This window comes from Ceratotherium simum, chromosome 12, assembly GCF_057802395.1.
Source record: "Ceratotherium simum simum isolate JZ-2026a chromosome 12, ASM5780239v1, whole genome shotgun sequence".
Classification (NCBI taxonomy): domain Eukaryota; kingdom Metazoa; phylum Chordata; class Mammalia; order Perissodactyla; family Rhinocerotidae; genus Ceratotherium; species Ceratotherium simum.
The window spans coordinates 3,713,105-3,785,193 of NC_141911.1; the positions used below are offsets into that span (position 1 = coordinate 3,713,105).

General features: G+C 43.2%; 1 protein-coding gene across 3 annotated transcripts; it reads right to left on the reverse strand.

Annotated features, from left to right (window-relative positions):
- Nucleotides 1–1,043: 1,043 nt before the first annotated feature.
- ENTPD4 (ectonucleoside triphosphate diphosphohydrolase 4) lies at nucleotides 1,044–32,126 on the reverse strand. Of its 3 annotated transcripts, none has more exons than XM_014789844.2 (13): nucleotides 32,023–32,126; nucleotides 23,802–23,888; nucleotides 22,418–22,615; nucleotides 21,690–21,895; nucleotides 18,097–18,247; nucleotides 17,487–17,590; nucleotides 15,635–15,694; nucleotides 15,221–15,351; nucleotides 13,405–13,571; nucleotides 9,829–10,153; nucleotides 8,101–8,186; nucleotides 6,753–6,914; nucleotides 1,044–5,349 (listed from the first exon to the last, which is right to left on the reverse strand). In XM_014789844.2, the coding sequence occupies exons 2-13, from the start codon at nucleotides 23,807–23,809 to the stop codon at nucleotides 5,121–5,123; spliced, it is 1,827 nt and encodes a 608-aa protein (XP_014645330.1). In that variant the 5' UTR covers nucleotides 23,810–23,888; nucleotides 32,023–32,126; the 3' UTR covers nucleotides 1,044–5,120. The 3 variants fall into 3 exon arrangements, with proteins under 3 accessions (XP_014645330.1, XP_004433633.1, XP_087293448.1); XM_004433576.3 differs by having other exon boundaries at nucleotides 15,197–15,351; XM_087437322.1 differs by lacking the exon at nucleotides 32,023–32,126 and adding an exon at nucleotides 30,358–30,388 and having other exon boundaries at nucleotides 15,197–15,351.
- Between the last annotated feature and the right edge of the window lie 39,963 nt (nucleotides 32,127–72,089).

The window sequence follows — 72,089 nt, forward strand, 5'->3', positions numbered from 1 at the left end:
AAAACCAAACAAAGCTTTATAACATGTATACATCGCAGAAACCCAGAAAAACTGCATAACTGACCAGAATGGCCAAGGATGCCACCTTAAATAGCATCTGCAGCTAAAGACAAAGGAGGATGTTGGGGGTGGAGGAGTCAGTTATGGATTACCAGAAAAGCACAGTAAACAAGAGTAAGATTATTATGCAGATTTTAGTCCTTGCCTTCCCTGCTTGATAAGAGTTTCTAGAGACAAGGTCATCCCCCTCTTCCTGGTACAGAGAGGGAGATATCTTTACAAATGGAGATTTCCCTTACCAATGTAAATGTCTCTTACAAAAGGTAACTTCTAGTTGGTTTTCAGAGCTTTTCCCATGTCTGCAGTTTTTAGAAAAATAACCAGCCCAAAATAATCCTCATGCCAAAGAGACACATGTTGAGGTGGCAAATTCTGCTCCCCTACATCACCTTTTCAGACATATTTCTTAGGCTTTTATTTTTGTTGTTTTTAATGGTTGGTCCCCTTCCCCTCCCATCTGTCTCGATCACCTATTTTCAGCTTATGGCTCAGGACCACCTTCCTCTTCCAGGAAAACCTCTATTTATATACTCTCAAACAGCTGAAAAAGAGTTGTAGCTTCTAATAGTTATTAGTATAGTAGTATAGTAGTAGCTATTAGTAACATTAATAATAAGATTCCTATTTCTCTGGAAATAAGCCAATGGCTTCAAGCTTAGATCTTACCACAAAATGGTGTAACATAAAGTCAGCATTTGATTTTACTATTTATGAGAGAAAGTACCTAAAAGTTGGTTAATTTCACTTCCTCTTGTCTATATATATATAGTTGGTAGGTACCTTAAATTGATAACCTCACGAACAGTTGTCTCAGAATGGCCTCTATTGTTGATGAATGGCTTAATATTACACCTTGGTAATTATTTCTTCTTGTGAAATATTTGGCTTTTGTGCTGCAGGATGCAAAGACCCTCCCTCCATAATGCACACAGCAGGGCTTCACTATATGAACATCAAATACAGCAAACGTGTTGAGGACGTAGTCAGACTCACACAATTTATTTTACTGAACATAGATTCAAGTTCAGTGAAGCATTCTAACAGGTAAAAAGATTCAAACATTGAGAAAAATCTCTGTAAATCACAAAAAGCAAGCTCACACAGTCTCTGGGCCATCAACGCACTTCCATTTTATTGATTCTCAACACCCTCTGTGTGCAAGTGTGACAGCGTGAGCTTGCCCAGTACAGAAATCGATATGACACCACAACAGTCCCCCAAAGATGATTATTCCTACCTTGAATGGAAAACATCATTTAAATAAAAAAAATCTAAAGATGCTCCCTTAGTTTTTGTAATTCCTAACTGTAAAATATAGTCTTAGTAACAGAACAAAGAATTCTCCTTGCTTGGTCACATCATTCATTACTGAAAGGGAAAATCAATATCACAAAAAACAAAACACTGAAATAGAAATAAATAACTAAATAATTTACTTATAGGTAGTTTTGCTGCATTGCACATTACCACACAAAATCCTAAAGCTGATTTTTTTTTTTAAAAGCTTGGAAAACACATTTGCCTTTTAGAGTTTCTTGCTAAGTGACACACGCTTTTTATAAGGAAAACTAGTCTATGTAGGCCTGAGTTTAAAATGCAAGTATCTGTCCATCTAGAGCTGGCCAACCTGAGTGCACAGCTGTGGAGCCTCACGTGTCGACAGAGGGTGGTGGGCATGGGATCTCAGCCTCCAGGTCTCCAGGCCGAGTCACAAGCAGCTCCTTCAGTTTGCCCACAGGTTGGGGAGCGCTGTTGAAAGCCAGCAGTTTTGGATGAAAAGTGCAAAAAGCAGTGGTACAAACGGTCTGTTTGTACTTTTACTGTGACGTCCTTAAACAGATGGTACAATCCTTGAGAACATCCTCTGGAGGCCTGAAAAGGAGCAGCACACGCTATGCCTGACGACGGACAGAGCGCTGACTGCGGGAGTGCCTCTACCAGCTCACACGCGCTTGACTTTGACAAGGCTTGTAGCAAGTTCCCACCAGTCCAATTTCTTTTACTTTCTATTACAGTATTCAGAGTTTATTGCCTCCTTGGTCAGCCCTTACCTGACATTAATTCTCCTCCTCCTGAGTTAAGCCCCTCCATGCTGGCCTCTCACCCCAGCCCAGCCCAGCCCCGCATCACCGAGGGAAAGCGCCTGGCTGTCTCCCTGCTGTGGTTAGAGCGGTGACAAACCACCTCTCCACACAACAGAGCGAGCCTTCCTGAGCAGCACTTTTTAAATTTGGGTGGGGGAAGCATGTTTCTTGGCTTATTAGAAAACTGATCTTGAAAATAATCTAGAGGAAAAGATAAGAAGTGAAATTCTGGTGCATAAACAAATACTTTAAGATTGATGTTAGGTCACTTCTCTTGCCGCCTTTTTGTGCCACCTAACCACCTTCCTGAATTAAGAGTAGCTACTGTACATCCTTTCTGCAATGGGACTGTCCTCACAGGGGTCAGCAAATGTCCTCTGTAAAGGGCCAGTTAGTAAATATTTTAGGCTCTACAGGCCACATAGAGCCTCTGGTGCATAGTCTTCACCTCTTTTTTCTTTAACAACCCTTTAAAAATTGAAAAGCCATTCTCAGCTCAAGGGGCCTGCAGATTTTCCCTGTGGCAAGTTTGCCAAGCCCGCTTCAGGGAGTTCTTTGGCAGGGGAACGTGGGCACTTAACTGTGTGAAGTGTAAGGCTGTCTTGGGCCCTGGAAGCCTAATCTGGGGACTCTTTTGGAGAGTAGGTAGGTCCCTGCAGAGGGATCCTCAGGCCAGGCCAAACGCAGAACTCCTCACAGTCTGTCTCTGCTCTGCTCCCTCAACAGTACAGAGCTGGACCAAACTGGCATCCTTTATTTAAAAAGTGGTTATTTACGGTAGGCCTATTTAAATCTGTGCCTATGCTGGCTTATTCTTGCCTTGATTTTAAAGGTAAAATGACATACTCCAGGCACCTAAAAATGCTCATTCTACAGGTTAGGGCCATACCACTCCAACTGGATGGTGGCAGAAAAGCTGAAGTGTAAACCCACTTCCTCTTCACCACTAATGCCGCCCACAGTCTGCAGGACCGAGCCCACCTGAGAATTCAAGGAGAAGCACGCCTGGGGCACTATGACACAGCTCACTCTACCATGGGGCCCTATGACACAGCTCACTCTACCATGGGGCCCTATGACACAGCTCACTCTACCATGGGGCCCTATGACACAGCTCACTCTACCATGGGGCCCTATGACACAGCTCACTCTACCATGGGGCCCTATGACACAGCTCACTCTACCATGGGGCCCTATGACACAGCTCACTCTACCATGGGGCCCTATGACACAGCTCACTTGTGTCTTGATAAGGATCTAAATAGCTGGAGACCAGCATTTCAGAAGCTGGATCTTTCCAAGGGACATTTATCCCCATCCTCTCTGAAATAAGACACTTGACACATTAGATGCTGTAATACCATACAGCTCTGCCAATCTTCTGGTTGAGAGGTAAACATGCTACCATTAATTTTTTCATTGTTATAAGATACATTTTGAAGAGGAGAATAAGAGAATTTGCATTCTTTCATAGATCTGTAATATTTAAGTCATCAATATATATAGTATGTCATGTTTTTAAGTAATTAATAAACAAAATAAAATCTAACTTTTTTTTCTAAGTTAAATAAGGGCTTCAGAATATGAATTCTTTCTCTAATCACTGAATTTTTTTAAACGCCGCTGATGGTTCTTAAAATACACACTTGCTACCAACTAGATGAATTCAACTGCTCTGGAGTTAAGAAGCAGCGTGTGCACACACACACGTGCACCCACACGCACAAAAAGAACTTCACCTCAAAAACTATTTGTGAGAATTCCCAAAGGTTTAAAAAAATGAATAGGTGAAAAACAACCAATCTCACATATGCCAATCCAGTTGTCCTTTTAAGATTTTTGTTTAAAATGTCAAACTTGTTTTCTTCAAAATGTGAGTTTATTACTCATTAAATTCAGACCTTTCTGAGTCCGGACTTGCGGTGACATCGCCAACACAGCCTCACCCTCAGCAGTAACAGAGAACTTGGCAAGCTAAGTATGGCGTCTCCGAAATAAAGGTGCTGAGCCCATTTTTAATTGAGGGCGGTACCAACCTGAAGTTGGGAGAAACTGGAGCCAACTAAACAAGCAAAAACGTCCTACTAAGAAATACTGGAGAGCCTGTCGGTGGCACCAGCTCTAGTTCTAACAACATCAAAACCAGTGAAACTTTACAAATTTTCCAACTCCTTCAAAAACAAAGCGTTCCAAGGCCACTGAAAGATGGGATAAAGAAAGTAATTATCTGTGGTCAAGAAAAGATAATGGTAATGGGGATTTTCTTATGTAAAATGAAATAAACAGTAAATTCTGAAGTATGTGTTTTTAAAAGAAAGAACACTGTATTCCCTCATTCTCTTTCATTAGCATTTTTCACACACACACAGACACACACAGCGCTAGTTATTATTTCACATTTTTCAGGTCTCTTCATGATCAACTTTAAAAATAGGCACCTCCTGGTGTCTATCTTTCTCTATTTTGGATATAAATGCTTTTGATGTTTTAAGCCTGCAAAGAAAACATATAGCAACAGACCTGAACAATAAATAAAAACTAAGCGTCAAGACAGAGGAAACAAAGAGGATTATAATTTCAGCCGGGATGTGTTTTGGTTCTGTGAAAGTATCACTCTTCAGTCCTACCTCCACTGATACAAAAAAAAAAACCCTTTGCCATCTCCCTCCAATACCAAAGTGCGTCTGTTTAAAACTGAACTGAAAACCAAAAACCTTAGTCATTTTTGGCAGATATCCTATGCAGCAAAAATGAAGTGATTTTCCCTTTCCCTACTACTCATTTTAAAGCTGTATACAAAACGGCTAAAGGCAATACTTCTAGGACAGCAGAGCTTACAAACTACCGATTGTGTTTTTGTTTCAAGGAACAAAAAGGGAAAGGAAAAACAAAACCAAATGAGAATACAGAGGAGAAACCCTGAGGCAAAAATGGCTTTTCCTTTAGCAAGACTTCCCCGGGCTCTCCAACTCCAGCTCATAAGGTACCAGCAATCTTCTGGGACGCAAGGCCTTCCTCCAGCCAGAGGGTGGCGGCAGAACCACCGCGGAGTGTCCTGCGGTGGATGCGCCGGAGCCGCAGCAGGTAGAGGAGGATGGAGAGCAGGACCACCAGGAAGCAGCCCGAGAACAGGTAGTGATTGTAGACAAAGGAGAAGCCCCGCCAGTGAGCGTGACTGGCCCGGAAGGTCTCCTGCTGGATATCTCTGCCCACATGGAAACAAAACAACAGAACAAACAGAACAGATGAGAGAACTGAGAACTAACCAGGTGAGGAACGCAAGGTCACAGTGCACAGGACATGGGTTGGAGGACTTGGTTTAGGACCCGGTTCTGCAGAAAAGAACTGTCACCTCAGTCTCTGAAGCTCAGTTTCCTTACCTCTAAAATGTAGGCTACTACAGCCTTACAGAGGGTGGCTGTAAGTATTAAGGAGATAACATGTAGAAGTGTTTTCCTAAGTCTGCAGCAGTTATCAGTATAATTTGGGTAACAAAAATTATAGAAATTTAGAAGAACTGTGAGGGTTTCACTAATACACAGAAGCCAACGTGGAATCAAACCACGTCTGTGACCAGTAATACTGAACACTCACATCTTTTGCAGTTAACCCAGTTAAACGTATTGCTGGGAGATGCTCAATTAAATGAAGGGGATAAAACCCCCCAAAAGCTAGTACCTCATTTGTCAGTGAACCAGGGTTCTTACCTGGGGTCAGCTGACAGCCAGGTCTGTGAACTTGAATGGGGAAAAACGTGCATCTTTTTTTTTTTTTTTTATAATTTTATTTATTTTTTCCACCAAAGCCCCAGTAGATAGTTGTATGTCATAGTTGCACTTCCTTCTAGTTGCTGTATGTGGGACGCGGCCTCAGCATGGCCGGAGAAGCGGTGCGTTGGTGCGCACCCGGGATCCGAACCTGGGCCGCCAGCAGCGGAGCGCGCACACTTAACTGCTAAGCCACGGGGCCGGCCCAAAACGTGCATCTTTATTTCACCAATCTCTGACTAAATGCAGTATCTCCTTAGACCATGAAGGCAGACAAGACTGCAGCACGACTCTGACCTTGTTTCCAGTGAAACTCACAGACCTTGTGTAGCATATTATGGTGTTTTACAAATGCCTCAAAATATCAACATGATCACTACAATGAAATTACAGAAATTACTAGTTCTGCTGCCAGATCTTCTTATTTAATGAGTTAATAAAGACATATATTACTATACACCAAATTTGTTCTGTAATATTTTGATAAATATATTTTAACACAACGGTTTCCCCTGTAACCTATGTATTATATTATGCATTAAAAACAGTATTTTAAGAAGGGACCCGAGGCCACAAAGGTTAAGCACCCTGGCAGTAACTCTTCTGTGTAGGAGTTAGGGAACAGACAGTGAGAATAATCAAACACTTCTGTGCTGCGGATGATGGATGGGTAAGGCGGGAAGGGAGGACACACTGTGGGAGGTGGGGAATTCTACAACCCTGCCCACGGCCAGCGCTACCACCACCACCCCAAACATCCACAAACCACAGTTGCCACGATGCATCAGAATTGCAGAAAAACATCTTTTGTTTGATTCTCGTTACCAAGTCACAGCCATACCTTAAGGGTAAAAAGCGGGTCCTGTAAAGGATTGCTCCGAGAGTCCACTGAACCTCCTTGTCATAAACTTGCAAGGCTGTCTTTAAATTTCTATAGCTGACAGGAAACGAAAAGCCCCTATGAAACACCTCGAACATCCAGGCAGATTTGAAGCACTGATACCTATGAACACCAAGCACAAACATAAGCGGGACTGATTCACTTGTCAAAATGAACCAGACACAGAGACAGCCTTCCCCTGTGACCATCGTGGCTGCAAGGGCTTCAGGCGGCCAGTGTTCTGAGCAGCCAAACCAACCGGACGCGTTTCAAGCTGACTGACTTGGTTTATGACCCTTATCCCACAACATGAACAGTTTGCCTGTTAAAATCAATTAGCTCATGAAACTCAGTCTCAGTATAATTTAATACATTGTTGCCATGACAGGTTTTTTTCCCTCAGGCATTCCATCATTTATTCATTGAATAAATATCGAGTAAGTCCCAGCCTCTGGATCTCAGTTTCTTTATTATAAAATGAAAAGGTAGCAGGGTCCTTTTCAGGTCCCTTTCCTTTCCTTTTCTCATATTCTACGATTCTAAATATTTATCAGAGGCTTACTTTTTTTTTTTTCTGTGAGGAAGACTGGCCCTGAGCTAACATCTGCCAATCCTTCTCTTTTTGCTGAGGAAGATTGGCCCTGAGCTAACATCCGTGCCCATCTTCCTCCACTTTATATGGGACGCTGCCACAGCGTGGCTTGACAAGCGGTGCCTTGGTGCGCGCCCGGGATCCAAACCAGCAAACCCCAGGCCGCTGCAGCGGAGCGTGCGCACTTAACGGCTTGCGCCACTGGGCCGGACCCTCAGAGGCTTACTTTGTGCAAGCTCTGGGCTAAGCAAGTAATAAGATATAATAATAAGATAAGTCAATGTACTTAAATGACATAATAAAAGAGAATTTTTTAAAAAGCTACAAACAAGTAAAAAGCAAAGCAAAATATGAAAACACCACTAGAGAGACACAATAAGCACTCTGGAGACTCAGAGAGAGGGATGGAGTCTGGTTGAATAGACAGAAGAAGATTTGAAAGGGCCAGCATCTGACCTGACTCTGACGCCTGGGCAGGCCTTCAATAAGTGAAGGCTGAACAGGGCAATAACAGGTGGAAGGAGGCGCAAAAACTATAACAGATGTTTGGGCACAAACATTTGTTGTCCCGTTTGAAAGGAGCCCAGGGCAGATGAGGAGGAATAGTGATTGATGAGGATAGAAAGGTAGGCTGGGGCCAGGGTATGGCAAGCCAGGGGGCCAATACCGAACCCATGGTTTCTTGGAAACACCCGGGCCTGGCCGCCCATGACTTACTTCAGCCTATGGAGGTCAGCGTGCGAGGCATACAGCCCTCGGTCAAAGCGCTCCCTCAAGATGGACCACTTTGTTGCACAATAATCCTGAAAGAAATTTCACCAAAATAAATCACCAGATTCAAAATTTTATTAAACATTTTTTTCATTTTAAAAAGGGTTTACCAAATTCATATTCACAACAAACATATCCTTCCAATTAGGAAACACCAGCTTAACACATACGTGCACCCTGAAGACAAGACTTAAAACACTCCATGAATACCTGCTGATTAGCAAAGACAACGCTTGTTCTTTGCCTTAATATTCTGCTAAAGTTATTGTTAGGGAGAATTTCACTGCCCACAACCAACCTCTCCTAAACCGCTTAGTTTCTCCCCCTAGGACTGCATGCGACAGGCAGAAACTTTTAGAAAAGTGAAGCAGTTCAGACTGAGTGCCTGTGTCTTTGGCCACATGGTACAAGGTTCTGAGAACAGAAAGATGACTACAAAAGGCTTTGTCTTCAAGAGAAGGGCCGTTCTCTGTACTAACAGTAATATTCATAGCTAACATGCACCCAGTGCTGAGTGAGTGCCTTTTCTGAATGTACACTTAACTCCTCAACACAGCTACTCCTCTAACCTCTATTTAAAGGATGAAGAGACTGAAGCACAGAGAGGTGGTGAAACTTGCAACAGGGAACACAGAGCCCAGCACTCAGCCTGGGGTGAGAGGGTAAGGACAGGCATTTCAGGCAGAGGAAACACCAAGAACAAAGACAAGACAAGGAGTAGCACAGGTGGGAGGGAAATGAAGAGCTGTCTGATCGGGTTAGAGTATAAATGATAGGTGGGAGAGGAGGCTACAGGGTGGGGATGACTTGCTAAGGCATTTAGAATTTATCCTGGAAGCAAAAGGCAGTCGCTGAAGGTTTTAAATAGGCGAGCAGGAGGCTATACTTGTGTTTCAGACAGAGGCTTGGACTAGGACAATGACAGTAGGACAGAAGGCAGGGAGGGGTTTGAGAAATGTTTATGACATGAAATAACATGCTTGATGACTGGCTATACGGTGGTGTATAGTGAGGGATGAATGAGTGACAGGGAGAAGCCTGTAACTCCCGGGTTTCGGGGAGGGACTCGGGGGTTAGTGGTGCCATTAACCGAGACAGCATAACAGGAGGAGCATGGGAGAGCATGGTGGGTTTGTCTGGAGTTGTGAAAGCTAGCAGGCACTGGGCAGGGGTCAGGACTGGAGCCTCTTCTCAAGGGGTAGCAGCAAACCCTGAGCATGGATGAGACCATCCAAGAACTTGAAGGTCAGAGGGCCAAGGGTGGATGTCTGGGATCACCAAGGTTTAAGGGGCGTGAAGGGGGAAAACCCAAGAAAGAGCCTAAGAAACTGTCAGAACGGCAGGGGAGAACAAGAGAATAGGAGCCCCGGAGCTAAGAGATGGGAAGGCTGCGAGGAGCACTGTCAGATAATTACATTATTACAGAAATACAAAAGACAATAATCTGGAAGCCACTGGTGACCAGAGCAGTGCATGGAGTGGGGGGTAGAAGTCAGCTCACAGTGGAGTTTTTACTTCTGCTGTGACTATTTCTCCTGCCCAACCAAGGGAACAGAATTCCCAACATTTTCCCTTCTCTTGACCCGGGCCTCCAAACGGGAAGGGAGGATGGAACCTGCCGCTGTCCACGCAGTCTTGCAAAAGCAAGCAGAAGACGGTTTCCTTGAAGGTTACCTTTGCAGCTTTAGTAAATGTAGCAGCATTATAGTCTCCTCCCATTCGTAACACATCCTCAGTGCAATAGTAGAATTCAGAAAAGCCATAGAATTCACTGTTCTGGAAGTGAATTGGGGGCTGATAGACCCCATTGAGGGAAGTCTGAGTCTCGTTTGTTTTATTCATGAAAGGCTGGATAGTCTCTCGACACAGGTCAAAGTCTCCTGTTCCCCGTAGGTACACAGTCTGTCCATTTTGCTGAATTTCATCTTTAATGTCTAGGGGTAAGCAGGGGTCCAGGTACGGAGTGTCAGGAGTCAGACCAGTCTGTTTTCCCAGGAGCCTACAGGACAAAGAGAAACTTCACGTTTTGGAGAAGTGGCTGCAATCAGTGTTTCCAAATACGCTCTGTGGAACACGAGTCCTGCAAGGTGTTCTGTGGGGACACAAGGGTTCTGGGGTAATTAAGTTAGGAAAATACGCACTTGAGCCCTTCTTGGAGATCCACAATACACACCTGCGTACAGCAGACACCTTAACGAGTCCAGTGAAACAGCCTCCTGGGCCGATGCCCCACCACTTCCCGTCCCCTGTGAGACAGCCAGGTGCCCCTGGCTGCCGTGCTCCTGGTCAGTCAGCTCCTCTCAGCCTCACGGTCACTGCAGTCGAATGCCCGCCAATGTGTTGTTCCCAACCCGATTTTGCCACTAGAGCTTGTGATTTTAATTATATACAGATGAAAAGTGACCGTGAAAAGAAGTAACTGGTCCTGCAATAACTAGGTTAGATGCCTTAGAAAAATATGAAAAGGCAAGTTGCTATAAAACTGCTGTCAAATTAGGTATTAGCAAGATAAAAAAGAAATTAGGAAAAATTAGTAAAAATCTAGAAGAACTTGGTGTCAAACTGCTTCACAGATGTCTTTAAGTCCTTGGTATTCTTTAAAGAAAGCCAAAATGACATTACCATGAGGGGGTGCAGTGCATGCCACAGAAATGATGGCTGTAGCCCAAGAAAGGACTTGAGTACAGAGCAAAAGATTGGCAAGTGAATACACAAATTAAAACAAAATGCCTCAGGTTTGATTCTATTTTTATAATTCTGTTTTAACTGATTTTCAAAAGTTAATCAACTATTGATCCCAACTGCTGCAGGTAACAGAGTTTCTAGTACTACAGGCTCTGAGAAGTCCCGTAGACAAGGAATCTTAGCTTTGTTCTCTGAAATGCACTATGCTAACTACTTCCCAGGGACATTTCTGGGCATTAAGATCTGTCGTCCTACTATGTGTGTCACCATTAAACAACTGAGAAACAGGAAAGCGCTTACGACAACTGGAGTTACGTTAGTGTCTGACACCATGAAGTCACACGAGCCTGAAGGGGGTCTAACGGTGAGGAGAGTGCCTGCATTCAACTCCTGGTCATGAGCAGTACGTCAAGTTTTCATTTGCCACTCAATTGACAAGTTGTTTATTCCTAGGATCAGGGCAACTCAAAATGCTCTAGAATGTAATAATTTAAGGTCTTTGCCATTAATTAAAAATGTTTAATTAATTTTAAAAAATCAATCATCACTACTAAAGGCAAAGAGATAAATGGGCACTTCCAGGCTCAATTCATGACATACGTATAAAGTGATGACTAACATTTATAATTACTATAAAAACCCCAGACTAGTCCAATGTATGCTTCATATGCTTCATACTACTGCTTCCAGATGCCCTTTATCTACATTGAGAAGTAGCACTGAATTGTCCATTATACAAGCCTCCTCACATTAAAACCAATTAGTAAAAATTCAGGTTGTAGAAAAAGGTGTTTCTCCAAAATTCTGATTCAAATGTTACTCATAAAATATTTCTATTTTAATATTATTATAAAAAATTATACAAAAATGTGCTATATATCACTTTTTTTTTTTTTTGTGAGAAAGATCAGCCCTGAGCTAACATCTGATACCACTCCTCCTCTTTTTTTGTTTTTTTGCCAGGGAAGATTGGCCCTGAGCTAAGATCTGTGCCCATCTTCCTCTACTTTATATGGGATGCTGCCACAGCACGGCTCGACAAGCAGTGAGCCAGTGCGCGCTCGGGATCCGATCTGGCGAACCCCGGGCCGCCGCAGCAGAGTGCGCACACTTAACCGCTTGCGCCACAGGGCTGGCCCCATATAACATACCACTTTTAAAAAGATACTATGGGCCTACCAATCTCGTAACTCACACTATTCAACTAATGTCTGGGCAAACAAAGGACAAGTTTTTCTTATTCACATATGTGAATTTCTGGAAAATGTGGAACTGAATGGCTCTGACTTGGTTTTTCTTCAAGTTTAAGCCTCCACAGGTTTTTTAAGATTAAACTGATTAAGGAAAGATACTATCATTTATCTCTATGAATTAGGATTTTTCCTCTCAAAAGTGTTTCATAAAAACAAACAAAACAAAACAGTAATTAATAGAATATTTCAGATTTTTTTATTCATCCAAATGGCTTTTCTGTTCTTATGGATTAATTTTAAATAAATAATTGCTATGTACTTATAAAATAAATCTAAACTGATAAAGTGCTGCTTTTATTTGTTTTATGTATTTTCTATCCCAGAATCTTCATAAACTCATTATTTTTTTTTTTTCCCGTGAGGAAGATCAGCCCTGTGCTAACGTCTGCCAATCCTCCTTTTTTTTGCTGAGGAAGACTGGCCCTGGGCTAACATCCATGCCCATCTTCCTCCACTTTATACAGGACGCCACCATAGCAAGGCTTGACAAGCGGTGCGTTGGTGTGTGCCCGGGATCCAAACCGGCAAACCCTGGGCCACCGCAGCGGAGCGTGGACACTTAACCACTTGCGCCACCAAGCCAGCCCCCATAAACTCATTTTTAAGTTTCACTGCTAAAAATGTTTACAACCACTAACTTTGACTCCTAGATCACTTCTTTCTCTTGAATAACTTCCTTCACTATGGTCATATCCACTACCAACTACATGGGCTGTTTTTCAATAACAGCGCCAGAACATCACCTAATTCAATTCTTTTTTTTTTTTTTTTTTTTTGCTGAGGAAGATTTGCCCTGAGCTAACATTTGCTGCCAATCGTCCTTTTTCTATATGTGAGCCGCCACCACAGCATGGCCACTGACAGACGAACGGTGTGGGTCTGCACCGGGAACTGAACCCAGGCCGCTGAAGCGGAGTGTGCTGAACTTAACCACTAGGCCACCAGGGCGGATCCCCTAAGTCAATTTTATCCTCACTTACTGCAGGCCTCCAGGACATCCGCAGTGGCCCAGGTGTTGAGTTCCCCAAGGACTCTGCAATCTGGAATAGCATTACCCAGGCTCAAAACTATTTTAATATCCTGAGAGTGCAATTTCTAATCCATCAGGGGAGGTGTGAGTCTGAGAGAGAGATCCTCCTTTAGAGCCTGCTGGGATGTTGGGCTGAAGGCAGAACCCTGGTGTCCTTCCACCTCTTCTCCCAGCTCAGCTGGCAGGGGAATAAAAAGCTACCACCTGCTCTGCCTGGATATGTTTTCTATGAGGAGAGACCTAGGTTTGAAAGTGACTGCCAACTAGTGGAAGGTGCTTTACCTGTTCTTTTGAATGGTGTTGGCAAATATTCTGTCTTCATATCTCTGTCGCGCAGCATTGCCACCAAACCCAAGAAATGTGGCCACGTAGACTCGGTACACATGCTCAGTTTGGTGAACATCACATCCCAAGTTAAATTCAGCTAACAAGTTCTTAGCTACTTCTTCCTGCAGACGTAAGGATAACAAACTAATATTTTAAGCAAAACAAAAAATTATTTCCTGTTAAACAGAAAGATCTAAAAAGATTCTCATCTAAAAGGATCAAAAATGTCTGCTTCTGCATTTCCCAAGGATCCTTCTAAGCATCCCTAACTCAACATAACAATTCTGACTTAAGAAATTTCAGATGTGCTGCACATTTGTGATACTGTCATGACTTTTTGAAAAAGGAAGTTAACGATATAGTTCATATCCTCTGATCTAGTACATCTATTTACGGAATCCTATGCCTTGGAAATAATCCTAAACATTGAAAAGTCTCTATACACAAAGATGTCCTTTGCAATTCTGTGACAGAAAAAACTGAATGTCTTCAAATAAACAACTCCAAGGAAGGTTTAATTAATTATGGTAATTAACAGTTTATGGAAGAACATGCTTATGTGCTGTTAAATAAAGAACACAAAATCATATAAACAGTTAAGATCAATTATAACCAGCATATTTTTAGAAACTATAAATAGCAAAAGAAAAATGAAAAGAAATACACCAAAATGCTAACTGATTTTTTTGGATGAGGCATCCATGGGAAATTTTTAATCCTGATTTTTCAGTATTTTTTCCAAACTTGCTTTATATGTATTTTTTATCTTCAGGGAAAAAACGTGACTTTTTACAGAGTGGAATAGTTTCTAGAGGCACGTCTGGATGGGAAGTAGGAAACACAAATTGTAATACTTGAATTTACTAAGCATTTTTCTAAGGAGCTTAATAAATATATCAATCATGTTTATGGCGCAAACACTCGGTGCCCAGCAGTGTGTCCGATGCATTACATGCCCTATCTCATTTCAGCCTCATGACAACCCCATGTTGGAGGTACTTGCATTCACATTTATAGATGAAGAAACCAGCTCAAAGAAGTTAGACTACAAAAGGTCACACAACTAGCGAGGACAGACAGGGTGCTGACGCAGCCTGCACTGGTCCAGCTCTAGTCTTTTTAACCAGCATGCTGTGCTACGGGACAGCCAGGCTGTCCAGCCTGTGCAGGAGGCCAGGCTTCAGAAGTAATTCACAGCTGAATGGACAGAGTCATAAAGACACGGGGAATTCAAGAGATGCCTGGAAACTCTCCTGGTGCTCTCTATACAAGGCTGCCCTGGCAGTGACTGAGAGCACTGAAGACGACGGAGAAAAGTCAGTCAACCATCAGTGGATACAAACCTCAGCCCTTTCCAAAGCCAAAAGCTGCCTGAGCCATAAAAAAAAAGTATTTTCCCCAATTATACCTTAAGAAATCTGATGCTATTAGATTAAGGTTTACAATACCTGTTGAGAAAGGAAGTGATTGCAGAGAAAATATAAACAAAAGCTCAGGGATGTGAATGACATGTATACCAAAGACAACCCCTCAGTTCAGAACGCAAACCAGCTGATTCAACGAACAAACACACACGTCAGTGGAGGTCTGCCTTGGTTCCCTCCTGCCTCTTTTCTCCTGGGTTGAGAAGGCGGTACCTCAGCAAGCACAGTAAGATGTGTTCAGACTCAGAAACAAAACAAAAATGGATGGAGACACGTTAAATGAAAACCAAAGCAAACAGAAGGAAATTTGTACAGATAATAACCTGCTGTGAGGAGGCAAAGCTTACAGTTTTGGGGACTTCATACGCTATCTGAGTGGACACGCCTCCCATGTCGAGAATACCAGCCGTTCTTTTACGGAGAATGGCTTGGCTGCTTTCACTGCCGGGAATGTTAACTTCCACAACTGCCTCATCATCTGGAAAGAACAAGAAACAGCCATCGGAACAGAACAAATCCAGAGAACTGGGATTTTCTGAAGAGTCACCTTGTTTTCATGGTACGTCTCAAGCATATCCAGCAAATGCAGCCCACTCCTCCCAACTGAGATCAAGTTAATTGTGTGAAACAGCAGCTCCTCTCACTCTACTCCTACACACACAGCTGTGTCACAAAACTCAGCTCCTTTTTTATTCTTTGGATTAAATAGAAAAAAACCATAATTTCCAGTTAGACACATTAGCTGGAAACGTGATACTTACCATCTTCAATATGCTCAAACCGTCCAAGGACAAAGTTAATGCCGATCCACGCATACACACCTATGACCATTTCACAGGAAGAAGAGAAGAAGAACACAGCCGTAAAATATTTTGTATAATTCTTATCAACACAGTCTGTGCCAACACCTCATTTATTTACTCCCTGACAATCTGTGAAACCATCACTTGAAGTAACACATTTCTACAGATGTATTTTATCTTTTCTTAGTGGTTTTCCAAAATCTCTTACCTTAAAAATTTAGTTTCATCTCATTTACATAGGTTGAAAATATGATACCCAAGGTGCTAGTTTCTCTCTGAAATTTATGGGTTGTTTTGAAACAGTGGAGTTTTAACTTTTCATGAAGTTAAACTTACCAATTCCAAAGTTTTAGAAACGAGTTAGGGGGCCGGCCCCGTGGCGTAGCGGTTAAGTGTGTGCACTCCGCTGCTGGCGGCCCGGGGTTCGGATCCCGGGCGCGCACCAAGGCACTGCTTGTCAGGCCACTCTGTGGTGGCGTCCCATATAAAGTGGAGGAAGATAGGCACAGGTGTTAGCCCAGGGCCAGTCTTCCTCAGCAAAAAGAGGAGGGTTGGCATGGACGTTAGCTCAGGGCTGATCTTCCTCACAAAAAAAAAAAAAAAGAAAGAAAAGAGTTAACTTTGACTCTTCCCTTTCCTTTTCCCCTCACCTCCACTCAGCTGCCAAGTCTGATTCTCTTTTTACACTTCCTACACCCAGTCGGTACCCACTTGTATTACCACCTTGATTTAAGCCGTTAGAGAGAGGGGCAGTGATAGCCCGTGTAATTTATCTGCCTGCCCCTACTCTCGCACTCCAGTCCACTCCTCCACTATCAGACTGATCAACGGAACAAAGTCCAAATTCCATAGCCTGACACTTCAAGACCTGTCCAACTTTGAATATTCCAGCCACCGTTCAGAAGGGCCAGAATCCAGTCAGGCTAAACATTTTTGTTCCTCCATTCATAGTGCATCCTTTCCTACCTATGTTGACTGAGATCATTTCTTCAGCCTGGAATGTGCTTCCTATCTCTCTCAGAACCCTGCCCTTACAATGCTCTGGCATGCTGTATTTATAACTATTCCTTGAGGCACAGTTCAAATGTCACTTTCTCCACGATGCCCCTAGCTAGAAAAAAAATTGTCTCCCTCCTTTGAACTCCCGTACTTTTTCCTTATCATCTTACAGTATCTAAAACTCTACCTCACACAGCAGCTGTGTACCTCACTTGTCTGTGAACAGCGCAATGGCAATATTTGAATTTCACCCAATTTTGTATTCTCTGCTGTGCCGTTCACAGAGGAGTATTTGCTGAAATGATAGATGATTTTGAAATAAAGGCTTTTGGTCTCCATTTCTAGCAAGCTATACCCCAAAAAACTGCACTGACTTGTCATTTTATTTTCAAGTAGAATCATTTCTTTGAAAACAGAACTAATACTTTCTTAGTGTATCAAAGTCAAGAATAATTTCCCTGTCCTAGCAAGTAAATCAGCAGAAGGCTCCAATAGCTCAGTAATTAACATAATTCCAGAAAGCTGTATAACTCAGGCAAGAAACACAAACTTTTTCTATCAAAATGAGTCCAAAATATATTTCCTAAATGTGGTGAAAACAAAGTATTTTTTTAATGGCTTAATGTTTGGGTAATAAAGACCAGTCATGTAAGAAACTAATTTTGTCATTTAAAAATTATAATATTCCAAGGCTATGGTTTCCCAAATTTTAAGGTATTAAGAGTAATTTCATAAAGTGTACACTGGGGAAAATGAGGAGGATTTAAAGGAATAGCTCCCCAAATTTCAAGCTGAAGACCAATATACCAACCTTCTTGTTTCCCTGAAATTACTTCTGCATGAGAGTCAGAAAACAGGAAGTCGAAGTGCACGGGGATGTCAGTCAGGAGGTCTTCCAGGATGGCTCTCTGCTGGCTGTAAGAGAGCCCAAAACTCTACATATCAAAGTACTACATCCTGAATTTTTCTGTTTCGAAAAAAGAAAAGAAAAACCCCCAAACTGTGGCTCTGGTATATCCTATATGAAACAGTTAATTTTAAAAGCAAAGCAATTCATTGAAACGACTGTTTATTTTAGGATGGCATATTCAGGAGTTGTGTGAAATCCTGTGATTCCTAGATGTAAAACCACAACTGCAAACAATCCTTAAACTAATAAAATAGAAAATCAGTTTTTTTAAAATGACAATTTTATAGTTTACTATTTACAGTCATAAACAAATACAAAGATATTTGGTGAGTTCTGGCTAAGGGAAAACTTCTGGTACTATTACAGATTTGAAGAAAGAATTTTTAATGTCTTCCTTTTGATGAAGATGATGGAAGAGGAGGAAGAGGGGGAGGAGCGACAGGAGGGAGAAGAGTAGGAGAGAAACCCCCACCCCCACCCCAGGCCTGGCCTGCCCTCCTTGGAGGACTACCTTTCGGGAAGGATTCTCATTCCAGCTGTGCAGAGAATGTAGAGAGGGGTCTCTTTGTGCTTTGCCCGTGGCACATGCTCTGCAGCAAAGTTCAAGAGCGGAGAAATGTAATCACTGACTTTCTCCGGAGAGGTAGCAAATTCTGAAATGCCTAGAGAGAAAAATTGTTCTGTCAGCAGGTGGATATTTTAGCTAACAAGTTCTGCTTCTTCAGTGCAGCTCGTCTGAAAGAAATGCCAGCTACACATCGTACTCTCCTGGTTTTTCCCTACCCCTCTGGCAACTCCTTCCAGTCTCTTCCTTAAATGATGGTAGTACTAAATGCTCAGTACCACGCTCTCTTCTTCTCAGTCATCACAAAACACAGACCTAACTGAACATCTCCTGTGTCAGACTCTTGGGATCAATTGCACAGGAACTCATCCCTGCCCTCAAGAAACATGTTCCCATTTCTTCAGGCAGCACTCACTCCCACGGCTGCCATCACCATCTACATGTCTTGGATCTCCAAGTACCAGCAGCCACCGAGATCTCTTCCCTAACCTCCAGATCACTATGTGGTAACTGTCCACTGGACATGGCCACGTGCTTGTCCTCATAGACCCCCAAACTCAACATATGCAAATCTGAACTCGACTTCCACTACAAACCTGCTCTTACTGCTTGTTATCTACTTCAGCGACCACCATCACCGGCCATCCAGCAGCCCAAGCCAGTATCCTGGATAAAAATCCCTCTCCCTGACCCCAACATGCATCCTGGGTTTCAGTGACTGCCTCTCCTTGGTTCCTCTCACATTATTTCACTTCTCTTCATCTCTTTTGGACAGCACCACCCTCCCAGCCTGCTGCAACCATCCTACTCTCCAGTCTTGGCAATCCCCCAACCATTCCCTATGCAAAGGGTGTCTCCTCCTGGCTTAAAATTCTTTTGCGGCTCCTCAACGCTCTCCACATAAAGCTCAAATCTAGAATAGCATAACCTGCCTTGCATATTCACTCATCCTATCATTTCCCATGTTCCTTCCATTCAACTTCAACTATACTGAATAAAAATTTCCATAATGCATCATACTCTGGCCTCAGGACCCCTGCACCACCACCAGGAAGAGCTTCTCTTCGTCTGCCTCCCTATCCACTTCCCACCCCTTTTCACCTGGGCAGCTCCTGCTCATCCTCTTAGCTACTTCCTGTACGGAGTCTTCCCTAACAGAACCCTGAAGATGAGCTCGCACTACATTCTGCACTCACCCCTACCTCTAGCTGTAGCACTCATCACACCTTATCAAAATTACCTATTTACTCGCCTGTCTCATTTCAACTAGAAGTTTCTTAAGGGCACAAACTGTGGCTTGTTCAAATTTATATTCTCAGCACCTAACACAGTACCTGGCAAATATGAGGTGCTCAGCAAATAGCTGTTGAATGAGTATATAAGGGAATGAATATTTCCAGCTGTCTTCTAGCCTACAGTATTAAAGATGAAGGGGTGTTTAGAAGTCCACAAATTCCTTATTTCATACATTAGGAAATTGTGGACCCAGAAAGATTAAGTGAGTCGTCAAAGTAATCAGCAGAAAACAGACTAAAAGCCAGACTTGCTGACTCCACATACAATGCTATTTCAATTTGGACACAAAGCCCAAAACTATCCAGAATCTATTAAGAAAATTTCTAGAGCTTTGCTGTAATGCTATTCAGGAGAGTCCACACTTGAGGACAGAGAAGCGCTACAAAAAGGTACTTGAGTTTCCACTTCAAACACTTCTTAGCATCAGAGAGAACCATGTTAAGTCTGATTTTAATGAGAGTCAGGTGTATACCCTAGTATACTATTGTAGCTGTCCCTTGGTTCTCAAAGGACAACACCAAGGCATGAAAGTTTTCATCTTATTCCACAAGAGCAGTTTAATCACTGATGGAACACTGGTATGTGAAACTGGATGAAATGCAAAGTGCTTTATAGAGTTTTATTTTTTAATCTTCTGGTGAATTTTTTATTTGATCACTATTACTTTAGTCCTGAAAATCTTTCTAGATCAGGGATACATAAAAATTTAAGGGGTGGGAAAACAGGAAACTAAATTTAAAAGTCATTCACTAAGACTTACAGAAAAATTGATCTTCATTCATGGAAATATATGCTGATATCAAAATAACGTTTGTTCAAGAGACAGATTAAGTTCCCTCTCTTTAACCTGAAAAATGCAGTAGAGACTTTGAATTTTCTGAGCAATATGCTGGTGCCCAGCTGCCCAAGCATCAAAGAACAATCAGCTTGTTCAAGGATGCCGAAGAAGGAAGTGGGGCCTGAATTACTCAATGAAGAATGAGTAAGCCTCCAGGGGTCTGCAGTCTACGTGGCTGGGAACCGTTTGATGAGGATAGGTATTTTGTCATGTTAAAACTGACTCTCCTTTCACTTACATATATATATATTTTTTTTTGCAGGTGTTTTTTTTTTGAGGAAGATTAGCCCTGAGCTAACATCTGTTGCCAATCTTCCTCTTTTTCCTTTTTCTCCCCAAAGCCCCAGTACACAGTTGTATACGCTAGTTGTAGGTTCTTCTAGTTCTTCTATGTGGGATGCCGCCTCAGCACGGCTTGATGAGCAGTGAGCAGGCCCATGCCCAGTATCCAAACCGGCGAACCCCGGCTGCCAAAGCTGAATGCATGAACTTAACTGCTACACCACTGGGCCGGCCCCTTATATTTTTGAAATAGGAGATAATGAGCTATGATTAATTTTTATCAGTATTCTCTAATATTTTAAAAGATAAAATCCTTGGGTTGTTTGGATTTAATATTTTACTACTTAATATATTAGCAAGATGAAATAAAAGTGCTAAATCTCTATTAAGATCTATGGTCCACTGTTTTAAACCAGTGATTATCAACTATCAAGATGTAAAATGCCTATTCCAAGGTCCTCCTGACACCTTCCACTCCTACTGATCTTGACAGTGGGGTGTGGCCCATGAAATGGTGCAGATACAGAAACAGGTTGAGAACCACTGAATTAAATAGTCCAACGAGGAAGGCAAATCCCAATTTTTACATGACACACTGACTTAGAAGTTCTGATATTTTTAAAAACTAGACATGATACCAGCTCTTCTAAGTTCTATGGTGACCCTTATCAAATACTCTAGGTGATTAGGAATACACTGGGGCAGCTATTCTTTAAATGACACATACTAATGTACTAGAGAACAGCTACCCATGGGTTATCTGAAATTCCCTTGCCATTAAGGGTAGAGACCAATGACTACTTGGATAGGAAAAAAATCCCTCCATAACTAATGTCAAGTAGCAAGCATGTGAGCAGACACCATGAGTAAGGCCCGACGATAAATGCTGCAGGAGACAAAAAGATAGACCTGATTTCTGGATACTTGATTAAGGTGTTAGTCACCTTATACAAGATGCATAGAAAAGGGAAAAGAAAGTGAAACCTGGAGACCAACTGGGTCCTGGTGTGAGCTCTGAATTAGGGAGATGACATTGGGGTGAGAAATGGAAAGATGTGAAAGACATCACAGAGAATGAAGGGACAGAACCCGGTTACCAGTCACATATTTATCATTTACATACCAGGTTTTATTTTCATAACTACCGGCTTTCGGTTCTTATCCCTCATTTGTCTGATATCCAACAGATCATGAGGATTGCCATTATGCCTCGGCCAGCAATAGACGAATATTCGAGACCCACTGCTACCACAGTCCACCACGATGCCATAGTTCACATTGGGGTTATCGGTGTCTGTAGCTTCAATGTCAGTAACTCGTGCCAAGTACCTTGTTTAGAAAAACAAACATACACTTTTAGTGAGACAGAGAATATCACGCTAAACCTAACAGAGCAAACACGATAAACAAATGTCAAATCAGTGATTTCTAGGCTGCACAGTGGCACCACTGTAATGTTTTTACAACTGCCAAATGATTAAAGAGTCAAAAGAAAACAAAACAAGCAGTAGTGATAATCTAAGTCAGATACACACTCATTATTCCTTTAAAGAAGTTCAAACAAGTTCTAAAAAGCAAAACTCTATTTCCAAACCATCAACATTAACTGCAAAATCAGCTTTTAGGATATCACAGGAGAAGCTTATGTTTAAATCCTCTTATGATGTGGATCTGGTGGTTAACAATTAATGTTTCAAACAGTTTAATTTTTCATGCCGTGCTGTATTCAGCACAGAATCTGTTTCCTAAAGCCACATGCTCCTTAAATTCCAACCTAATCCCAAAAGTCTTGAAGCCATGAAATGAAGGTACGGCATCTCACCTAGAAAATAAATATTTTTTTTCCCTTACCTTTGAAACTTCTTGTCTCTGGATAGCCGCCCATACTTATTTCGGATTATGACAACAGAAAAGTATAAAAGTGAAACAGCAGCAGCCAGAATGCTAATTACAATAATCTGGCGTAAACTGGTATTCAGAATTCGAGGACACCCTGCTGGAGAGATGCTAAAATGCCAGGAAGCAGGGAAAAGACAGGAGATGCCAATCCTGAAATTCCAAAAAAACAGATTTTAGAGCAATCTGCTCCAAAGAGGCCTCCCCTTGCCTAAACTGACCGGAAAATAACACAGTCAACTTGAGCTACCCTATTTCCCTGCGGGTGGCTATCTGTATACCAGCATCTTCCATATTGCTGTTCTGCTATATAACTCAGTATTATGAAATCATATGAATGAGAATTAAGCCCTGATCGTTATGACACTTCTGTGTTTTCCCCCCCTTTTTGGGAGCATTATGTAGATTTTTATTTGTACCCTGCTTTGTTCCAAAAAAACAGAGACAGCTTACAAGTTCAATACAATAAATCTATAATGAAACCAGGTTTAAGGATGATGAAACCAAAGGACAATTTAGTACACAAAAATGCATATAATAAGGTAGGCCTGCAAAGCCGGCTGAGCATCCTAGTGGCTAAAACTTTGCCATTAGATTAGAAAAATATAAATAGCCCAGGAGGAATAAGATTTTCTTAACACTGAATTCCAAGGCAAATTTCTCCCTGATGATTGAGTGAGAAAACGGGAGAAAACAGTATCTTTAACAACACCCCCATAACAAAGTCAATAAATGAGTTTTGTATGTCCTGTGTTTTTAGAAATACTCCTAAGACATTTTTGCAAATAAACACTTTTCCTCTCAGTTTATGTCAGGAATGAGAGACAAAAAAAAAAAAAGGCTTAAAAAAACCTTGCTGCCTTTAGAATAAATTTTATTGCTTTACATTTAATTTCTACACTCTTCATTTAAAGAGTGCTTCCTGGACTAAAATATCCCACAGGAGGGGAGGTATCCTGCTACCCAACGGAATTTCCCATTTGTCATTTCTGGTCTCCATGTGGGTTCTTGGTCCAATCCCTGGGGTTTAGCATCCCCTCCCCACACCTCCGAGGCTTACACATGGTTATCCTGTGCTTACTATAGCCGCTTGCAGATTCCAACCCGCATGGCCTTTACGGTAAACTACAGTAACCCTGCAGAATCCACCTGTCATTATCACTTTCTTTCTTTGACAGGACGCCACTGGGGCCCTGGAAGAACAAAGGTGTCAAACATAGTGTAGCACAACTTTGAACACTTTTCACTTGGGATTTAGACTTTTTTTGCCTCACAAGCTGTTTCTGTGGCACCGAAATCTCAGGTTTTACGGTGCCAGCGACTAGGCACTGTCACTCACCTCCCCATACTGATGGGTCAGAGCTCAGGCAATGTTCTGGGGGTCAGTCCTCACACAGAAACAATGGGGTCCTCCAGAGTTAGCCTCCTGTTCCAGGAAGTGAGAAAAGTCACAAAGATGGCACAATCCGAGAAAACGTCTATGCTCTTTTTCAAGTGCCAATGTTTAAATCCAACCACACATAACCCGGTATGTGATCCTTGCACTGAAGCTGTTAGAAAGGCTTACTTTGAGCAACACACTTCTAAGTTAATTTCATGCTGTCAGAGATACAGGCCTAACTCAAGAGACGGTAAGAGTCTGGCACCGGTTAGTGCTCTCTACCTAAAAGCACATCTCTGACCCAAAAATACCAGGTCACCAAATAGGTCTTAACCACCTTACGGTACTGAATGTTAAAGAAGATCAGGGGTTGGGGTAGTAGGTAGGCAGAACAATTAATTGCATGGTAATTTGAAATATCCATTCGTTTGACTGGTATCTATTAGATCTTTCTTTAATGTACAAAATACAATGTCAGGTACTATGTTCCTATTTAGCTCTCGGTCACTTTCACAGTCATTGCCACTCCTCCAGCTCCCAGACCTCAAACCACGGAGAAAACAGGGACCTACAGCCAGGGCCTCCTTCTGACCTGCCGGATCCAAAGGACGCCTTATAGTCTGTATCTTTTTTAGTCTTGTGGTACTGCTTTATTTCTTCAGGGCCTCCCAAGACTGTCTCCCCTAGTCTGCTTCTTAGCTCTTGAACACTCCTTCTCAGGATCCTCCAAGTCTCCTCGTTTCTGCAAATCCTGTCTGCTCTGTTCCCCAGGGTTCTTTCTGTCTTGGCTCCATTCTCTTCTAACTCTGACGTTGGTTCCTGGTCAACCTCATTTACTGCATCAATTATTGGATTGATCCAAAAATTTCTTTCTTCACCCCAGGCTTCTCTTCTGAGCCACCTTCCAGAGCCTACTCATATCTCCATCTGAATGTGGCACAGGCCCACGAAAAATATTTCTGAAACTGAACTCTTAAACTGCAATCTTCACTCTCTTTTCTCCCAACCTGCTCCTCCCTTGCAGTCTCAATCTCAGTTCCACAGCTGCTCACACCAGACACTAGGGAGTCATGCCTGACCGCTTTCTCCCCTTCATCTGCCATAGCCAATTTCTGACAGATGCCTGCCATTTCTTTAACCTCAGTTTATCTAAAATCTGTCCCTCCTCTTATCACTTTTGCCTGAGGTCAGTTTCATCTCTGGCCTGGTCTAGCAGAACAGTAGCCTAACTAGTTGGTATCCTACCTGAGGTCTCAACTCAGCGGCTCTCCAGTTCTTCATCCAATACCTTTTTTTTTTTTTTAATATTTTATTTATTTCCCCCCCCAAAGCCCCAGTAGATAGTTGTATGTCATAGCTGCACATCCTTCTAGTTGCTGTATGTGGGATGCGGCCTCAGCATGGCCGGAGAAGCGGTGCGTTGGTGCACGCCCAGGATCCGAACCCGGGCTGCCAGCAGCGGAGCGCGCGCACTTAACTGCTAAGCCATGGGGCCGGCCCATCATCCAATACCTTAAGGCGCAGATTCTTCATCTGAAGTTGATACCCATCCCTGTCCTGGCTCAGGCCCAGGATCTTGCAACCCTGATACCGGAATCCTCCAACAGCTCCCACTGCACTCAAAGTAAACTGCAAAGGCTTTACCCTGGCTTAAGTAGTGCTCCAGGATCTCGCCACCTGTCACCGCTCTGACTCCTCCTCTCCTCTCTCCTTTTCAGGGCATTCCACCCGCACCAGCAACCTTGCTGTCTTCAAATATGCCAGGCACTGTCTAGTCTCCAGGTCTCAGAACGTGCTGCTCCATCGGCTTGGAAATAATCTGTACAGCTCACTTTTTCACTCCCTCAGGTCCTTAATGTCACCTTCTCAGGGAGGCCTTCCCTGGCTACCCTATCTATAACGCAAGCTCTCCCCAACATCTATCTCCCTTCTCTGATTTATTTCTTCTCCTTAGCATTTACTTATTTATTAAATACTTATATAGTGCTTATTATGTGTCAGGCTCTGCTCAAATGCTCTACAAATATTAATTTACTCCTCCTAACAGCCTACAAAGTAGGCACTATTTGCACAACATTTTACTGATGAGGCAGAGAGGCTACGCAACTTGTCTAAGATCACACAGCCAATAAAAGGTGATATAAATAAAAGAGCTGGGATTCAAACGTGAGAATCCATGCTCTCATCCTGGTCCTCTAATATCCTGTGTGTGTGTGTGTGTGTTTGCATTTCTCTTGCTCCTGTGTCTCCTCCTCCAGAATGCAAACTCCACGAGGGGCCAGATGTATGTCTGCTTGGTTGACTGCTGCATTCCCAGCACTGCAGACCCTAGGAAAGTGCCTGGCAAGAAATCAAGTGTCAGAGTTCTGGGACCCAAAAGGTTAACAGCCTATACACTAGAGTGATCTGTCCAAAACAAACAGAAACCATGACACTTCACTTCCTCTCTCACTCAGGAAAACGTCCTAACTCCTTTGGATGGTAAACGAGGTCCCTCACGATCTAGTCTTATGCTGTTCAATATGGCAGCCGTTGCCGTGTGTGGCCATTTAATGTAATTAAAATTAAAAATTCCTCAGCTGCACCAGCCATATTTCAAGTGCTCAACAGCCACATGGAGCTTCTGCATTAGACAGCAGTGATCCAGCCTCTATCTTTCTAGTCTTGTCCCATGAGAGATAGACTGGACAGATATGTACCCTATGTTCCAGACATACTGAACACAAGCTGCAAGTCACAGAAACGCCCCGCATTCCTCTGCATTTGAGAGAACGACTCAAAAAGAGAACGACTCTCTCTTTTGGATCCATCTGTTGGCATGCCTATATATTCTCTGTGACACAAGTCAAGCGTGGCTCCTCTGTCAGGACTTCCCTAACCCTCATATCCCAGAGTATTTGCTCATCACTGCCGTGGGCTACAGTTTTATACTTGTAGCTGACCTTTTTATTACATGGCAAGCCCCTCATTGACAGGGAAAGCCTCCTATTCGTCTGTTTCCCCAGTGACCAGTGCCTGTCACACAAGCAATGAGCAACTACTGTTTGTTTCATGGATGGCTGGGAGTGGGAGATAGAAAGATGAGTCAGATATGGAGCCAGCCCTTAAAGAATTTATAATACAGAAGAGGGGATACAACACACACATACAAAGATATATTACAGAGTAAAAAGTATTAATAATGCCTACCTGACAAAGGAGGAAAAATCATTTTAACTAGTTCAGGTTTTAATATGGTGTCCATATTATACCATGTACCCAAAACTCAGGACAAACAATATTTGTGACTTAAAAGTTTACACAAAAAGGAAAAAAAATGTCAATTACCTGAATGTTTAAATGAATTTTAATATGTTTTTATAAAGTAGCTACCTTTTAGCATTTGAATATGGTGACATTACTACATGACACCTTTTATTAGAATTCTAGTGGCTCACAGATTTAAATATTAAAAATATCCATATAAATGTAAGATTAAAATGTAGGTAAATATTTATATAATCTTGGAATGGGTAAGGCTTGTCTACAAATGACATGAATGTCTCAAACCATAAATGAAACAAAATATATCTACATATGAGTTTGAGACTTCTGAGTCTTTAAAAAAAAATCCCTTCTCAATATTCTTTTAAGATTATTTTGGCTACAGCAACTGAGGAACTCAATATTTAATTTTAATTACATTAAATAGCTGTATGTGGCAATGGCTATCATATTGAAAAGATTATTGTGTATTTGTGAAAAAAACACAAGGCTTGGGAAACTTACTTGTAACATATATGCCAAAAGGTAAATAACTCTTACAACTATAAATAAATAAAAGAAACACTGGAACACAAAAATGAGCAAAGATAATTGGAAATTAACAAAATAAGAAATACAAATGGCTGATAAAATATAACTTCATGAGTATCTATAGAAATATAAATAAAAACAAGACTTTGCCACTATCAGATTGGCAGAGATTAATGTCTGATGATCCTCTGCTAACAAAAAGGGGGGAAGGTGGTGTGAGTACTGTTGGAGAGACTCTAAACAGAAGCCAACCTTTTGGTGCATATGGGTAACGTACATGAAAATTTTACACGTCCTTCCCCTCTGCTCTACTTCTACTTCCAGAAATTCACCCTTAGGAAATGATATGTAAATTCACTAAAAATGTATAAAGATGTTCATCAGTTCAGTATTGTGTATAGTAGCAAAACATTGTTACTAATGTGCAGTATAGGGGGTGGGTGAAATTACACACTATCCATTTAAGCAATGGAATACAATGTGACTCTTAAAGGCAACGATGCAGATCTATATTTATTGACATGGAAAGATATCCATGATATATTCATGCGAAAAAACTATATCATGTATAGAGGGGGAAAATGGAAGGAGAGAAACCAAAATGTTAACACTGGTTAATTATTTCTGAGTAGATAATGGATAACCTTTATTTTCTCCCCTAGGCTTGCCTATATTTCTTAGAGGGCATATATTAATTATATCATCAGAAGAAACAATAGAACCATTTTTAACCAGCTACCTTTGACTGATACCTCCAGTTTCCAGCACCAAAGCCTCTTCTGGATATATCGAGAAAGGCTATCTTAAAAACTCTCCATGACAGGAATTCCAATCTGAACATTTTTTAAAATCGATAATTTTGTGATAGCTGAACTAAGAACAAAAGAAAAGAATGTTTTAGTTAAAGTCAAGGTCCTTGGGGGAAGAAAGAACTTTAATGATTCAATGTTGAGTACTATGCAGTGACATGAAGGGCAGAGAGCAGTAGCAAACCTGACTCCAGATTTCAAGGAGTTTGCAGATTGGTTACAAAGAAAATACTAACACCCAGGAAATAATCAAGAGAAGAACAGAAGGCAACGTTAAATGATCTGACACACTCTGTAAGAGTTCAGAGAGAGCACAATGAAGGCAAGTTAACAGGCAGAGATTGCTGGGGGTGGGAGGTAGACTTGGGATGGGGAAGAGAAAAGAGAATACATTTCAAAGGAGAAGAGGCACTGTCAGAATTATAGCAAATTTAGTAAATGTTATTTAATCTAGTGTTTGTTTTAGGGTTTTTTCTTTGAGATATGTGAGGATTTCGACAAAAAGGATAGTTATTTTTGTTAAGTTACAAAATTTGTGTTTAAAGAAAGAGAAAATAGGACAGCTTATAAATTGCTGAAGTAATTGCTTTTATTTAGGAAAAAAGTACGGCTGAATATTACTCAGGAGTCAACAATACAGTAATTTGATCTTAAAATATAAACTCCAATTGTATTTGCAGCTAAGAATCCTGGCACCAGAGTATGGGGAGGCAAACTTTTAGTAATATTCCATAAAACGGCCATGTTTTTAAAAGGCCTAAACTGTGTTAGACCTATCACCAGAGAGAGGCATTAACTCTCATCATTTCTGCTAGTGGGCCCTCCTGAGCTGAACATTCTTCACTGGAGTAAAAGCCCATTGGTCATCGCTCATTGTCTTTGTCAGTTAGTCTCTCACTGATAGTCCTAAGGAAATCAGTGAAAACAATACAACAACTGCAAAGTGAAAGGCCTCCTCTGGGAAAAAATGCAGCATGCAATGCAACAGACATTAGCAAATTCTCAAATCACACACAAACAAAATCATACACAAATGAGGCCCTGGAAGAGCTAGAGCTCTGAGTAAGAAAAGGTGAGATGACATAAAGGGCACTTCAAAAAAGAATGATATGGGGGCTGGCCTGGTGGCGCAGCCGTTAAGTTTGCATGCTCTGCTTCAGCAGGGTTTGCAGGTTCGGATCCCGGGCATGGACCTGCGCATGGCTTATCAAGCCATGCTGTGGCAGCGTCCCACATGCAAAGTAGAGGAAGATGGGCACAGATGTTAGTTCAGGGCCAATCTTCCTCAGCAAAAAGAAAAGGATTGACAACAGATATTAGCTCAGGGCTAATCACAAAAAAAAGAAAGAGAATGATGTGAATATCAAAAGATTACAAGAGGACCTTGAAAAATCAAAGAAGCCCACGCTTAGGCAGAATTTTGTAAGAAATAACCGTCCTTGTGAGAGTGAGAGGCCAGAGTGAGGTGAAGGCTGCTGTGTGGCACTCAGTTACATAAAATCAACTTGATTCTTGATTCATTCTTTGTTTTAAGAAGTATGCATATAGTTGCATTTATGACCTACATTTTCTTCAATATTTATTTTTAAATTTTAAATTTTATTTTTCAATATCAAGTCCTAATCAAACTTCTTCCTACTTCTCACTATTAATTTGCAAAATTCTGGTCCCCATTTTAAATGATCTTTTTCTGGTCACACTCTTCCTGTAGCACCTCTGTAGTTTCCCAAATCTGCAGTTTTGACTTTCCTCGAGTTCACTGCCACATCCTGAGCTTACTGACACCATCACCACAGACTCATTTAGTCAAAGTCTGCCTGGGGTCACTAACATCACCTTCCAAATTCTCCAGGTCTAAGAGGAGTATCACTATCGGGGTCACCTGGTTCTTAACTTTGATTCCCACTTACCTGTGTGTTGACATACTGTATCATTCATCAGATCCTGTCAATTCTTCCTCAAACAGTCCACACATCTAAAACGACCATAGCAGACATCACTACCTCAAGACAGATCTCTAGGTGGGTCACGCACCTTCTGCCTTCACTGTGAACATCACTCTTTAGAAATACCTCTTTATAAAACACCTCTTCAAACTATGAGCAGCTGCAGACCCTTCTACAACCTATGGGTCAACACCAACTTCCCTGTGTGGCCTCTGAAAGCTTCCATCCATCAAATGGTCCCATCTTATTTCACCGATCTCTTCTCTCCTCAGCTCCAGATAACATCTCTCTGCTCTAGCGAGGTGGGTCTCTTCTCTGCACACAAGCTGTTCTCATTCTTGCCTCTGGCCTTTACTAATGTCACTTCCTCCAAACTAATATGTCCTGCTCTCAACATTACACTTCTCTCAAGGCACAGGTCAATGTCTTTCTTTGCCAAGATTTAATGTTATACTTTCTAATGTTTTCCCACATGCTGAATCTTCTCTTTCTTCAGGTATAGTCCATTTTACATAAACATGCTGAATAAATATGTCAAGAATGTAAATCCTTAGGTCAACTTTAGTTTTTGTTTCTTCTTTTTAGACTATATACACAAGGGTTGAGATCATGCACTCCTATTAGAGCTAGAAGAATGAAAACCATAGACTCAATATGCAACAGATACAAGTCATAAATCAATGTTAAACACAGAAATAAACAATTAAACTACTTATACAAATTACTATTCCATTTTATAATTCTGCTAATGTGTTAAACAGAAATAACAAACCTGACACAAAGACAAGATAACATCAAATATAAGATAACACAAAGAATATGATTCTTTTAGGCCTATCCAAGGCTGGAAAATAAGGTATTTTCATTACTCAACGCAGAACACAGTAAAGACTGCAATGTCAACTTAAACTAGAGATTTGAGTCTCTAATACAGAATTATTTAATAATTTCGTTTCCTTCCAGCATGGAAGTTCCTGAATTGTAGAGCTTCTCTTTTCTTTCCTAACAGTAATAACGTTCTCTGAAAATGCTCTATACTAGTGCTCATCTAACTGGGATCTGGGGATTCCGGGTTCTGGGACGTATTCTAGAGACCCGTCCCTTTAAAAGGTGTCCACGCATTACTCCAGTTTGCGAAACACTGCTCTCACCATCACTTGATCGCCCAATTAGCTCCATTTTTTCCAAGGATAAATCTAAAGCATGAAACTTAGTAAAAGAAGAGCAAAGCAGAAACGATGCTGAACGTGTAACGTCCTGATAAGGAGTCAGGCAAGAACCACCGGGTCCCTGGTGCAGCACCCCTCTCCCTCGCAAGGTCTCTCCCCGGCGTGGGCCCTGCGCCCGCACTCCGTGTGAGAGGGACAGTCCGGCGTGGTCACTGGAGCAGGCGCGGCCGCCGGGTTCCTCCTGCCAGGGGCCGGGGGAGCACCTGCCGCCAGGGGCCCGGGCTGAGGCGGGGCGCCCGGATGTGGCCGCACCGCCCGGCGGCGTGGGCAGCACGGAGGCCCCGGGGCACAGGGGTGGATCCCTCGCCGCCCGACGGGCCCCCCTCTCCGACCGTCCTCGCCCCGGCCGGCCGCTTCGGCCGCTGCCCTCCCCTCGTCCGCGCCAGGAAGGCCGCCTCACCTGCTCGGCACCGCCCGAGGCTCCGGAGAGCGGGAAGCCGTGAGCGGAGCGCATCCCGACCACCGCGGCGAAGCGGCGGCGGCAACGCGGGCCGGCTTCCGGAAGCGACCGGCCGCCCTGCCCCGCCCCCGGCCCCGCCCCCGCTCGCGCCGCGTTACCGCCCGCGCCGGGAGCGCGCACGCCGGGGGGCGGGGCCTCTCCCGGGGGCGGGGCCTGCGCCGCGATGAGTGGCGTCGAGTGCAGAGCTGGTCGGCGCAAGCGCACCGGCGCGGCTCGGGGCGTGGCTGCCAGAAGTGAAAGTGGCGTCGCGGAAGGAAGCAGTGCTGTGGGTGGGTTACCGCCACTCGTAGCCCGTCTGGTTGTCGGCGAGCCGCGGTGTGCTTGTGATGCTGCGGTTTATCTTTTCTTTGTGCTCTTAAGGATTCTGAAAAATAAGGCTTGAAAACTGAACAAGAACTAGATATCTTTGCGCGACTGTGGACGTTTTTACAACTTTGCCAGCGCTATCTCTATGTTACAGGTGGGGAGACAGGCTCAGACTCATTCAGGGACTCTCTTAAGGTCCGCGTAATTAGTAAGAGCCAGGATTTCATCCTTGCCAAAAGTTGCATCTACAATATTAGAGCCTGTTCGGAGGGAAACAGACTCCCTTTACGCGCGCAGTGGTTATGGAGAAATAGTAAGGTGAACAGCTCCAGTTCCTGAGGTTGACCCCATGACCTGTACTTAGCACAAGGCCCCTCTCTCTAGCTTGACAAAAAACTGCCTTAAAGTCGCAGAGCTTTGCATGAAACAACTGAAGAGACCTTGGGAAGTGCGGGTTCCTTTTTTCCCTCTTTTCTTACAGGTGAGTATAGTGTTGTCCAGAGATAGAAAGTGACTAGCCAGCCTAGCCACTTTAAAGTGTTTTTTAAAATGAGAGCCCTAAAAACGTCTACCATTACTTCTGTCAAGTGAAACAAGCTTGGACAGAGCTAGGAGTTACACATTTTAAGCGGAATCCTCTTGGTCCAGCACCAGCTTGGGTCGTCTCCGTGTGGTAGTGTTCCCTCCCTGGATTCAGATACTGTTCATGGAAGAAGGCCAGCAGAGACCAGGGAGGGAGCCTTGTGCTTTAGAAGTAGATACTGAGTTTTTACTATTGCTGCACATTAGAATCATAAAGGCACAGCATATTCGGGCTAAAGAGACTGTAGAAACTGTCTAGTCCAAACCACCTCCTTTTACTGTTAAGGAACCTGGAACCCAGAGACTTGCCCAAGATCCCTTGGAGGCAGAGGGGGGAGCAGAACCAATATTTCTGACTCCTGCTTCAGTGCCTTGTATGGCAATGTGTTGGTATAAAAAAAAGGACCAGTTTGGATAGTTTACACATTAGAAACCTCTATGATATGTATCTCAGGCTAGCTTGAAGAAGCTGAAGTAGTCGCCTACCAACATGCTGTGATGTTAGGGCCATACTCCCTCAAAATTATGTGCCCTTCAAAGTCTTTACCATTTGAGATACTGATTTGGATTATGGTAGTCTCTCTTAAGGAGCCTCCACTAAAATGCCAGACTAGAATTATTACACCATCACTACTTCCTGATAATTCTGTGTAATAATTATCTGATAAGAGCTGGGAAAGAAAAGTATACAGAAAGTATGAAAACATGTAATGTGGTATATTAGTTTTCTAGGGCTGCTGCAACAAATTACTCCAAACTGGGTGGCTTAAAGTGACAGAAATTTATTCTTTCACAGAATTGGAGGCAAAAAACTCTGAAATCAAGGTGATGGCGGGGCCATGCTCTCTGAAGACCCTAGGGGAGGATCCTTCCTTGCCTCTTCTTAGCTTCTGGTAGTTGCTGGCAATCATTGGCATTTCTTGGTTTGTAGATGCATCCCTCCAGTCTCTGCCTCTGTTGTCACGTGGTGTTCTCCTGTGTGTCTCTGTGTCCATGTTTCCCTCTTCTTATAACGCCACCAGTCATATTGGAGTTAGAGCCCACCCTAATCTAGTATGATCTCTTCTTAATTTAGTTACATCTGCAAAGACCGTATTTCCAAATAAGGTCGCGTTCACAGGTTCTGGGTGGACATGAGCTTTTGGAGGACGCTGTTCAACCTGGTACATGAGAGGACCATCCCAGTCTGAGTCATCAGGGAAGGCTTCTTTGAGGAAGTGCTGTTTAAGGTCACACTCAAGAGGTGATAGGAATTAACTAGAGAAGGATGAAGTCAGGCCATTTATGAAGGAGTACTGTTCAGGCAGTGGAAACAGCAAAGAGACTCTGAAGGGGAAAGGAACACAACTCTCAGAGTGATCCATCAACTTATTCTCACTTATTAACAAAAGAAACAAAAAACTGAGTTAACAGGAGATAATATTTACTGAGTACTTACTTTATGCCAAGCACAGATCTAAGATCATTAGAAAACATTTCAAATAGAATAACAATGAAAATACAATACATCAAAATTCATGGGGGCAAGCCCCGTGGCTTAGCGGTTAAGTGCGCGCACTCCGCTACTGGCGGCCCGGGTTCAGACCCCTGGCGCGCACCAACGCACGGCTTCTCCGGCCATGCTGAGGCCGCGTCCCACATACAGCAACTAGAAGGCTGTGCAACTATGACATACAACTATCTACTGGGGCTTTGGGGGGCGGAAAACAAAAAAAGAATAAAGGCAACCTGAAATTTAAAAAAAAAAAAAAATTCATGGAATGCAGCTAAAGCAGTACTCACAGAAATTTATGGCTTTAAAAGCTTGTTTTAGTAAAGAAAAAAAGTTTGAAATCAGTTATCAAAGTTTCCACCTTAAGAAGTTAGGCTAAGAAAAGCAAGTTAAACCCAAAGAGAGTAGAAGGAAGGAAATAATTTAGAAAAAAGTTAGACAAAATTAATAAAACCAAAATTTGATTCTTTGAAAATATTAACAAAATTGATAAACTAGTGAGACAGATCAGGAAAAAAGAAAGAAAACACAAATAACCAATATCAAAGACAAGAAAGGAACATCCTCATAGATTCTACAAAAATTAAAAGAATAATAAGAAAACTATGAACAATTTTATACTGATACATTCAATAATTTGGATGAAATGAAAAAATTTTTAGAAAACACAATTTCCCAAAATTTAGACAAGAAGAAATAGAACATCTGAATAGCCCTATATCTTTTAAGGTCCTCAAAAGAAAATTCCAGGCCTGGATGGTTTCCCTGGTAAATTTTATCAACCGTTTAAGAAGGAAATGATACCAATCTTACATAAACACTATCTGAGAAACAGGAGAGGAGGGAAATGGCCTAACTCATAAGTTCAGAATAATCCTGATACCAAGAAATAAAAAGGAAAGAAAATTATACATCAATATCCCTTATGAACATAGATGCAAAAATTCTAACAAAACTTTGGCAAATCAAATCCAGCAATATCTAAAAAGAATAAGATAGCTTAACCAGTGGGATTTTTTCAAGGAATGCAAGGTTGCTTCAACATTTTGAAATCAATCCATGTCATTCACTACATGAACAGAATAAAGGAGAAAAATCATGTGATTTACATGATCTCAATGGATGAAGAAAAAACATTTGACAAAATTCAGCATTCATTCATGATTTTTAAAAAACCCTCTCAATTATAAAGGGAATGATCTTCTTCAGTTTGAAGGGTATCTACAAAAGAACTACAGCGAGCATGGTTGCCAGATCAAAGTGACTCATCACATGTTTTAAAAGTATTAAGTGAAAGTTTGAGCAAGAACGTGACACCTGGACTGCAGAAACCATCTTGCAACCGTGAGGCAACAGTAAGGCAGATAAGAAGCCAAGACTAAATATGATGAAATAGAAAGATTGTGTTGCTTGGGTCCATCATGGCATCATTAAACCACTGAACTAGTACCTGCCACTGGTTCTACCTCCTGACTTCTTGGTACGAGAGAAAAATAAAGCCTTTACTTGTTTAAATTACCTTTGCTGGATATTCCATTACTTGCTGTTAGGTCTTTAAAAATATTTGCTGACTGGTTGATTGAAAGCTAGAAGGGACCTCAAGAGGTCATATTTCCCAGCTGTCTTTCTTTAGTCAGTTTAGGTTTCATTTACATTTTATAGATGACACAGCTGAGGTCTCAGAGGCAAAGTGACTTGCTCAAGCTCCTAGAACTGGGAGGGAGACAGGATGATTGAATGTGGAGAGTACCAAACTTGGAGGCAGACACCTGAATCCTAGTCACCACTATGCTGCTAATTGACCGTGTGAGCTTAGAAAATTTCTTTTACCTTGTCGGTCCGTACCATCCACGTATAATTTTAAAAAGGGAGGGGGAAAGTGGTTTGGTTGACCTCTAAGTTCCTTTCCAGGTCTAAGAGACAAAAGAGATTTCTAAGAGACAAAAGATAAGACTAGAAACAAGGTCTTCCTCTTCGCCCTTCCTCCTTCCCCTCTCTTCCGCCTCCTTCTCCTTATAAAATCAAACATGAGATGGAAGAGCCCTTTCATTTTTTTGTTGAACTCCAGATTCCTTTAGAACTGTGCATCTGTTCCTTTAGAACTTGATGAATGGATCAGGGCCAGTGAATAACCATCAGTGTTTAAAACCCAAATAGGATTTCTTTTTAATTGTCTTTCTGAAAAAGCCCCCAACATGGCAATTGCTTGGCCTTCTGCTGGCTTTGCTCTCCAAATGTTTTAACCTTTCATTCCAGGGAGCCTAAATTGGCTACACTGTCCTTCCTGGCAGTGTGTGGGTGTTGCGGGAGGTAACTGTGAGGCATTTGTTTCCATAGATGTCATGGAAACAAAGGAATCAAGTGGCCCTTGGAAATGATGAGTCCTGTTGCCCTCCCCCGGTCCTGTTTGCCTTCCAATGCATTCATGCACAGACTAGTTTTTGAGCAACTTGGCTGATAATCCTATATATTTGTATAAAATTTGACTTTAAGGAGATCATAGAACTTGACAGACGTGACCTCATTTATGAGCCCAGCATTCCTAGGGCAGGGAATGGGGCAAGAGAATTCCTATTTTATGGTGTTTTATTATGGAGAGAATGCACTTGAGATCCAGAAAGAGCAAGAGACTTGTTCAAAGCAACATTGAAATTCAGGATTTCCTTCAAACTTTTTTCATCATAGCAGCATGATCAACAGTACCATAAAGAGGTCATATGGATCATTAAATACACACACCAGCAGGGAGTGGACATGGTTGTTTTTGCTGCTTAGGACTCATCCCTCTGTTTTTGGTAACCACCTCAAGTTTCGGAAGGAATATGCCTATCTCACACTCAGTCCATTTGGGTCAGAAAATATGACCCTGGGGCCGGCCCCGTGGCCTAGTGGTTCAGTTTGGCATGCTCCTCTTTGGCTGCCCAGGTTCGGGTCCTGGGCATGGACCTATACCACCTATTGACGGCCATGCCGTGGCAACAACCCTCGAACAAAATAGAGGAAGATTGGTGCAGATGTTAGCTCACACGAATCTTCCTCAAGCGAAAAGAGGAAGATTGGCAACAGATGTTAGCTCAGAGCCAATCTTCCTCAGAAGAAAAAAAAAGAAAATATGACCCTGGCCTGGTTAAGCAGAGTAATTTCATTCCCTGATTACTATGATTGGCACATGAATCATGCTGTTCTGATCAGATATAAGCCACATTCTTCAGTATCAGCTTCATCTGATGTTCCAATATACATTATATTATTCCCTGTGTTCAAATGTGCTTAACTACTTGCTCGCTCCCAGATCATTCCTTATTTTCATGCCTCTGTGTCTTTATACACATTCACTATGACTGGTATAATTCCCTCATTCTTGACTGCCTAGAAGAAAACCCTCTTATACATCCTTCAACTTGCCCCCCTGAAGTTTTGTTATCGTCAAGTTGTACCTAACCTCCCCAGGCGAGAAAGTCTTCCCCCTTCATCGCTCAGCACCATGGTTTGGTGTAACTGCTTTTGGTCTTTTCTACCATCTTATTCCTCTGTTTCCTGCCTGGAGCAAACATGAGTTCAATTCAACAAATACATTTTACGTGCCCATGATGCATTCCTCTCATGCCCTACAGAACTAAGAGGACTCCAACTAGTTTGCCTTTCACATGCAGAAATAGATTTGACCCCCACTCCTGCTGCAACGATTCTACTTTTGCCCTATCTCCAAATTCATCCCTGTTTGAAATCCATGCTTTATTTTTTCGAGTACGTGCTCAATAATGTCTCCTTGAACTAAACTGAACATTTCCTCTTGTTCAAGTCAGGCCAACAGCTTTATCTGTCAGTCTTTGGAATTCGTATTTGTTATCCAACTTGCTCATTATGCTTCTTAGCTTTGCATAATACTTATTTGCATACATGTCTTATCTCCCATATCCTCCCCTCTTAATCTGTGATCTCTTTGAAGACAGGGACCGTGTCTTCTACTTCATACCCTCCAGTAGGTACCTAGCACTGTGCTAGGCACATAGGAGGTCCTCAAAACATGTTTTCCAAGTGATTAGTGAATGAATCAATGAATGAATGAATGATATTACTTTCCTTCCTGATCAGAGGGAGACATCTGTGAATATAGATAGAGCTTGGCAAGAGAGGTCACTTCTCTGCTTACCACCCTTCAAAGTCAACAAAGAGAGGGGACAGGAAAGGGAGAGAAAGCAGTGGGTGATCCAGGGAGAAGCTTTATCTCTCCTCACAATATTCCCATCCTCCATGCCCTGTGTGTCTAGCAGAAAATTCCTTAGAGTTTCTGGACTTGGATGGAGAATTTTCCACTTGAATGATGCAGGTTGAACCTTATTTTTACACTTTCTCGTCATTTCAGTGGGAATTGGGGACAAGGAGTCAAATGTGTCTTCTCAGTCCAACATCCTTCTCTGACCTCCATTAAAAGTGCAAGCTCTCCCCCTGCTACCCTACACTCTCTATGCCCATTCTCTGCTTTACTTTTCCTCTGTAGCATGTACCACCATCTGACATACTATATATTTTCTTATTTTGTTAGTTTACTGTCTGTCTCCCTATATTAGTCAGGAGGCAGAAAGCATATACGTTATTTGAACAGGAAAAATTTAGTACAAACAATTGTAAACTAGTAGAAGGTGGTTAACTGTTAAAAGAAGAGGTTTCACAAAGGAGTCCAGAAGAATCAGGTGCTGAAAAGCAGCTCCTCTCTCTAGGCTGAGTGGGAGTGGACAGGAAGGACCCGAGGACTCAGGGAGCAGCCCCCAGACCCCTTCCGGCCCCGTCCCCAGGCTGAGGTTCAGGCTCTCTCAGGAGTGCGTGGCTTTCTAGGACTGGCTACATAACATGCGGACGCAGTGCAAATGAAAATGTTGAAATGTCTTATACAGGGACATTGTTCAAATATTAAGAATTTGAAGACAGTGACAGCAGAACATGAAACCAAAAGTGGGGCTCTTCTCAGAGCCAGGCCCCGTGTGACTGCAAAACTCTCAGCTCCGTGGCTACTGCAGAAATGCATAGCCTGCTCATGGCAAAGAAGTTTGCCAGAGGGTGCAGGCTCCCCTTGATCTGCGGAAACCTCTGCTGGGCCCCAGAGCGTGGCCTGGCCTGGGCTGCTCTGCCGTGCAGAAATGGCCGGTGGAGTGCGGAGAGCGCAGCTTAAGGACAAAGCCAGAGCGTTGGTAGTTTACTGACTTTCTGTGTTAGAGAAACCACAGCTTCCACACTTTTCTGTTTTGTTGTTACAAAGATCTATTTTTCAAGTTAGAAGGATAAAATATTTTATTTACTTGTGTGTTACCTGGGTTTATAATTTTCAACATCTCTACATATATGCATGTACTCTTAGCCCCGGCCCTCAAATGTCTGTAGCAATCCTAGAAGGGAGAAACAGAAGGAAGATCCTCCTGGAAAAGGTGGTATGAGATAAGATTGAGGACACAAAGAGAACAATTCATGTGAGGAGAAGGAAAGACTCCTCTTTTTTTTTTAAATGTGGTAAAATACACACAACATAAAATTTACCATCTTTATTTTTAAGACTACAGTTCAGCGGTGTTAAGTATATTCACATTGTTGGGCAACCAGCCTCCCAAACTTTTTCCTCTTGCAAAACTGAAACTCTGTACCCATTAAACAATAACTCCCCATTCCCTTCCCCCCAGGCTCCTGGCAGTCACTATTCTACCTTCTGTCTCTATGAATTTGAGTACCCTAGATATCTCATAAAAGTGGAATCATACAATGTTTATCTTTTGAGACTGGCTTATTTAACTTAGCATAATGAACTCAAGGTTCATACATGCTGTAGCATGTGTCAGAATTTCCTTCCTTTTTAAGGCTGAATAATATCCATTGTATGTGTATACCACATTTTGTTTAGCCATTTATCTGTTGATGCACACTTGGGTTGCTTCCTCATTTTAGCTATTGTGCATAATGCCACAATGAACACAGGTATACAGATCTCTCTCTGAGACCCTGCTTTCAGTTCTTTTGGATATATACACAGAAGCTGGATTGCTGGAGCATATAGTAATTCTATTTTTAATAGAAATTAAAATTTAAATATTAAAATTAAATTAAATCAAAGTATTAAAATTTTAATAGAGGAACCGCCATACTGTTTTCCATAAGCTGCACCATTTTACATGCCCATAAACAGTGCACAAGGGTCCCATTTTCTCCACATCTTCGCCAACACTTGCGATTTTCTGTTTTTTTGATAGTAGTCATCTTGATGGGTGTGAGGTGGTATCCATTGTGGTTTTGAAAACTCCTCTTCTTTTGAAATAGGAAGGAAGGAAGGAAGAATGAGTGAAGAAGAAGAGCTATTTTGAAGGGAATAAGATGGACACTGAGGTAGCTCATAGCTGATCTCCATTTTGTCAGCTATTTTGGTGGCAAGGCCACAAACCCAGAGAGAAGGGAGTGGAGGAGGTAGGGGCTAGAGGGGACTGGCAGGGTTAAAATAGAGCCAGCAGGAATGTGACAGGTGAATCAACCAAGACTGATTATAAAGATAACTGAGCAGTTGTGAGGTTCCATCTGAGGTTAGGAGGCTCGAATACATAATGGAACCAGTCCTAGTTTTGTGACAGTCTCTAGCAGCTAAGTAGTTGGGAAGAAGCAAATAGGCTGTGAGGGTTACCTGGAATGGTGGCTGGAAATCCTTCTCTTCTTTGTGATGGTGGGTGGAGGGCAGGAAATAGCCATATTTGCTATGAGCAGCTGGTATGGAAATGGTTATTGGAGTTGGAAGAATAAAGAAATTGTGAGACAACAGCGTTAGAAGTATCAGTGGGAACCATTCTTCCTTGCTTTGAGATCAGGGATCTAGGAGAAAAAACCCTGGGTCGAGTGCCTTCCATGGAAAGCCAGGTTTCCCTGTATAAGACATTGGGAAGAGTTTGTTTAGGGGGAAGGTTGGCAGTGCAGGAAAATATAGTAGAACGCAGGCTCCCCAGGGCAGGGATTCTCAAAGTGTGACACCAGAATCAACAGCATGAGCCTCATCTGGAAACTTGCTCGAAATGCAAATTATCCACCCAACCCCGGACCTACTGCATCAGAAACTCTAGGAGTGAGGCCCAGTGGTCTGTGTTTTCACAAGCCTCCAGGTGATTTTGATGCCTACTTACGTTTCAAACGATACCTAAGATATAGTATAGAGGACCATAGAGGGCAGGACGTGGTACAGTGGAGAGAGGACTAGAGCTAAAGTATATTCGAAATGAGAGCCTGAGAGGAGGACACAGGGGTAATGGACATCAGGTGGGCAGCAACAGCAGCCCATAGAGACACAACGCACAAGAGGCTGGGAGATTGGTTGGAGGTGGGACAGTGGTAAGGGCAGAGAAGGCTGTTTTATTTGCTGGATTTGGAAGAATGAGTAGAATTAATCAGACACAAAGTTCCAATTGCAATGATACAGCGTGGGTGAGAATTCTCAACCTGGACTTCCAAGTCTTGGGCCTTTATTAGTTCTGAGAGCTTGGGCCAGTTACTAACTTGGTTAAGCTCCCATTTTCTCAAAGGTATAATGGAGACCATGTTACCATCTATTTGGACTGCTGCGAGGATTAAATGAAATAATTCAAGTGAAGTGCTAAGCACAGTGCCTGGCATGTAATAAGAGTTGATAAAGTCAGCTGTTAATTGTTATCCAAAAGCAACTTCTGATTGGTAGGAGAAGATAAATGCAGAGAGAAGACGAGAGCTCTGTAAAGGCCTTCCTAACAATAGCCTAGCCCACACATATGTGTTGGACAATTAACGTTCATTGCTAATGAGTCTTTCACTTTTGTCATGTGCTCACGAGTTGTTCAGTCGTTTAACTGTTCTTCACGTTGGCACCATCATAAAAGTGTTTTCAGATTATAAGCTAGTGGTCAGGGGCTGTGCCTACTTAGGATTCATCTCACTTGGCCTAGAGACCAGCTCAGCTCCCATAGCTCCAGTCTTTAGAAGGCACTTTAGAAATTAGCAAGCCCAGAATTTCCTTGTTCACACAGGGAAACTGAGGCAGGCCCAGTGTATGTGTTTTGCCTGACACAGACAGTGGCATAAAAAGGAAGAGCAATGCAGCATCTGCTTTCACAGTTAAGCTCTCAGCATCTGGGCAGACAGGTAGAGACAGGTGCTGCCATCCCACAGGGCCATGCCTAGTGTAGTGAAAGTTTCCCAAATACACAAAGGGGGTCAGGTCAGGCTCGAATGTGGCCTCCGAGAGCTGGCCCCATCTGGGAAGGACCTGTGTGTACAGCTGGATTCCTGTTCCCCTGCTGCGGAAGAGCCTGGCCTCCTGACCTGCCAGGCTGTGGTTTGTTGTGTTTCTAAGCAGTATATGCATGACCCCACTTCCTCAGCAAGGAGCCTGCTGCCACTCCTGCTCTGTGCTGGAACTTAGCTCCAGAGGTTTAGATTTCTTCCTGCCCTGTCTCTTAATATAATGATTATAACTGAAAAGATAATTTCAGAAGGTTAAGTAGAATATATAGCAAGCCCTAACAGAACACCTTACTTCATTTTTTTTTGGTCCATCTCCTTCCATGTGTATAGTCCATTTTACCTTTTTGCAATCATGGTGTACCTCAGTCTATGTATCCACTTTGGCTCACCTTAATTACCTGGGGCTTGGTACAATCTCTGATACATAGCATATGGTCAAAAAAGATTATTGAATGAATACTATTTTATAATATGCTGTTTCCATTGAGCATAATGAGAATATTTCCCTATGTTTCCATAGTATGAATAATTGTAATTCTTAATGGTTCCATAATGGCATCAATTAGTAATTTATTGAAGTTTTCCTTATGTTGGAATTTTGACTGTTTCCTTTGTTATTGTTGTTGCTTTTACTGTTACAGATAATCTTTTCATAAAAATTTTCATGCACATTTTACTTAGCTTCTTTGAATTAGTTTCAAATAAAAAATTCCAAGAATGGAATTACACAGTAAGGAGGTTTGGACAACTTTATGATTCAATCAGTATTTCTTAAGGAGCCAACACTTCCTGATACAGACGATCCAATTTGTGCCCAACTAGATATTCATGTATCTGTTTCTAGAGTGTGTCCAAGTCAACGATGAAGCCATCCCCAACAGCCCCCAAGTCTTCGAAGAGCCTAAAGACATTCATTGGAGGCCCATTAGGTGGAACAGAGTAGATCTTTTGGTTCTGAGTAATAAAAGAGATTAACAGAAATGACACCTTTCCCCCAGGTCCTGAAACAAAATCCAAAGACCATGCCCCTCTCAGAGACAGAGGCAGGACAGCTCCAGACGGGTCTTGTTTTGACGCTGAAGGAGGAGACTTGGAGATCTCAAATTCCACAGGAGGGCTGTATGAGCTTTTATGGTTCTGTAACAATTTACCACAAATTTGGTGGCTGAAAACAACGCAAATCATCTTACAGTTCTGCAAAAGTCTGACATGGATGTCGCTAGGCTAAAATCAAGATGTCCACAGGGTTGCATTCTTTTCTAGAGACTCTAGGGGAGAATCTGTTTTCTTTCATTTTTCCAGCTGCTAGAGGCTGCCCACAATCCTTGGTTTGTGTATGGCCTCCTTTCTCCGTCTTCAAAGCCAACAACATCAAATCTCTTGGACTCTTCTCCTGTTGTCATCTCTCTCTCTGACCACAGCCTGGAAAGTTTCTTTGCTTTTAAAGGGCTAATGGGATTAGATTGGACCCACCTAGATAATCCAAGATAATCTTCCCATTTCAAGGTCCTTAACCTTAATCACATCTGTAAAGTCTCTTTGGCCATGCAAGTTAATGTATTCACAGGTTCTGGGGATTAAGATGTGGACATTTTTGGAGGGAGGGATTATTCTGCCTACCACAAGATCTAAAATGGAAATATATTTAACTAAAAATATGCGATTTCACAGAATTTATAACATTTTCATGCACTTATATAATGAATTACTAAATTGGGTGAATCAAGTGCAAAAGTCAGTCTAGCTTGGAGAACTCTCCATTACCCAGTCGTAGTCAGAGAAAATCCTCTGGGATGCCATGTAGACTCTCCATCGCCTCTGACACCAAAGCCAAGTCTTCATCTCTGGCCCATTGAAACTGCCTGTCTCCCTCCCTGTCCAGGTCCAGGTTCTGCACAACTGCCTGCCCTGTTGGAAGGTGGGGCTGGAGCTGCGTTGTGGCATACCAGGCAATGAGAGAGGACAGGAGAGCAGGTGATGGTGGCCTGGTACCTTGAGTGGCTGCTGAGGATGCCCCATTACAGGGGTTCCTTTTGCAAGAACAGCATTTTCTTCCTTGGTGGTCTTTTTCCGTTTGCCTTCCCAAGCTGCTGGATTTTTCCTGCCTGGCTCTTGTGTTTAGGAAAAGTTCCCCTGGAGAGGCTCTCTGATGAATGACCCTGCCAACAGGTGGGGTGTGTGTGTGTGTGTGTGTGTCTGTGTGTATGTGTGTGTTTTGGAACTGCAAGTCTAGATTGAGGCTTTTTTTTTCCATTTGTGAATAATATGAATGGAAATACAAAAGAGAGTTTAGAAGGGCATTCAAATTTCTTTCCAGAAAGCCTGGAAGGAGAAGGTGTGGACTGAGAGAGGCCACGGAGTTCAGGGATACGGACCTGACGGCAACATGAACAGCAAATGAATTTCTTTTGGGATGCTATGACGGGTTCTGTCCTGGGGTTTAGGACCTACCCGTTACAGCTGACTCTCAATCTTAGCTCTTCACGGATCATGAAGGCACGTTGGCACCAGATCCTTTTCGAGCCGTACAGCGAGGCTTCGGACTCACCACTAGATGGCACCCGAGCGGCGGCTCTCACTGCAGAGCAGCGAGAAGGGCCGGGAACTTGTCCCTCTGCGGCGCCTCTCTCTCTCCTCGGCAGTGCAGGGTCGCGCACAGTTTGGCCTGGTAAGACGCAGCCGCTCTTGCCCCTGGTTTTGCTGAATTCCATGTTGGTATCCGCCAGGACTAAAGTAGGCAGTTTTTGCTCTACTCTCTGGACCCAATCATAGGTGAAAAATGATCCTTTTGTTCCTGGGGTTCCCCAAAGAAAAAGTGTGTCTTCCCCAATGAAAACCGATTTGTTCTGTAATTGTATTTTGTTTATTTGTTTATGGGCAACGTGGAGGCAGACTGACTTGGGTTTGAGTGTAGGCTCTCATTTTCTGGGCAGTCATTTCTGGGCCTTGGTTTTCTTCGAAAACGAAACTAATCATCCCTGTCCGAGGGGTTGTCGAAGAGTGAAACGCGATGATGGTGCAGCGTGCCCAGCGCAGCGCCCAGCGCTCAGTGGGCACTTTCTGTCCCACTGCATCTCCATTTGGAGCAGGGGTCCGTTCCGCTCACCTCTACACCCTCCCAGCCACCACAGTGCCTGGCGTGTAGAGGGTCTTCATACGTGTTTTGAACAAATGAAAAAACCAGCTCACGAATAGAGCTGCTCACCTTGATTTTAATGGACTGATCTCCTATTACTGAAATACCAAGTTTTGTGGGGGATTCAGAAGATTGTATCATAAAACTCCTGCCCGTAGGTTCTAACAATCTGATTGGAGGAGACAAGATTAACAAAACATATTTAGGGCCGGCTCCGTGGCTTAGCGGTTAAGTGCGCGCGCTCTGATGCTGGTGGCCCGGGTTCGGATCCCGGGAGCGCCCCGAGGCACCACTTCTCCGCCCAACGCGAGGCCGAGTCCCACGTACAGCAACTAGAAGGATGTAAACCTATGACATACAACTATCTACTGGGGCTTTGGGGGGAAAAAACTGAATAAATAAAATCTTTAAAAAAAAAAAAAACCATATTTAACACAGTGAACACAGAAACTAATAAATGAAAAATGATTAAAAATGTATGGCAGACTGTTTATAATTAAGTTTATAGTTCCTCCAACACAGCTCAGTTTCTCCACTTCTGACATTCACAGTGTTAGTTCACATCTGTATTGTTTGTTGATAGTAGGCTGTTTGTCTGTCAGATCCTGGACATTTTGATGGGGAAGAAGAGGACCGACTTTGCAGCAGGGACGTTGTGTCTAGAAGGCAAACCTGGGTGGGAATCCAGTAGGCATCACGAGAGCATCAAGCTCCTAGGGGTGGGATGGAGGTGTCTGGAGACAGAAAAAAAGGAGTCAACAAAGAGAAGTGAGAGGATATTTACGACAACATGTAGCCACTGCACTCTTTGGCTGATGGTTTCTGCCTCCATCCGAGTGGGAATAAAGTCATAGAACTTAAATCTGGAAGCTACCTTAAAAGTGTTCTGCCTTGATCTCACCCCTAAAATATGAGCCTTTATATAATAACTGACTAGAGGCATTCAAATCACTGCTTAAACACTTTTAGGGACAGTGAATTCACTACCTTGGAAGAAAGCCCACTTCTTCATTAGACAGTTCTAATTGTAATTATTAGCTCAAAACTTGACTCTAGCTTCTCCACATTGGTGCTGATTCTGCTCTGGAGCCACGTGGATTACGTTTCCTCCTGCTTCCAGAGGTCAGCTCCTCAAATTGCAAAGAGCTACTATCAATCACATTTTCCCTAACTCTTTCTCAAAACTTCCCCACTACCTTCAGACGTTTTCAGACGACTCCTTGCCTCTCCTGGACCACAAGCTCTCTGGAGCTAAGTGAGTGAGCAATCACAGTCACAGGGAGGCCACCTTGCACCCTGGCTTCCCCACTACGCCATGACACAGCGCCAGATGGTGCTATGGCCAAGGCCTCATTCTGGTGCTCTAGGGATTCAGGGGTAACACGAAGACTGCCCACTTTCGCTAAAGAAATTATCAGTGCCAATGCCAGCATGCCTCATATCCCTGTTTTCCTCAGTGACCACCAGAACTCCAAATCCCAGCCTCAGCAGTGATTCAACATCACCCTGCCCTCATTCTCTTGATGATAGACAGTATCACAACTTTCCTTTGAAGAACCATTCCACTACTTGCCAACATGTGGTTCTGGTGGGTTCTGCGCACCACGGGTGGGGAGTGGAGCCAGGCCTGGCCACCTAGAGATGCGCCTGCAGTAACCAGAGTTGATGGTTCCAGTTGGGATTTCACTGGTGTGATGAGGGTAGAGGCAGGCACCAAAGACCGTGTTCGCCCAGAGCTGTTAGGCAGCCATCTGCTGCTGTGGGGAGAGGCTGCCTGAGAATGGAGCCTACACAGAGAAGAGGGGAGCGGAGACTGAAGGAGAGCACCTGAGGACACGGTTTGGGGCCCTGATGCAGCAAGGACTGAAGCCAGCAGACCTGCTGTATTTCCAGGTATATGAGTGAATAAATTCTCTTTTCTTTTGTTTGACCTAGTTTGAGTTGGATTTCTGACATTTGAAACGGAAAAGTCCTAATCTAATCCCTAACCTGACTCACCCGCCACCCCCCTGGGGGGACATTTCATTGCGCCCTCATGGAACATGTGCTTCTTGCTCTCTACTGCCATTTTAAAACCACTTCTCTTCCTTCTACTTCAAACTCTCCAGCTTCTTTCAAGCTCGGTCTCCACCTGTCCTAACTGCTCCGCCTCGCAATCTGCCTGTCATTGCCGCGCACACACTGACAACTGCGGCTCTAGGCCCATTAACTTCCTCTCTGGCCCCTCTAGCCACATTCTCAGCAACGTCAACATCCACACGAATGATTCTTCCAACACACGAGTCTCCATCACCGCAGCCACCACAGACCTCGTTATCACTGGTAACCACAACACATCCAAAATCTCAAATTCATATCCCACCTCCTATCATCTTTTATCCTTACCGCTCACTCACTTTAGCACCCCCAGGGCAAAAATTCTGTGACCTTGAGAGTGCCAATTCATGTGATCCCCATATTCTGCATCCTATAATCCATCATTATAGTCACTCCCCTGAAAATACTCTAAATTCCTTTGTATGTCTTTTCTTCCATTATATTTACCATGCTGTATTCTTATATTGATGACTTATTTATCCTGAGAAATGTGTTTCCCAGAATCCCTTTCTCTGAATGGTTCAGGGTTAGAGTGGCCAAAAGTGAAGTTGTACAAGATTTGGGAGGCAAAGTAAAACAGCAGCCATCACACTCTGAAGGTTGTTGATGGCTTGAGGCAGACACAGAAGTGCCAGAGGTTCCATTTGGTACTTGCTCTTCCCCTCTCTGGGTCACTCTTCCCAACTGCTGGCCCTGCTGACCAACAGTGATCCCAGGCCCACCCCAGACAATTTGGTGTGGACACACAGAGGCAGTAGCTGCAGAGAGAGCCAGCAACCGTCCATGGACTTCTCCACCAGCTCTCTTTGTGGTCCTACTGCAGCAGCTGGATGTGGCCAGCTCCCAGAATTCCCGCAAATGCCCATTCGTTCCAGTGCCAGGGCTGGTTAGTGGCTTTTCTCTGATCCTTTCAGCTCCAAATTTGGACTTTTATTTCCCCAGCTCCTCCCATGATTGTGTAAGATCTAATTACTATCATAAGCTCCTTATTCCACAATGCTTATTTAGCTCAATCCCAATGACCCACTTTCTTTGAGCTTGCCCCAGAGAGGCTGAATATTGCTGGAGAAAACACACAATCCTACTGATTGGTTACAGTTTAATTCATGACTACGTAGTAGTCATCTGATTTTGCCTGTCCAGAATCTTTTCCCTCTTCTTCGGGTAATAATATCACAATTTTGCAGGACAAAGTATCCATCTCCCAGTGAACAGTCTTGGTGAGACTTTCAATCAAATCATTGTTCTTTGTCTCAGTCTGTCCAATCAGATGCTCTCTCCTTGGAATTTGGATGTGGAGGGATGGAATTCATTCATCCCAACAGCTGCATTCTACCGCCATCTGTGAGTCCTGCTATCGAGCTCCCTGGTGCTAAGCTGGTCCCTGGTACTCCGGTCCCTCAGCTTTTCCTATGACCATGTGAACTCTCTCCATTCTTCCAACAGATTTGTTGCTTAACTTAGCCAGAGCCCGTGTCTGAGGCTTGCACAAACCTCAAATGGGCATTCTACTCTACCCCGCAATCGCTGCTACCTTTCCCCGTCAGTGTGGACTCTCACTTTCCGAGGCACTTACTTCATATCCTTCCTCTCTTCTCAAACCTGCTTTCTCCACCCAACTTCAGTCTCGTACTTCATTAAGAAATGGAAGCATGTGACATCTTCCTATCACCAAGTCTACAAACTTACTGGGAACTGAACTCCTATTTTCTGTTTTCTTTCCCTTGTAAGGATTCTAAGTCCGCCTGCTCCTCTCAAAGGCCAAGCCCTCCACCTGTGCTCTGGACCCACCTCCACTTGCCATCTCAAAGATCATGTGCCTCTGTTTCTCCCTCCCCGCCTCCTGATCATCACTTCCCCTCCTCTGCTGGATCCTTCCCAGCAGCACACAATTGTGTCCTGACACCTTCCATCTTTTGAAATATATCCTTCCTTGCCTCTATATCCTCCACTAGCTACCATCCTATTCTCTGCTCCCCATTCACAGCAAAACTTCTGGAAAGGGTTTTTTCTACTTTCTCATTTCCTATTCTCTCTTCATCCCACTCCAACTGGGCTTCCATTCTCAATACTCCAACTATAGCTTCCCTAGTGTTATGGTAACAAATGACTTCCATCTTGCCAAATTCTGTCGTTGCTTCTCTGTTCCCATCTCCCTTGCGCTTCCAGCAGCACGAAACTCAATCAAACTTTCCCTGCTTTTCTAAACTTCCTCTGTTTCTGTCACACCCCTAACTCTTGATTTTCCTCTGCCTCACTAATTGCTCTGGAGATTATAGCCAACTCTCCACCATTCCTCCATTTATTTCTTTCCAAGTATAGATCATACTATAATTATCCTGCTTATTTTTTCCATATACTAGCTTGTTTTCTCTCTCTCCCCGTATTCACATCAGGATGTAAAGTTCTTTGGGACAGCAATTTAGTTTTTGTTTTCTGTGCTATTCAACTGGCACATAGTAGGTACTCAATAAATGTCTTCTGAAAGGTAAATGGGACATTTTTCTTTGTTTCCGAGACCTTTGATCATCCTGGTCACCTTTCTCTCTGTATACTAAAGTTGGTCAGTACCCCCCTAAAAATATGGCCCCGTTGGAGGCCTGGCTGAGCATAATTACTCTGGACCCTGACAAAGATTCTCTCCTTGACCTAATTCTAGTTGGGCTCGTCTGAACTCTCTCCTCAATTAGCCCCTGACTCTTGGGCTTCTATGTTCACCTTAGTCTAGTTTTAACAAGAATTCTGCTGGGTCAGTTTAGCAAAAATCCCCACTCTTGATTTCTGAGCAAATTCCTTATCCCCCCACACTCGATATCTTACTACCCTGGCCTGCCTTCAGCAAAAATCCAGCCAAGTTGGTTTAGCTAGATTCTCCCTTACGCTTGATGCTTCCTCAGTAATTTTCCATCCACTGACCTGCTCCTTGGCTATAAATCTCCACTTGTCCTTGTCGTATTCAGAGTTGAGTCCAATCTCTCTCCTGCTACAAAACCCATTGTAGTAGTCCTCTTTGAATAAAGTTTGCCTTATTGTCTTTGACAAGTATCATGAAATTTTTTTTTTAACAGCCCTACAGTTCTATTAATACATCCAAAAATCACTGCGACTTTTTGGCAGCCGTATCCAAGGCTGTCTCACTGAAGTGCACGTAAATGATGCCCCTGGAGTTGTGCAGCTTGGCAGCTCTGTGTGTTACGTTGTTGACCAGCACGAAGAGGAGGGAGTGAACTGCATTTTCAAAATTCTTTTAGTAGACATGCTATCAAGTCAATTTTCCTCCTTTCTGTGTATAGTTTCTTTTTCTTTCCTTTAAAAAAAATTCTTTCTGGGTAGAAAGGAACTCTTCATACTTCTTCCTAATAGGAAGAGTTTTGGTCCATCCTTTAGGTCCAAGTTTGGAATCTTGCTTTTGTCATTCAGCATATTAGTTATATGTTTTCATGTTTCCGCTTTATTTATCTTCATCACAATGTTGGCCAGGATAGAGTCGAGATAGAGACCTGTGACACACCAATAGAGACCTTCCCTAGGGCTGATAATGAATAAAAAGTCAATCTTCTTTAGGCTTCCCTTAACATATTATCATCTTTTGCACACCTAGCTCTCAAAATACTCAGAAAACAAGAATTCTTTTTTAAAATAAAAACAATCATATTGAATCATGTGTGAAAGGAACGTTGGACCCAACACATTAGGTTTCAGTTCTTATCTTTGATACCTCCTAGATCTACAAACTTGTACAAGCCACTGTAAATTCTCTTTAGGGCAGTATACCTCATCTGTGAAATAAGTATATAAACGATTTCGAATCTAGTTGCAAGGTGCTGAATGAGTGCATCTCTTGAGGTACGTGAGTGCTTGAGATCTATAATTCTGTGACTCCCACTAAGATCAGGTCTCCCTCATGAATGTAGTGACCTTTGAGCGTCTGCTTTAGTGTCATTTATAATAGCAAAGCATTGGGGGGAAATTCCCACAATTACCAATAAGATATAAATTATGATATACATGCACAATGGGCCATTTTGTAGTAATTAAAAATCATGTTTTTGAAGGATTCTTAATGATGTGGAGAAATAGGTGAACAACACAATTTTTATATGTATAAAACAATCCCAGAACAATGTGGAAGGAAGTATATGAAAGTGTCAAATTGGTTATTTTTGGATGGTTGGATTATTAATAATTTTTTCCATTCATTTTACTTAGCTCTATGTTTTAACATTTTTATATGAGCATATACTACATATACTATAATGGAAAACTGGAAAACCAATTGAGATGCCTAATATATGTATAAAAAGCCTTTAAATGTTCGTGCCTTTAACAATATGAATTCCATTTTGGGGATTTAGTCTAAGGAAATAATTCATATTACAGAATATGCTGCATACAAAGATGTGAACGTGATATTATTTGTAACAGTGTAAAATCGGAAACAGTCTAACAATGCAGGAACGATTGGATAGGAACACATCATCTAATAAAAGGCAGACTTTTAAAATTGTGTATATAAAGTCTATAATAACAAAAGCTTGTTAATGAAGTAATGTTAAGTGAGAAAGTAGAATAAAATTATATTCTGATTACAACTATATTATTTTTTAAAAAGTAAAAACTAATGCACTAAAAATAGTGTGGAAGACAAAAGGGTGATTGCTTCGGGTGGTGGGGCTCAGGGTAACTGTAAACGTTGTTTTGACTGTTCTACACTTTCCAAATACAAGCATTTATTATTTGTGTAAATAGAAAAAGATGCACAATTATTTTAAAACAAAAAGCACCTGCTGTAGGGGAGGAAACTGACGAGCTGAGCCTGTCCCTCTCTGGGGAGGCTCCTGGGGTTGGGTGGAGACAGGACTGATAAACTGCTGCCCTTGTTCAAGGGCCCCAGGGCCTCACCCCCAGAGCAAGGGCTCACCCCCGTCACTCATGGTTGGATGGAACACACTCCCTCCCAGCCAGAACAGCCTGGGCCCTGCAAGACCCGCCCAGGGTGTGGGTCTCTCCCATGGCTGCTTGAAATCCCCAGAGAGACAGGGAGGGGGCCTTCTACCCACTCATTCTTCCCCGCCCCAACCCAACCAGAAAAATCCCCTTGTTCTGTCACCTTCTTTCCTACTCCTTCCCAGTGGGGCACTTTTGACAGCGGTGATGATGCTGAAGGATGACAATAGCTTGCTGAGTTCCTACAACACCCCAGTCATATTACACAGAGCATTTCAGCGAATCCTCACAATATAAGGTCTGTACACACCTTATGAGATACGGTTATCCTCATTTTACAGATCAGGAAGCTGATTAGAGAGATTGAGCCACTTCCTCAAGATCCACAGCTGGTAAATGGCAGATCTAATCGACCATCCCCAGTCCATGCTCTTAACCACTGTCCTGATGCAGGTTGAATGCCCAGCCCTGCTCTAGGTCACACTGTCTCCCCCTCCTCCTGCAGGTGCCACCCCATCATTTAAACTGGCTCTGGCTTTCTTTTCTTATGTCCTTTTCTGGTCTTCCTTCTCCCGCCATCTCCCTGAGATCTGAGGCAGCATTCAGTAGCCTCTGTACATACACACACACACACACACACACACACACACACACACACTCGATAATTTCCCATTACCCCACTGAATGGCATTTATACAATAAAGCAGAAACTATGCAGATAAAAGTCATAAGACTCCAGTGCACAGCCAAAATATAAACTCCCAAAGTGTTCCATACATTTGTTGTTTTCTGTGTGGGTGTCCCGTTGTGGGGTGGGATGTGCCTGACTTTTCTCTGTATCAGCCTGCAGCACCCAGTACAGGTCCTGAGTCACGTGGACTCAATGAAAGTTTTCTGAGTAAATGGATGAAAGAAAGAACAAATGAATGTTGCAATGACATCACAGTCTTATAGCTTCAGTTTCTTCATCTGTGAAACGGATTTGATTATATTCTCTCCCACAAGATTGAGAGCGGCTGAAGGGTGGGAAATGGACTGTGTTCACTGTTGTATCTTTAGCTCCTAGCGCATTGCCTGGCATACAGTATGTACTCATTGTAGGTCAGTTGGCCACAGTGAATTCCCCTAGACTCCTAGTGGGGGTGTGAGAATGGGCGAAGCAAGGCCTGAAACACGCCCTGCACATTTCTTAGAGAAGGACATTTTGCTGTTAAATTACTGAAATGGATTGTGCTATCTGCCTCCTTGTCGCAGAGTGCAAATTATGTGCCTGAGTCTACAGGAAGTGGTCCCCACTGAGAGTGGGAAGCATTCACAGTCCCGGGGTAGGCCAGGCCAGGCCCTCAGGGAGCCACAAAGAAAACCAGGCTCCTCCGCTCCCTCGGGCCTCTCACTTGGGCTTCAAGACGCTATAAAACTTGGTCAGACCCAGACCCCGCTTCTTTTGGAGAACTGATCCCTGGAAACACCTTGGCCGTCCATTACTATTCACAGAGCACCTGCCTTAAGTTAGGACCTGGAATGAACTGCTGCTGCTCTTCAGGCAAGAGCCCCTGTAATTGCTTTGTACACACATCTTTGGTTAAGTAAACCCAGGAGGGTTAAACGACCCGACAGGAGAGGTTTCCCACACAGCCACAGACAGGATTCCCTGCCCGGGAATCTACAGCTCTGAATATTCGTTTGAACAGCCGTCTTTCCAGCTCTTTTTCCTCCTACCCATTTTCATTTTCCCTTTTCTCTCTGCTCTCGCCATCTTCCTATCCACCACCGGGCTGACATACAGCCAACTCTCAAACAGCATTTTCAAGTGAGAGACTGAACGGCCCTCTCCCCCTTTTCTTGCCTGTGCTCTCTTCCTGCCCTGCAGTCTCTCTCGCTCCCTCACCTCCACACACACTTGCACTTCCCCTTCTGCCCCCCTCACCACCGTGCCCACACAGCAGCTTCAAGGAGCTAGCAGAGTCATTGTCTTACTTCGCTCCCACATTCGGGGAATCCTGAAGGCTTAGGGCCGTCCAGGTAAGAAGAGTGCCCCCTGCAAGGAGTGCAGGCCCTTGGAAGGACGCAGTGGCCTCGTGGCCAGCACAGGACCAAACCACCAGAGGTTTCACCTCCGCGCTTTCTCAGGGGGCAGTTGTCAGCAGGCTTGCTCTGATTCAGTGGAAAAGCTTGGTTTCCATCAGGTCGGAGGATTTCAGGTTTCAACCAAGCTCGCGGCTGTTTAATTCAGAAGGCCTGTGGCTCTGGCTGGAGCCTGGAGGGCACACACTCTCTCCAAATGCAGCTTGGTGGGGGCGAGGGTCCCCAGCTCTATCATCTGAGGCACAGCTGAAAACTCGCCTCCCAACTTCAGAACTCCCTGAAACAACCTGCGGGAGGGACAAGTGGCAACAACAACCTCCTACAAGTTTACAGCCTTTGACAGTTCACCAGGCACCTTTACAGACAAGTATCTCACTGGAGCCTTCCATGTAGGGGACAAGAAAGATTGTTATTTCATAGATGAGGAAACTGAGCCCCAGAAAAGAAATGCAGCTTGAACAAAGCAGTGGCACAGCTGGAACTCAGACCCAAGTCTTCCGGATTCCAGAGCCAATTTCCTTGCTCTTACTGGTTTCCCTCTTTATTCTTCCTCCATTAACTTGTCAGATGCCTCTGGTTTGGTAATTATCTCACTGCTTAATTATCAGTTAACACTTTTGCAGGGATAAGCGGAGGTTCGTTGAGAACACAATGACACTGCAATAACTCACAGGATTGACACCTAGGAGAGGGCCCCACTCAGGAGCTGGAAGAACCACACACATGTCAAACCTCACCTGTCACCCAGGGCCACACTGCTGGAAACCATTTTCTGAGCTAACCTGGGCTTTAGTGCCTACGTTTTGACCTCAATGAGATTTCCTCAAAAGTGCTTTGCAGCCAATCTATCTCTGTGCCACCATTTTCTTCCAGGGTGAGAGGGGTATTCTGCCCCCATAGCTTTGTCAGTATCCCTTCAGTTTCCACCCAGCAGAGGGGCCCACCCAGCTGTACACTTGGCCCGTCTTATCTCCACGGCCCAGCTGAACCTCCACGTGCCTCGCATCTCCTGAGCATCTTGCCAGAGTGGCAGCGAGTCACAGGACCTGGAGTTGCTTTGTGTCACTCCCCCTTACCTTCTCCACCAGACTCGCTGCAGCTTCCTGCAATCCTGCAATGTTCCCCAACCTCAGGAGTGTCAGCAAGACACTGGTTTCCCCGTGCTTTACCCCATCTTTCCACTGCATTTCCATTGTTTCTCCACCTCCCCTAGGGACCCTGCACTTATCTCTACCTAATTACAATAAGAACTAAAACAAAAATAAGCTCATACCTATTGAGTGTATCAGGCTTATTAAATCTTACTAAAGCCTCAAACCACGTGGAGTAGGTATCGTCATCTGCATCTTATAGTAGTTGAAGAAATGGAGGCTTAGAGAAGTCGAGAAACTTGTCCAACGTCACCCAGCTGATTAGTGGCTGCCCAGAGCCCGCACTCATACCTGCCCACATGGGCCTGCTTCACAGTCTGGAACACTTGACATCTTATCCCCAAACAAAACCCACTAGTCCTTTGTCCCATCAGTCAGTCCTCCCGATCAAGAGTCTACAGAACTCCACTGTGGGCCTGGGCACCTGGAGTGACTCAAAAGGCAGGTAAGCCACCGCCCTTGCCCCTGAGTTGCTGAGGAGACAAGACAAAGACACACATAACCTCACACACAACCCCTGTTCGACCTCTGCCAAGTCACTTCCCTTCCCTGGGCCTCAGTTTCCTTATCTGCAAAATGAGGGGGTTGTACTAGAAGATTGCAAGTAGAAAATCCTACTTATCTATGATCAACTGGGCACACCCCACTTAATGAGAAGGTGGGGACACTGAGTCCCCAAGATTAGGACCGTCCCAGAAAATAGCTGGAGCAAAGCCAGAATAGAAAACCATGAGATCTGACCCTTAGAAGCAAACTGCAGAGGAGGACTACACCCGACAATGAGCCCAGCGGGGGCCCAGGGAGAGGAGGGGCTCATCTACTGCTCAGGCCTTTTGTGCTGACAAAGCCCAGAGAGCATCATCCTGGGGAGATTTCCCCTCACTTCTTGGGCGCTCAAGGAAAAGTAAGCTGGCTGCTTCTGATCCTTTCACTACCAGGGTCCTACAGGGTGACCTAAGAGCAGGAAGTCTCCAAATGAGCCATTTCAAAGCCATATCCCTGAGAAACAAGAAAAAATGTTTGAGTTTGGAGTCTGGACTGAAATGAGACACCCAGAGGTTTGGAGATGAAGGGCTGACCTGATCTGGCAGGCTGCCTTTCCTTCAAGGCATCTGGGTACGAATGCACCCAGCCCCGCAGCGCGTCCTGAAGAAGGAAGTGTCTGTGTTGGTTAGGTAGGAAGGGAATGAGGCTGAGAGATCTAGAGTGACTTGTTTACATTATTTGTGGCAAAGTCCTCTTTTAGTTGTGCTGCACGTTGTTTCCATGCTGACGCGGAAGGCACATTTTGAAGTTGCGTGAGAATCATTGCCCCTCCTGAGCACGTTCTGAGACGTGGGTATGATGCCGCCTTAGATTTGTAGAGCAGAACGCCATTTACATGACACTGCACAAACACGACCTCGACTTGCATATAATTGCTATTTGTATATAATTAGAGCCAGATGGGATACTCTTCACACTGCCCATTTCACGGACGGTGACACTGAAACTCAAAGAACTGACTTGCTTAAATCATCCAGCATGATATCCAGGGCGAGGTGAGCTCAGATGGTCCTTAGTATCTTCCGAAACCCCATGAGCCCATATTCTCTCATATTTCTTTTCTTCTTTTTTGTTCATCCCTGTGATCCATTTATACCCTAAGCTGTTCTCTACATGAACTTCACTCACCCCTCCAACTAAAGATGTGGAGACCCATTGCTTTCTGTGCCCTAAGCCTAGCTGTCAGTTTAGGAGAAACATGATGAGAGGGTGAGCTGAAATTACCTTGTCTATTATAATCACATAAATTTATATTTGTGAGTTCTTTTTAACTTTTAGAAATTAAAAAAAAAATCACAGCCATCATTTCATCCCTGTGAAGTGGGGGGGGAAGGACAAGCAAGGTTTAACAGGGAGGACAGCTGTTTCCTCAACCCCCACGCCGCCAGGCACTTTCCCCACGGTAGCTCCTCTCGTCTCAGGGACGGCCCTGCCCGGGAGGTGCGGGTACTCCCCAGATGAGTTACCCAAGTTGTTCGAGGTCACTTGGTTAATAAGTCAGGACCAGGATTTCAGAGCAGGTCCATCTGTTCCCAGCCACCCTGCTGCGGTGGTGGTAGACTGAGATTCAAACTCAGGGCTCCTCACTGCCAACCCAGCCCCGTCTCCAGTACCAGGCATGAGGTCTGAAGTTTGTCTTTGCTCCATCGCTAAACAGAGGCATGAGTAAATGCACAGTGTAAACAAGATTTGATGAGTAGCGTGGAAGGCTGAATAACAGCCCTCCCCAAAATACCCACGTAGTCATCCCTGGAACCTGTGAATGTTACTTTATATGGTAATAGGGACTTGCGGGTGTGATAAATCAAGGAGCTTGAGATGAGATTAGCCTGGACTATCCAGGTGGGCCCTGAACATAATCCTAAGGGTCCTTAAAGAGGGAGGCAAGGGGGCCAGCCCGGTGGCTTAGCGGTTAAGTGTGTGCGTTCCGCTACTGGTGGCTCAGGTTCAGATCCCGGGTGCACACCGACGCACCACTTCTCCAGCCATGCTGAGGCCACATCTCACATACAGCAACTAGAAAGATGTGCAACTATGACATACAACTATCTACTGGGGCTTTGGGGAGAAAAAGGAGGAGGATTTGCAATAGATGTTAGCTCAGAGCCGGTCTTCCTCAGCAAAAAAAAGAGGAGGATTAGCATGGATGTTAGCTCAGGGCTGATCTTCCTCACGAAAAAAAAAAGAGGGAGGCAAGAAGGTAGAGGAGGAAGTAGGAGCTGTGAGGAGGGTGGCAGGAGGGCGTCATGGTGGGAGGAAGGGGTCAGGAGACAAAGGAATGCAGGGAGCCTCCAAGAGCTACAGAAGGCAGGAAACACTCACCAGAAAGCCTCCAGAAGGAACCCTCCGGGACACACCTTGATTTCAGTCCAGCGAAACTGATTTCAGACTTCTGGCCTCCAGAACTCCAGTAAGAGAATGCTTTTGTCTTGTTTTAAGCCTCCAATTTGTGGTAATTTGTTAGAGCAGTCACAGGAAACTAATACAAGGACTATTTACCTACATAAGAGAATAAACTAAAGCATTTTAGTTATAAAAATGTATCCTTTTTAATGTAAATAATCTACAGTAATTCATTGTAGGCAGAAGACATGATTGCTTCTCTTGGCTGGCTCTTGGATATTTGAATTAAAAATCATTTTAAGCTACAGGATAAAGCCCAAACTCTACTAGGCCAGGCTTGGCAAGGCCTAATTTCATATTGGAGATACGGAACTTTTGTTTATGTATTTGACGGTAAGTTTTAAAATCTCGGTATCAGACTTCTGCTAATCCAGACTGAGCCCCCTCACTGTGTCTAGGCAGGAAGGGTACACACAAAGACTGATAGGCTTAGCGAGGAGGAGAGAACTGGCAAGTTCATTGCTATTACCTTTGGGCTCACTTCCTTTCTGGTGAAGAATTATTCACTTATACATTTCTGTCTCGAATGGAGATGTCTACATGGGAACATACATCTTTTTGTATAATGTAATTTATCAGATTCATATGCGTGTTATCAACAGCTTATAATTCTAAGTCTTATAATAAGGCAAGCATACCAACCATTAGCTCTGGGACCAGATGTGTAAACAGAAAGAAAATTCATAGTTTGCTTTGCATTCTTCTCCCAGAAAAGCTAGCATGTGGATTTCAGCTTTGTAACGTGTCTTGGATGTGTTTGTGCTTTTTGTGTAATTGGTATTCACAAAGATGATGTTTATTACACACATCATCTTGCTGGAGTTACCACCAACTATACAAATTACTGTTTGTAATAGTGACTGTTTTGATCATTTTGCTGATGAACAATATGTTACAAAAATCTATATGGCATAGGCTAAGATGCAAGTCATGGTTGTGGTTAAGTATTGATCCTCCTGCTTTCCAAAGGAGCTATGCAAATGTTCCCGGGGGCTCATTTAATAGTGAGTTAACTGACAGAGCAGGGGCAATCACTAGGTACTTAGAGTGGTCTTGATCGTTATTTTCCTGGTGACAGGACTGTTGGCTGTGTGGAGGCCCCGTGGTGGGTTCAAAGTACTATCGTCTTGCACAGGACCTTTGAAAGAAAAAAGAAAAATGAAGTCAACTAAGAGAATACACCTAGCAAATGAGAGGTAGACTGGCGAGAAGCAGCTTGCATGCTATTTGAAGTAAATTTGGGGTCCCAGTAAATATGTTCTCTCCTCTCTGTTGTCCTCTGGGTCAGATGCATATAACACTGCCAGAAACATTTATAAAAGGCCCAGCTGCTGTTGCTTGTAGGTGGACATTGATGTGCACCCAGAATGCCCAGGCATGGTACTGAGTGGTCGTCCTGCAGCTCCTGCATTCTAAGGCCCAGGACCACCCCCGCAGCACATTGTTTAACAGCCCAGGCTGGTACTGACATAGAGGGGGTGCATGTAGGATTTGGTCTATGTTTTGCTGGGGTTGGTATTAATTTGGAATGAGCATCCTCATGGACTCTCTCACATGATTCGGTTTAGAACTTGTCATCTGACCTGCTCTGGTCAGCATTAGCCCAAGGTGTGACTTTTGTCACTCTTTCTGGATTGGGGGACACCAGGACCAAGTCTTATTCTTCTGTTGTATCCTCCTCCACACCTTGCCTAGCGCTAGACCCAGAGGGGTGCACCCTAAACCTGAATCAGTCTGCAAAGCCAAATGGATGCCAGTGGAAGGATTTGGGGGGATTTTAATAGAACCTGCAAAGGAAAACTTAGGAAGCTAGGCAGTAAGGAAGAATGATTCTCTCCTATTATCCAAATATTCAGTGTTGTTTTCCTTCCATATTCTTGTCTTGAAATTGTGGCTAGAGGGCTCCCCCTACCTTGTCCAAAGACAGCTAAGTAACTGCCTTCAAACAGACTTGGGGCATCTCTAGAGCTGCCAGGGCCGTATGGAAAATTTTAATAGCAAAAGTCCACCGATACATTTTTTGCTTCCATTCCACCTGGAGGAAAAAAATCCCCAAAGTCCACTTTACTCTGAGGCCAATGGACAGATGTGTGAACGTCCTCCTGGGCAGCATGGGTCTGCAGGAGGGCAGCCCTGGGCCACTGAGCCACTCAGGGCAGACTGCACTGAAGACGGTCCAGGCCTGGCTCCGTTCTCACACACAGGGCTAGAACAGGACGGGGCTGTCCCTCCAGCCCGAGCCTCCCTGTGTGATGTCTCTGAGCTGGGGGCTAGTTCCTCACCTGCAGATCTGGAAGCAGTGAGTCTGACAATGATAGCAGTCTGCCCTGACAATCTGCTCCAAACAGGCACACGTGGGGAGGCTGAGCCCATCACTCCTGCCTGTGGGTGTCGGGCAGACGTGCACTAGTAACTCCCCTCCAGGAGCAAGGAACCCTTCTTATCCTTTTGGTGAAATGTACCTCTTGCAGAAGGGGCACTGCCCTGGGAAGGGGACAATGCCTTAGATTATACAGTCGTAGGTGGTGGGTGAAACAGGGACTCTTGGTCCCTGACTTCTAAGCCACAGCTTTGCCCATTGGGCCACACCACCCTCCCAACTGCCTGACGGGTTGCCATCAGATCCAATGGCTTTGTATAGAAAATACTTTTCTCTCCGTCTCTCATTTCTTTTTCTTTCCCTGCCTCTATTTGTTCTTGTTCTTGCTTTATTTTGTTCCAGACACACTTGTTGGGGAAGTAGATCAGGGAGGCCCAAGATATTTAGCCTGGATGGGCTGCTATCACTCACGGGCACACTGCCTGCGGGGCTCACTTCTCCCTCACAGCTGGCACCTGCAGTGGGGAGATGGCTGCAGCCTCGGAATCTGGAGAGGCACAGCTGTGGTGTGGCACAGCTGAGGCTGGCTCCCGCCCCTACCGATGGCCAGGATGATACCCCTGGGGTGACGAGCGTCCCCACCCTCATCCCAGACAAACACGGGGCCCTGCAGCCTGTTGCCTCTCTCCTCCTGTGGCTTCTTCTCACTGATCTTTTGTCAACAATGAGAGGAGAGGCTTGGAGACTGTACACTGTTATTATGCAACAGTCACAGCCTTGAGCCTTGAGTCACAGGTCAGGGATGAATCGGAAAGGGGACATGTCTGGGGAGGGTTGACCACACCTGCTCTGGTTCGGGCAGGCTGTGTTTGGAGCCAGGGAGCCTCGCTGCCTGCGTACTGTACCTCAGTTTCCCTACCTGAACCATCTTCCTAAAAACAAGGTACTGCTCTCAACATAGAAAATTTGGAAAAGCCTAAATAATGTAAGAAAAAAGTCACCCACCATTCTCCCACTAACATTTTGCTGTTTTCATCCTATCTTACACAACTGAATCACGTTACTTCGACAATTATGTATCCTGTTTTTAAACAATAACCTTTCCTTATTTTAAACGTAATAAATGTTCATTATGTAGCATTCAGAAAATTTAAACACAAGGAAGAAAAGAAAAATGACTTTTTGTTGCTGCACTGAGAAATAACAAACATTAATATTTTGATGTATCTCTTTCTGGTCTTTTTAACAAGCATAATATACCAAAAGAAAAAAAAAAGCACAGTAGATTCCTACTTTGCATACTTTTTTGTAACTTTCCTTTTTCACTTAACTCAGCATGAACTATTTTTTTATCTTTAAATGTTCTTTTGCCTCATTCATGATGACAGAACATAACAGATGTGCTATATTTTATTTAACCAGTCTCCTTTTGTTAGCCCTTAGTTTGGTTCTAATTTCTCCCCGTCAAAAACAGGGCTAATTGTAGCTAAATCTTTGTCTTCCCCCGTTCTTCATTCACACCTCTGAACCCCCCAGGCCTGGATCCCTCAGAGAGTATGGCGAGATTGTGCCTAATAAGGTGAATGAAAGTGTTTTGAGAAATACCTATGTTGCCACGCATATGTGAGGGGTTATTGTCATTTGTCACTTAATTCAGGGAGTGGGTGGTGTTGGTGCAAATGCTGCGTGTACTCAGCAAAGAACAGTAACAAAAGCAAACACGTACATGGTACTGCCTATGTGCCAGGTACTGTTCCAAGAGCTTCATATTACTTTTAATATTTTTAATCTTCACAACAACACTATACTGTTAATTAGAGGTAAGTACTATTAATTAACTTAGCTTCTGATAAGAAATTGAGGCACAGAGAGGTTAAGTATCTTGCCCAAGGTCACAGAGCTAGAAAGTGATTGGAGCTGGATTCTAAGCCAGTCTGGCTTCCAAGTCTATGCATGTAAGCTTCGCTTAAGAAGCCAGTCCCCCTAAGGGCAGCCTACTGGGAAAAGTTGGGGAGTGGTAGGGTGGGCATAAGGCAAGATTTCTGTGCACCCATGGGTCCCATGTGATAGTAATAGGGACCTGACAGAGGCAGATCATAAGGGAGCTCATCAGCCTTCAGTCTCTGCCTCAAAGATCAGAGCACTTTGATAAGCACAGAAGTGAGTATTTAAAACAAGAGTCGTTATCTTTTAGAGATACACACTGTATATTTAGGAATAAAATGACATGATGTACTTTGTTTGTTTTAAAGTAATCCTGGGGGAAGGGGCGTAATGAGTGGATGGAATATAAGTGACACAAAATCTGACATGAGCTGAATTTGTTGAAGCTGGGTGGTGGATATACGAGAACTCTCTTTTCTCTTGTATTTGCTTGAAATTTGCCATGCTAAAACATTTTTTAAAAATCTCAAATCATTGGATAGTTCATGAATGACCTTTGTGGGGATATTCCAACCTAGAGCATAAAGATTCAGAATGGAACATGAAGACAAACCCAACTCTTTATTGCAGCCTTCTAAAAGCCTCCCCAGTGTCTGTGAGTCTGTGGACACATCCCCTAAGGGCCAGCAACTCCTAGGGAACCTGCTGAGCGAGTGAGCCTTCTAGGTTTGTTCATTCTTTAAGAACTGTTACTTTTCTTGCACATGGATGATTTGTGAGGGATCCTGCTGAGTTTGGGAGAAAAGACACACAAATGAAAAGTTAATACCACAAGGTAACAGTTCAGCAAATGTCCCAAACCTTATAGGAGGCTACGTGGGGAAGGGAGCGGGGCATGGGTTGTGTCCCCTGCCAGGTGCTTAGAGTTCCCGAGGGAGGGAGGGAAGGAGGAGCGTGGAGTGTGGACCAGTCTCTTTTTCCCCACTCTAGTCCTGCTGAGAATCCTGGGGCTCGGGGCAGAGGTGATATACAGGATGCTACCACCTTGCCTCCTCCCTCTATTTTTGCAACCACTGGCACTGGGCTGGGCTGTACACTTTGCAAAGGGAGACCTACTTTCCACCTGTCTGGACCAAAGAGAGAAAGCACCTTCTCTCTGCCTTATATGGGGGAAAGGTTAAGACAAACCAGGCTGCTTTGTATTTTTTCAGGGACTTAATTTGCCAGGAAGAATAGCAGTGCATGGTATATACGGAATCTACTCCAAAGTGGATTTTACATTATAAGAGAGAGGTTAATAGAAAACAAAACTCCCCAAAGGTGAGGCGGCCGGGCCCACAGACAATGAACTAGTTGAATAAACTCCTGTGTGCTCCAAGGATCCTCGTGCTGTTAGGATCACATGCTCTTCTCCTGCCAATGGAAGCTCAATGAAGTTCCACCCTCCCCCATCCCTCCTCGTCCTGCCTCCGCCCTTCCTTGAAAGCCAGTGTTTAGTTCCTGACAACTCACTATGGTCTATGCCAGGATGTAGGGTAACAGAAAACTGAGATCCGTAGCTCTGTAATTAGGCCTCCTCCCAGATTTTAAGCAGGGCTGATTTGTGAATATGCCTGATTTTTCCGGTCTGGAGGCAGCAGGAGAAGGCCGATCAGACGCGGCTAGAGAGGCCGCCAGTTTCTTGATCTGCCCCCGCTGCTGTGGTGTACCCCAGGGCCACAGCTCGATGGTAGAGTCACTGTAGCCTCCTGCCCACGCCTGTGCAGCCGGCCTGGGGTGCTGATGGCACTGCTTCGTGAGGGAGGGACAGATGGGAGGGAGGAGGGCATCCCAGGGGTTAACGCTGCCCGTGGATTAGAGAGAAGCTGCCAGGAGGGCCCACTGAGGCTCTCCAGCACCCCAGGGGGACTGGACTCAGAGAAATCAGGCTGCTGAGTATTGATTTCCATTTTGCCTGGTCAGGCACACACATTGGCATAGGGAAGACAGAAATTTAAGCTCTTGCTGCTCCCAACGAATCCTGAGAAACAGGAAGTAAGCCTGAAACGTGGCAAAAGCAGGACTATCCAATGTTCTGTCTGCGGTGCAGAGAGCTGTGCCTGGAACCAGGCACCCTAAAAGTCACGTGTCCAGGAGTTTCTTCACTGATGGGCAGGCACCCACCTTCCCTGGGCACAGAAGCTTTTATAGCACCCATGTTCCACAACCCAGATTCTTTCCATTCTTACAAGAAAAGTCCTTTCTTTATTTTCTTTATTTTTTTTTACTGAGGAAGATTAGCCCTGAGCTAACATCTGTGCCAATCTTCCTCTGTTTTATTTTTTTTTTTGTAGTGGGTCACTGCCACAGCATGGCTGACCAATGGTGTAGGTCACGCCCAGGGATCCGAACCCGCCAGCTGATGGTGTTGGCCACCAAAGCTGAGTGCGCCGAGCTTAACCACTACGCCATGGGGCCGGCCCCCTCCTTATTCTCGGCTTCCAAGATTCCTCTCAAATTTCACCAAAGCCTCTTAGGAGTCCATCTTCACCTGTGAGATTTGTTCTCTTGCTTATTTGAAAAGAGCCTAAGCAATAATTTTCTTGATGACAAGGCCAAATAGCTAAAGCCTGAGGCTGTTATCTCAAACATGAATGTAACCTTAGGTGCATTCACCAAAGAAACACCAGGTAAGGAATGAGTTTCTCCCAATTTACTGCACAGGTCAGATGGAATCTGGAGAGTTACGTTAACTGCTGCGTTTTGCCTTTAAAAGAAATGTTGGTTATTTTACAACATTTCTAGAGGAGAGACCAGGATGTTGAGAGATCTAGAACCATGTCCTAACAGGACTAGTTTGAGGAATCAGGAATGACAAGCCTGTGAAAGGGAAAACTGAAGGGGGCATGAGAGTTACCTTCAAAGCGGTGAGGGCCTGTGTTGGCTCAAATGAGCAGAACCAGGGCTGGGGCTGGGGTGAGGGAATACTGAGAGACAGATTTTGACTTTATAGCAGCAAGAACCTTCTACAATTAGGCTGTTTAAACATGAAAAGAGCAGAATGAGGTAATGAGTGTGGGCCTGGTCAGGCAGGAGCCAAGCAGAGGCTGGGCGGCCATTCCCAGGAGAAGTGCTGCAGGGGGTTCCTGCACTGGGCAGGAGGTTAACTCCAAGATCCTGTGACTCTGTCACTCGCTGAAAAGCAAGTTCTACATCATAAACTAGATAAGGGGATATACTAAAAATTTTCAGTGGCTTCTTAGAAACATCTAGACTTTTTGTTTACAGAAATGAAAAATGAATGAAATTGAACGAATGAAAACCATAGATAGTTTTTTTAGGTTACTTGCAGCATTTTGATTTCTTGTGTCTTTGTGTTCCTCTTAATTTCAGATCCTGTTTTCTTCCTTTGACGCCTACCCATATGTCATTACGTTCTCCCTCTAGAAGATTTTCATTTATGCCACGGGTGGTAGGACTTTAGAACATGTTGGAAGAATTTAAGGTCTGGTTATTTGCAAATGATTAGAGGAAAAATCTATAATATCTTGCCTAGTCTGGTAAGTGTTTCTTTCTACTTTTTCTCCCTTCTCCAACCACATCTTCTGGTCAAGACCGTGTTTGAGTTTAAGAAAAATCACCAATGCTCATAATATTACAAGTAAAGAAAAAAAATGTAGAATTGTCAGAATGATTCTGGAGGAACACACATGCAAGTACAACCAAACTAATGTTGAAACAAAGAAAAGAAACGAAAGAAATAATGAGGACTTTCCATAATACTGGAAATGACATACACCACAATTACAATAATTAACATAATTCCAGCAAAAGAATGCACATCAATTAAAACAGAAGAAAGTCCAGAAACAGACTCAATTCAGCATATAATTAAAGTCCCCTTTAAAATCAGTAAGAAAACGATTACCTATTCTTAAAATGATTAACTCTTTGGGAAAAAAAAAAAGAGAGTCTCATCTCAGCCTTCAGGCTAGAAAAAAACTCAGAAACAAAACCAGAGAAGTATTGGGAGAACATATAGGTGAACATTTACATAATTTGTTGGGAAACGACTTTCTTAAAAAAAACCAAAACACCGAAAACAGAATCTGAAATGAAAAATATTAATATATTTAACTAATGTGAAACTAAAAAAGTCTGTATGTCAAAAACACAATAAATAAAATGTAAAGGCAGATGGCAAACCAAAAGGACGGTATGAACTACACCTCTGAAAAAGAGGTAATGTCATCAAAAGTGAGAAGCCCCGACTAATCCATAAGATGAAGAGGAATGCCTCGTGGAAGACAGCGAAGCGCACCAACAGTAAATCAGCCCAGAGGAAACACAAGCGTCCAGTGGCCACACGGCAGTCAAGCCTTGGGACTGGTGGCCAATCAAAGCTGTGAGATTCCATTTTTTGTCTGTCCAATGGACAGCATATTTTTGTTAAATGTAAACATTTGGTGTTGGCTTCAGTTTGGGGAAGGAGGCTCTCATATACTGATGTGTGTGTGTGTGAACTGATGCAACCTTTTTGGAGGTATGTTTGGTAATATATCTCAAAAGCCTTGAAAATATTCAGACTCTTTGACAATGGAAGTCTACTTATGAGAATTTTTCCTAAAGAAATAATGAAGGATATATGCCAGGGCTTAGCTTCAAGAATGTTTGTTCCAGCATTGAGCAGAAACTGGAACCAATCCAAATGCCTAACAATAGTGATTGGTTAAACCAATTTTGACATGTCCTATGTAGCCATTAAAAATATTGTAGAAGAATATTTAATCACATGGACAGATGTTCATGGTGGGTACTTCTGATGCTGTTGTTGAAATAACTGCCGTTTACTTATTTTGTTCTAGTTGGTTTGTTTTACTCAAAGCTTATACCATTTTTTAAAAGTGAGATTTAGTCTGGAAGCTTAAAGAGATGGAGCAGAACTGCGGCTCCAGGGTGCCTGTTTCAAACCATCCTCCTGGACACAATCCCAAAGCACTCAGCCTCTGGCCTAGAGAACTTCTCTGGCCGTGCTCTGGGTTTTGTGAGCGCCGTATTAGTGTAAATGGTGCACCAGGGCTGGAAGGACGGACTGAGGTGTGCAGGGTAGCAGCTGGCAGCACTCCTGGGAACTCCTCACTGTCAGAGGGCTTGTTACATCTCCTCCAGGCCTGGAGCTGTGCGAGACACTACACTGTAAACCAAGTCAAATCCAGTCGCTGTCCCATCCTCTAGTTTACAGTAAACACACCTTGAGGCACAGTGCCCCAAAGCTAGCCAGTGATGCTCGGGCAAGCACTGGGAAGCCAGCAGCCTTTTGGGAGAAACTCTTTGTTCCCTTTCCCACCCCTCACTCCACGGATAGGCCTGAAGCTAAGACAATTTGGGAGAGGAGAGCCTCTTTAAGAAAAAAAAGGAAAATTATGAAATAAAATGTAAGTACAGGACCTTGCAAGGGGTCCATGTAAGTGAGGGGCCTGAAGCTTAAGCTTCGTAAGCTTCATGGTAAATCCACCTTTAATCCTGAATTTGGTTTTTATCATTTGCATGAATTTCATTTTAGTTTTTATTACATATGTATTCCTAGACTATATTAAGTGTTGTTTTACATATTTTTAAGCTTTATACAAATGGTATTTTCCATGAAATTTTTATACAACTTTTTTTTTTATTCAACATGATATTTGGGAAATTTATCCATGTTGATACACATAGCTTTAGTTTCTTTTAATTGCTATATAGTATTCCATTGTGTAATTATCAGAACTTATCCACTCACCTGTTGCAGTATTTCAGTAATAAATAACAAGTTGTAAAACAAAAACAGGTTGTAAAAAAAAATACACATATATACTACATACTGCAGAGCAAGTAAATCAGTGTCATTTTGTTGTAAGAGTAGTATAGAACTGGGTCTATAAAACATGATTTAAAAAAGAATCCAGAAACAATACTAGAAAGTTGGCATATGATATAGACAACATTTCAAATCAGTGGGGAAAAATGGGCTATTTAATAAATGGCATTGAGAGAATCAGTATTTGTATGTAGACAAAATAAATAAAAGCAAATCTCTACACACACAAAATTATACTTTAGATGAATTAAAAACCTAAACCCTCAAGATAAAAATTTTAAAGTATTAGGGAAAAAAGTATAGGGAAATATTATGATCCTAAGGAAAAGGAGACCTTCGATAAGTCATGGAAATAAAAACTCATATGGTAAAAGTCCAAACAATTTAAATTGAGTTCATGAATAAATGTCATCTAAATTGTAAAGAAAAAAGAACCGAACAATAAAAGACACCCCAAACAATGTTAAGACGAGCTGAAGACTGGGAGAAAATTGTGCAACATAGTATGTAACAAAGAATGAGTATAACAGATATAGAACAAAAAACCAAACACCCTTTAGAAAAATGAGCAAAGGATATGAATAGGCAATTCACAAAAGAAGAAATACAAGTGGCCACAAATGTATAAGAAGATCCTCAAACAGTTTTGATCAGGCAAATACTAATTAAAACAATGAAGAGGGGCCGCCCAGTGGCACAAGCGGTTAAGTGCGCACGCTCTGCTTCCGTGGCCCCGGGGTTCCTGGGTTCGGATCCCAGGCGCGCACCGACGCGCCGCTTGTCCAGCCATGCTGTGGCAGCGTCCCATATAAAGTGGAGGAAGATGGGCACAGATGTTAGCTCAGGGCTGATCTTCCTCACACAAAAAAAATAAAAATAAAAATAAAACAATGAAGAGATACTGTTTACACCTGCTACGCTGGCCACACTGCTGGGAAGTGGGAACTTTCAGACTCTGTTGTCACACTCTAAGATGGCACAGCCACTTTAGAGGCAATTTGGGCTTAGCCTTGGACCCACAATTTCTTCTAGGAATTTAGGATAGAGAAATAGGGGAAAATACATATAGGATATTTACTGCAACATTGAGGTAGTGAAAAACTGTTAATCCTAAGTGTCCACTAAAAGGGGAGATGGCAAATATAACACGGTATATCTATACAGTGAAATACTATTCAGCAATTAAAAGGAATGAATTTGGTCTATATATTAACACAATTAGATTTCCAAAACATTGTTAAGTTGAAAAACCATGCTTATAGTATGATGCCTCTTCTGTAAACACAACACCCAAAATACATTATATACAATTATAAAATTCTGGAAGGAAACACAGCAAACTCCCAAGAGCAGTTGGTCCTTTGGACAGAGGGAAGGGCCTGGGATTATGGAAGGTTGTCAATGGATAATTTAGTTTTATATATGATGTTCTAATTTTGTTTAAAAGGTACATGTATTTTTGTATCTCTTGTTCAATTGAAAATAATTTAAAAGATAAAAAATTGCAAGGATGCATGTTCGCAGTCCTAACTCTTAGAATGATATTATATGTGATTTTTACTTCGTTCTTTTTTCTCATCTGCATTTTCTAAAATTTCCACAATGTTCATCCGTCACATTTGTAATAAGAAAATAGTGGTTTTCCAAGGATTGTTGAAAGTTTCAAAAATTCTTAAAAAGTTAGTTTTAGGTTACCTTAAATATAACCCCCCTTTCCCCCCAAACTTAGAAACACAGCACTGTGTCTGGAATGGTGGCAGATTTTACCGCAAAATGTTAATTCCCCACAGTTTGGAAGTATAGAAAGAAGGTTCCAGGATTCCTTCAGCCGAGGCTGGTTCAGGGTTCTAGGTAAGCGGCTCCTGCACTCCCTTCCCCGGTGTTCTATTAACCAGCACACTCCAAGGACTTGACCCACGACTTACTGATAGTAAATCTTTAACTACAGTTAAACGTGGCTACTTTCTGAAAATGAGTTGTCTCAGAGAGCTGAGGTTATCCTTTTAATCTTTTACATTTTGACATTCTAATGATTTGGAGTAGAAATATTTCTAGAATATTTTACCTACTTTTCTGCCTTTTTAAACAGAACACAGAGTATCTAGTTACAGCTTTCCCAGCTCTGCCATTTCTGAAGGCTGCCCCGTGCTCCACCGTCGCTACCTGTCAGTAGCATCCTCCTTCCTTCTAATCCACCATGTGGTTAGAACTTAACTTCTTGGAATTGTTTGTAAAATAATCAGTGTGAGGGGCTCACAGGGAAGGGATTCCCTAATAAAAGAACACACACACTTTATGCCACCTATTTTGGCTGTTTCACAATGTTTTTTTTCCCTTCTTTCTGGCTTTCAGTGATGTTCACAGTGCTGGCGTCAGGTGTGGAAGGTGGTACACGTAGAGAGGAAAGAACAGCTTCATTCATTGCTAACCTGTGACCTCTATCAAGGTCAAAAGTTTTGCTATTGGCACAGGGCTCTTGCCATACAAATGGCTTGTCAATAGATGAAATGTGTGAATAACTCTGAATTGAGACAGAAACTGGAGTCATACAGTATCTGCTATAAGATTTTGTGGTTCTATGTAAGAATTTCCCAAGACGCAGCAAGTGGTTATTCATGAAGCCTTTGCAAGTAATAACCTTATATAGTTGAGAAAAATGGGGCCCACGGGGGTTTGTACAGAGCTGAGAGCGTAATCTCAGGCCTACTCTTTGCAAAACCAGAAGGGGGAAGGAAGAGTATAAAATGGAGCCACAAAGCTCAAGTATCACAGCTGAGGACTTTTCTTATTTGTATGTCCCTGTTCTTTGCTCTACTTCATACTGAAGTAACCAGGCAGGAACTCCAAGGGGTGGTGAGTCACAACCGAATTCCAGGCATCTGAGTGCAGGAAGTTGTGGCTCTTTCAATGTTATCAGATAGCTGGGTGGTGGTGAGCAGATCTAATAAAAATACAGAGGATAAACGTTCCAGATTCCTTAGAGA

Bases quoted from the DNA above. Each gene is read 5' to 3' on its own strand.
- ENTPD4 (XM_004433576.3), bottom strand. The intron at 15,352-15,634 runs GTAAGTATCACG...TGTTCTTTCCAG, and splicing joins GTTTGAGCATATTGAAGATG to ATGATGAGGCAGTTGTGGAA. The intron at 6,915-8,100 runs GTAAGTCATGGG...TGGTGTTCATAG, and splicing joins GCTGACCTCCATAGGCTGAA to GTATCAGTGCTTCAAATCTG.